Genomic DNA, 72,089 nt, shown 5'->3' with positions numbered 1-72,089 from the left:
ATTACCTCTGAACCCATTTTGGAAGACATTTAAAGTTTAAATAACTGCACATAAAACCTGCCATTTTTTTCTTTTCTACCCACTCTTGGGATGCCACGCAATTTGAAAAACATCAGAGCCAATAATACTAATCTCTTTAACATCCGTTCAAAATATAAAGTCCCAGAAGTCTTGCCTTTAGCCTTTAGTAGTCTGAGTCCTTGCAAACTCTGGCTTTTTTGTCCATGGGTATTAGCAGTGGTGTGCTTCATTGGTGATGGCCATGCATGCCACTCCGGTGCAGTGTACGCTGTGTGGTGTCAAAGGAAATAATCTAATCCAAACTAATTTGATTTTCCAATGATTATGCCAACTGTGCTGAACCTGAATGGTGAAACTCTTCATCACAAAATGTTCTTGACAAGGTGTTAACTTCAGTGGACAGCTTACACGCCCCAGCAAGTTTCTCACAAGTCTATCTTCATCACTTTGGTGGTACAAAAGCTTTGCTAATTTTATTATAAATTTGATCTTTTTGGGCAGAGACATTATTTGTGACACTTTATAATATGATGGCACTAATAAAACTAAAGCACAGATAATCCTCTGTTAATGTGTAACTCATCAAGAAATAAACCATTTATTAATAATTACTGCATCAGCAACAGATTAACATTCTATGATTCAAAGTAGACAGGTTATGCAGTGAATTAGGCTCACACAACTATGGATATTGATAATTAATAAGTTATTATTTAATTATGAACATTTTGTTTGACTTTATTGTTAATTGTATCCTAACCAAAAGTACATTGAATTGAATACAGGTGTAGCTTTATCTGTGAGTTCAAGTAATTTGTTCTTTGTGTAAAAACAAACGAGTCACATGGACAAAAATGTTTAATAATAGTTAAGAAAAAGCACAGACAAAACATATATTTTCAATATGCAGGAGAGGGGGTGGGGGGGTGGGTTGGGGACAAACAGACCAAGTCCGCGAAGGGCCCAAGAAGCTAGAGAGGCAAAAGTAGGGTGGGAGAGTTGCAATTCAGCATCTATAACTTAAAACAAGGTAAAGCAATAATACTTCCAAAAATTTTACCACAAATAAGATTGATATACAATTAGTAAATCATGAATAAACACTATTTAGCATAGACATGGCATTCTAACTAGGTTGCACAGAACATGAACATACACACACGTAAAAATATTACATACATATACAGTAGTAATGGCTATTTTAAAATGGTCCATTTCTGTGAGTGGTTCATATGTGCTTGTGAAAGGCTTTGAAGCTCATCTATCAAGATTGTTACTGTGGTAACTTGAACCTTGATGTGTGGTTTTATCAACTACTGGTGGGATGAGTTTGTCGGTTTCAGAGAGCTGCTTAAAAAGTCATGTAAAAAAGAAATATGTCAATTTGATCTTCCTCGATTTCTTACAACTGTTAATAGTTAAATGTGTTTACTGAATTTATTTATTTTATTTTATATATTTAATATTATTTAATAGCATACATTAGGTGATAACATTTTAGTTTAAGTAATTCCCACTATGGGTGACACTGTGACTCAGTGGTTAGCACTGTTGCCTCACAGCGAGAATGTCACTGGTTCGAGTGCTGGCTGGGTCAGTTGGCATTTCTGTGTCGACTTTACATGTTCTTCCCATGTATGCGTGGGTTTCCTCCGGGTGCTCCAGTTTCTCCCACAGTCCAAAGACATGCACTATAGATGAATTGAATAAGCTAAATCGGTCATGGTGAATGTGTTTGAATGCAAGAGTGTATAGATGGATGCTGGATAAGCTGGAGGTTCATTCCACTGTGGCGACCCCTGATAAATAAAGGGATCAAGCCGAAGGAAAATGAATGAATGAAAGAATTCCCACTATTAACTTTTTGCCTATTACCTGCCTACTATTAGATATTGGCTGTTTATTAATACTTATAAGATATGATATAAGACAGGGGCTTTTCATTTTTCATTTTGGGGGCCCACCTTCTTCTCCGATTAATTTTTGAAAGCCCACCTGTCTAGAGAAAATGCTTATTCTTCACACAGAATGTAAATCAATAGACTTATTTGTATGAGTCCTAGATGTGCAAACTGCTTATTATTTATAACTCTAATCATCTTTTATATCTGTGTGATGGTTTGCTTTATAGAGCTGAGAGATTTGTAGTTTTAGCCACCATTAAGTCTGCTTTTAAGAGTTATAAGGCTGTTGAGTCTGAAGTAATCAATCTCACAACACGATTAAGGCCATTACCACAAACATTTTAATAAAAAATAATATTAAGCATGAAATCAAACAATTATTGTATAATATTAAAGTAAATTTTAAGCTATCTTGCGCTCCACCTACAGGATCACTGATGCCCACTGATTGAACATCCTTGATATATGGTATGATTTTTAAGGTATATCTTAGGTCATAAGATACCAACTACCACCATACTTACTATTAATAAATTGTTAATAACAATTAATAACTAGGTTTTAGCTAATGGTTTGGTAATAGCAAGAATTGTACATTAAAATAAAGTGTGATCTAAAAGCCAGACTCATAATATAATGATCCCTTTTTAAACAATTAGCTAATGATAAAAGCAGACAACTGGAAGTTGATGTAAATAGTTACTTTGTATCAACAACTGTTGTTTACAACATGACCCAGAGAAAAAGTTTGACTCTTGTGGTAATTAATATGAATTTTAATGTTTTTTGATGACTCATTTAATTAATAGCAATATAGGATTACATTATGAATTATGTAGAATGCTCATTTGTTCTTGATGCAGTACCATTTTTTTTACCATTGCATTAGCTAAGCATTGTTTAATGAATATTAGTGTACCTATTGCAATGTGTTACCAGATTTTATTTTTCAAGGTTTATGACATGTGATGCCAGTTTGTATATTTTCTGCTGGTGAATTCAGATTTCTAATACATTAATTAAAAAAAAAATTATATATATATATATATATATATATATATATATATATATTTTTTTTTAATTTATTTATTTATTTATTTTTATATAGCAAATAAATAGTCAAAATAAACCAGATAGAAAGTGTTTATTTAAAAGCAAAGGTTGATGTTTTTTCTGTGGAATCTGTCAGGGTGTTTACTCACTTATGGATAGATAGATAGATAGATAGATAGATAGATAGATAGATAGATAGATAGATAGATAGATAGATAGATAGATAGATAGATAGATAGATAGATAGATAGATAGATAGATAGGTAGGTAGGTAGGTAGGTAGGTAGGTAGGTAGGTAGGTAGGTAGGTAGGTAGGTAGGTAGGTAGGTAGGTAGGTAGGTAGGTAGGTAGGTAGGTAGGTAGGTAGGTAGGTAGATAGATAGATAGATAGATAGATAGATAGATAGATAGATAGATAGATAGATAGATAGATAGATATGACATAAGGATGAGTAAATGTTTAATGTTTTCAGATATTATAAATATTTCTTTAGCATTTAGCCCTACACAGAATGCATACCTCTCAGTGGATGCTTCTGTTGTGGTCATGCATAAAATAAATGAGCAATTAATTAGAAAAGCACTGGGATTTTTATAGTAGCCCTTTGTGAATGCCTCACCCCACCAATGACCAAACTGTAATTAAATTACTGTCTTGAAGGGACCATTGCAGCTGGACTGTTTATCTCATCAAAAGCTTCTCATCAGATATCATTATGGGTTTATGTGTTTTCCTAAATTATACTTTTTAGACCACTTTAATACAAAGAAAACGTTTATTTTTGTACATTTTAATTACTGTACTTATTAAGGTATGTAAATTCTCCAACGCTGATCTGTCTTGATATTACTTTTATGCTAGTTTTACATTATTTGATATTGTTACATATATAAAGATGTTGAAGAAGAAGATCCTTACAGAGGCCTTCTGAATAGCTGTTGCAAAAGTTGTTTGGAAACTGATTGAGCTGTTTTGGACACAAATAATAATCTGTCCCATTATGAATTAGAGCCATGGGCTCTAGAATGTCTCGGGACTCATTATCAGCTCGCTTCATTAGCAGATGTGTCTGATAAACATTTATCAGCTTGTCAATTAGCTCCCAGGGGATTAATTATTATTTGGCATTTAAATGTGTCCCTTAAAAGCAAACCATTTTGGAACTCATTAATGAAAATGCAACAGTTTCACTGTCCCTCTGTGAATAGAATACCACTTGTGTCTAATTAAGATGTAATCATCTTCTGATTCAACAATATACTCTGAAACGTAAACAATAACAATTGGGTCAGAATGATGTAATATTGGTCCTGAAGGGGCACCAATTACTTTGTATCAACAAACATTGTTTACGACATGAATCTTAGAAAAACAAACATGCTCAAGTCTATGAGGAAATCAGCTGTCAGAGCACATCTCCTGACATTTTAGAGTTATTAAAATGATTTGAACTCTACAGACCTGAGGTTCACATTATATTATGACATATGGTCATTGGTACTACAGTACATTTCAACAGTTTTATTATTATTTGTTTTATTCAGTAAGAACATGTTAATTCAAAGTGACAGTTAAAATATGTGCAAATCTATTCAAATGTATTACATTTCCACAAAAGTAATTATTTAGCATGAATGTTTTCATTATTAATGATAATAATTATTAATCATTATTAGTCATATGAATTCAAATTTTGATTATTAAATTAATTAGCAAATTTAAAGTATTTCAAATCATTTTGTTGCATTTTTTGTTGCAAACATACAAATACTTTTTATATATTTAAAAATTGTTCACCTTTTGTTCACCCAATTGTTCGCTTTACTGTGTTTGTATTAGAAATGGATGCTTTTACAAATGTAAAAAGTTACAAATTATAACAATTCCAAACTAATTTCATTGTATAATTTAATTATATATTTTTTCCACTAAATGCATTATATTTACGTATTTATTATTATTATTATTATTATTATTATTATTATTATTATTATTATTATTATTATTATTATTATTATCATTAATTGACCTTTTGTTACCCTAGAATGTTTGTTTCAAAGCTCTCCTTGATGACTATTGCCTTGGCAGGTCTTGATGTGTTTGGGTGCTACACAACCATATGCACATATTGCATCATATTTTTGATAATGTGCTAAACATAATTACTTTCCAGTGCAATCCAAGCCTTCGGAATTCTCATATTTCCTTACTCCTTTACTTTAAAAAAGAATGTTTACTTATTTTTGTTACTTAATTTTTTACTGTTTTTAATTTTTAATTTTATTGTTATAATGTTCCTTTTGTACCTTTCTTAGATTACAGCTTGAATTATCTTGCTCAGCCTCCACATAGTCTAGTCATACCTGTTAACATTGGAATGTGAAAATAAGGGATTTGCCCACCATAATAAAGATTTTCCCCAATTCATTATTCTTAATTATGTGTATATGTCTGTTTAAACACGCATCCAAAACCCAGATTTTCTCCCCGCTTCAAATCGCGTGTACAGAATCCGTTTGGGAAACAGCATCTAATTATAACTACACTGAAAAGAAATTATTGGATTTGCTCAATTTTTTTACGTTAAGTGGTTGTAAACAACTTGTTTGGGCTGAATTTAAACAAACAAATTAAGTTGAACATTATTAAATTTAATTTGTTTGTTTAAATTCAACACAAATAAATAGTTTGCAACAGTTTTGCATGCAACACTTTTTTTAGTGTATGGAGTGCATCAGCTGACAGTCATGCACCACTATATAACTGTTTTGAGGATTGCATACGAAGGGGAGACAGCACCTGTAATGAAAAGGAATTTTTGGAGTTTTTATGTTTATATTATATTTGAAAAAGAGTTTTTATATTTATTTCAAAGTCTTTCCATGCCCAAACAAAGCGAAAGCACAGAACAGACTCACATTTAAGAGTAAGGGGCGGCACCTGGTGGTTCGGCGGTATGGGTTGCTTATAGGGAGGCTCGGCTCTTTAATGTTTATTTGCCACCCTTCAGAGAAGGACTGAAAAACGGGAGAAATACGGGAAATTACCTTTACGGGATGATAGCGGGATAGAACTGTAAAATACGGGAGAATCCCAGGAAAAACGGGAGGGTTGACGGGTATGAGTCTAGTCACTTGTACACATTTAAAAAAGCCCATTCTCATTTATCATCATTAGTTCATTGCGTAAGTCATTGAATGCAATAATGCTTTTGTAATTTTCTGAACATATTTTCAATACAATTTGTTATTAAATTATTATTTTATCTACAGTGCTCAGCATAACTGAGTACAGACCATTTTGAAAATGAATATTTTTATCCATTTCTCAGTGAATATAGGCAATGTATTTTGGTGCATTGAAGCAAACAGATTAAACAGATATATTTATATAAATAATAATTGTCACCAAACATATTTAGAAATGTAAAGAGAATACATTTAAATTCAAGCAAAATATAGCAAAAATTAATTACAACCTACAAAACTTCAACAAGATTTTTCCTCTTTTAAAATTGTGTTTAATTTTTTTCTCTAACATATAAATTTGGCTGTACTAGTTTTTGGACTGTTATCATAAGTTATTTTGTTAGATAAACTCCAGATTTGGCTTCCTTACTGACTAATCTAATGTTTATGCACAAATATAATATTGTATAGCTTCCTATAAAAATATGAATCAAAAAATAGATTTATGAGGGGTGTACTTCTATATGCCAAGCACTGTATAATCTTTTTTTTGGAAATGGGTTCTGACTTGATAATAAACACTGGTGAATCTTAAATTCAGGCAGTGTAAAGCATACCATCAACCAGTTATCAAACCAGTTCTTTAAAATAGTTCACAGAAATGCATTCAGCTGGCAAACATTAAAACTAACCAAAGGAAAAGATAGAAAAGGCCAATAATGAAGACATGTTTCCAACAAAACCATGTTTTCAATAGTGACTTTTCTATGGACAAAATATGCAAGAACAAAAGTTTCTAATACATTATATTTCTCAGTTGCTTTGTACACTATTTCTCACCTGAATAATCCCAACTTCCATAACATCTAGCCATTCAATGCTTTAGCAGTCAATACAAGACGTTCAATGCGTTCGTCATTAAATGCAGATTAATAGACTGTGGATGTGTGCTGGAAGGACAAGATAGATAGTATAATAGATAAAATAGAGCCAGAAGAGGCCAGTGGTGTAGACACATTTCAGATAGAATCAGAGCCTTGTCAATCAGGGCATCACAAAGTCTGAGGATACAGTCAAATATTGAGAGATCAACTCTCTTCAATAATTTGTACAATTATTAGACAGACCATGTACTGTATGTAATCCATCAGTGTGTACTGTGCTGTTATGTTTCATAGGGACCTCAGAGCACCTCTTTTTTACACATCTGCAAGCGGAAACATGGTCAGAGCCAACAAATCCATTAGGCTAAGGGAAATGCACTGACATTAGTGGCTAATTCGTACTAATTCGTACGAGTTCAGTCGTATGAAAATGTGCAATTTAAAAAGGAGGTGTGGAACCTAACCCCACCTCTAACCCCAACCGTCATTGGGTGATGAGCAAATCGAACTAAATTGTACAAATTAGATCGTACGAATTCATACGAATTAGCCACTAAATCAAAAAGTTACCAATAGCCGTGAGATTGCATTGGTAGAAGACAACGATGTCTTTGAAAACATCAAGTCTGTTAGCATCTTGAAAAGACACCATAAGCATAAAACAGATGTACTGTGCACAATTTGAAAAGTGATGCTAGAGGAAAGGAGCTACAGTACAAGGCCTAGTATGTGCAAAAAACAATCTATATTAATTTACAGAAAACATTCATAGTACCACATATTTTTTGTGTAAATTTATTATAACTGCAACGTGTCCAAAATAAAATGTATTATAATTCATAAATAAATTTGTATCTAATGGGTTGTAGTGTATGATGGAATTTGAGTCAAGTCAACCACCACAAAACCTTATATATTGGTCGTGGAATAGGCTGAAATGAATCTGAACAAGACGTGGTCATTGATTGTGCCAGGCCAGCAGGGAGGATAAAAAATCACCACATGTGCTGTTCAGAGCAGGGTGTGCTAAAGTAACTTGCTTTTCCCTTATAGCCCCATACAACACACAACATCCCTCACTTTCTTAGAGACCCAATGTACAGTAGGTCTGTCCTCCCTGATGATGAGGGGGGCCAATTTCAAAATGATTCTCTATAGTTTGTGATAGTTTGGGACAATAGGTTCGTTCACACATACAGACTTTTATGTTGCTTCTTAGTGTTTACTCTGGGGAAAATGATCAATAAATTTCTTATGATAAACCACTGCGTACGCATACTCAAATATATCTATATCTCAAAATTTACTGGTATTTTGAAATCGATGTGTGAACGGTGCTTTGCCAAAAAGAAATATTAGTAACATCATTGCAGTAATTTTATGGATAGTTTTGTGGATTTTATGGATTTATGGTTAGGGATTGAGGTGGTTAGGACAATTTTACTGCCTCATGTCACACCACTCCACATCAAAATTGACTCTGGTAGCACAATCTGATGGGTAGCATGTTTTGCCATCAATTTGCCACCTACTTTTTTAATGGGTAGCAGGAAAACATGACTGAATAGGAAAAATCGACAGAACACCAATTTTACTGCGTGGAAGGGGATAATGAGAGTTACGTCATGAGCAGTCCTTAACCCAGTTGAGAAGTTTGATTTAGCATAGATGTGGAAATCTATCTCAGAAACTCAGATGACTGTGATGGCGGCTATAGATGCAGGATGTAAGGGCATGACAGTAAAGCTCAGTTTAACAAAGAGTATAATGTTGCTCATCTATACAATACCCCCATCATTGAGTCCAAGCTCACCTCTATTACCATTCATGCAGTGGCGGTTCTAGGCCCAATCCCAATTCTACCCCTTAGCCCTTTCCCTTGTTTTGCGTGTTCCCATGAAGGGGTAGGGGTGTCCCAATTATCTTTAGCTTGAAAGCGTAGGACTAAGGGGAAGGGGTGAATACCCCTTCAAACGAAGATTTTTCAGGACCACACTCGAAACCAAGGGGTAAGAAAATTTCCCAGAATACACCTGCCACAACAGCAGGATCGCAGCACCTGGAAATAAGGAGATCCACATATTAGTATTTTTTGTCATTCTTAAGAATTTTTGCAACAAACAATCATGTTTTAATATATTCATAACCGCGTTCGTGTTTCACCGTCATGCTTAAAAAAAACACAAAAAAAACCACGCTAAATTTCGCGATCTATAATCCATAATAATAACTCCTGTATTGTAGTCCCACAACATACTGACACTCGATGACACTCGATTACCCTGTCAGTGATGTCTAGTGGCTGAGAATGAGCTGTTTACAGTGTCTGATATAATGTTGTTTTGGGTGTGTTTACATAGATGAATATGGCCACTGTGTAAATGTAAAGTATAGTTACGATCTTATTGCCACATTAGATTGTTATGATAACATATGTCTTCAGTGATTATCCAACACAATCTCACGGCAATTCGTAACTTTTTGATTTAGTGGCTAATTCGTATGAATTTGTACGATCTAATTTGTACAATTTAGTACGATTTGCTTATCCCCCAATGACGGTTGGGTTTAGGAGTGGGGTTAGGTGCCACGCCTCCTTTTTAAAATCATACAATTTCGTACGACTGAACTCCTACGAATTCGTACAAATTAGCCACTAAACTGACAAAACGTAAAATACTTACGTTTTCTCATGAGATCAGGCTGGATTATCCTGAAGATAAATACCAAAAAATAGCACAACTGGAATAACTACAGCAGTCGCGATCAGCTGATCTCATATAAAGCAAGAGATCGCGATGACATATGATGACGTGTGCAGGTGCTGTAGTGCTGTCCCAATTCTTAGGGGTAAATTTTAAAGCCCTTCCCCCTCGGTTTAAATGGGCCAATGTGAAGGGGAAGGGGTAGGGGTACAAAAAGAGAATTGGGATTGGGCCCTAGTTTAAATGCCACCCTGGGCGGAACCCTCCCAAACATCCCCCGTCCCCCAAGAAATAAAGACACTATATGGTTGACTTTATGTATATCTAAAATATTTAAATATGCATATTTAAAAGATATACATTTAAAATAATTATTATGAATACATTTACATATATTTATTTTCAATAAATATAACAATTTGTTTATTATTATTATTATTATTATTATTATTATTATTATTATTATTATTATACAACTATTATTCTAAAAAAGAACATAAATCAATCCTAAATGGAACTGAAAAACTATCAAAAGACACAACTGGAGTAAAATTCTAATACTTTTGCATGGATAATAATTATGACAGTTCAGTAGAATACAATATATATATATATATATATATATATATATATATATATATATATATATATATATATATATATATATATATATATATATATATATATATATATATATATATTTAAACAACTGGGATCAGGGGGCAGCATGTGTGAGGTGCACGGGAATGGCTTTCTGCGCACATGTGTCAATCTGTTTTCACCAGCGTTGTTTTGGTTGCTTATAAATAATAACAAACTTGCGTGTGCAATAAACACCAAATGTGAATAGCCCCTAACATCTTTATTCTTGGATAACTGCTCTATGCACTTGAGTAAAATAAATCTTATAATCAAAGCTTTAACTGGGGAATTATTTTGTCTCCCCGTTCCGATCGCCCACATTGCCCATGCCTAAATCCGCCACTGCATTCATGTATTAGTTCCACTGCCAAGGACAAATACAAACTGCCATGTCATCCGCTCTCACTGGCTGAGTGATTAACACTGTTGCCTCACAGCAAGAAGGCTGCTGGTTCTAGTCCCCGCTGGGTCAGTTGGCATTTCTGTTTGGAGTCTGCATGTTCTCCCCTTGCTTCTGTGGGTTTCCACCAGGTGCTCTTGTTTCCCCCCACAGTCCAAAGACACGCGCTATTGGTGAATTAATTAAAGTAAATTGGCCGTAGTGTATAAGTGTGAATGAGTGTGTATGGATGTTTTCCAGTACTGGGTTGCAGCTGAAAGGTCATCCACTGTGTAAAACGTACGCTGGATAAGTTGTCGGTTCATTCCGCTGTGGTGACCCCTGATGAATAAAGGGATTAAGCCGAAGGGAAATGAATAAATGAATAGGATACAACTTACCATTTCATTAGGACCTGTGCATTCAATCTCAGGAAATACAGAAATTGTTATATTGACAGGGCAGGATGGTGGCTCAGTTGTTTGCACTGTAATGGTTCGAGTCCCAGTTGGACCAGGTGACATTTCTGTGTCTGTATGTTCTTCCTGTGGCGTGTGGTATAAGTGAATAGAATAAACTAATTTTCCATAATGTATGAGTGTGTAGGTGTAGGTGAATGAGACAGTGAATGGATGTTTTACAGCACTGGGGGTTCATGAGTTAGTGTACACTCTGTGCTGCCGTAGGCTGCAGCTAGGAAGGGCATCTACGACTTAAAACATAGACAGTAATTGGTATTAGTATATTAAATTATTTAACAAACTGTCTGAGTTAAGACGAATAACACACTGGTATAGATTAAAAATAGCCAAATGTGTTGTCCTTAACTATACACATAGGTGTGTTAACACCGATTGTTTGTTTTTTTAAACATCTGTTTTAAGTTTGTATTTACCCGAGCTGATGCCTCATTGCTTAACTAGCTACTTCCCTTACTGCATGATATTTGGAATGCAGTCACATTTACCAGAGGATGGCTTGCAGTGGCAGTATGCTCATTCCACCCTTATATGAGACAAGTGGATTTTACATTCTCAGTAAGACGATGGCAGAAATTTGGGGAGTTTTGATCATGCAGATTAACCCACATCAATTAGGTGGCAGACACAGGCTGCGCTGGCACCTTTCTTCTTTAAATGGACTTGACTTTATGACAGTAGCTTTGAGAAGCCTTGTCCAGCTAACAATTCAGAGAGGGATAATAATAATAATAATAATAATAATAATAATAATAATAATAATAATACACTAAAGGTGACATATACTGTTTTGATTAAATAAGTTAAATTATTCTGATATCTACAGACAGGGCCTAAAACATTTTTTTGCCAAACCTGCCATGGTTTTACCAGCCAATTTTACTTTTTTTTTTCTTTTTTTTACCAGCCACAAAACTCTTTTCAAAACTTTTTCAAAAACAGGCAGTTGTAGGTGTAGTAGTAGTAGTAGTAGTTTGTAACTAATCAGATTTATAATGTTCAATCATTGTTAAAGATTCACAAAAAATAAAAATACACATTACCAGATTTATAACTTAATTATTTTAATAGTAAATGAATTCATTTTATTGATTGAAAGCCATCATCAGAGAGGGTTTTTAACTCATGGTAGCACAATTATTATCTGCCATCTTCAAGAATGATGCTGTGGTCACACTAGAGTTTGTGCGTGCAAAATTATGTTGTACGGCATTGTGAAATGGGGTGGCATTTTTCTCCTCATAGACTTCCATTCATACGCACGCAAATGCATCAGACCGGAAACGCAAGGTCGTGTGTCAAGTTTCGCAGTTGGAAAGTTCAAGCTTGGTGAACTCTGACCTGTGAAATTGCATCATATGATTGCGTGAGACCAATCGAGGATCAAAACATGACCTCTCTGGCAGGGGAGTCGCTAGATCCAATTTACTGGGGTAGGTGGCCCAGTAAAAATCGCCAGTACCCCAGTAAATGCTTTGAGATATGATTTACTTCAAATGCAAGTGTATTTATTAAGAGTGGTATTTCCGAAATAAAAACGTTATTCTCTATGTGCAACTGAACCAACGCTAGTGAAAGCAATGTAGTTTAATCAAAAAGCAAACTGATGCATCACACTGCTCTTCTCCTGGTGCGAGTCACGGTAGTTAACATGCACACCAAAAAAGTAGGCTACTTGCTGCTTACGTGCCACTCATGCGATGTTAAACCGGCGTAACCACCTTTTTTTGTTTCCAAGTCAACAAAACTAAAATTTAAACAATATGATGGTGATCTTACTAAGCATGCCTCCTGATAATTTTTTTTTTGTATGAAGCAAAAATGAGGGATGACGAGTCAGGGAGGTAAGACTTAACCTAATTCTCTGCCATGTGTCAAGTCTAAGACAACAGATAATTCTATAAAACATATTTTTTTTGTATTTTATTGAATTGTCTATAGAATTTCATTCAAATGAGATGTATTATTCATGCAAAAGATTTCTTAAATGATCTTAGCATATCACTCCAGTTGTGTCTTTACATAGTTTTCCAGTTACATTTAGGATTATTTAGAAAAATAATTGTATGATAACAATACTTTTGTTATATATGTTTTGTGTGTATATATATATATATATATATATATATATATATATATATATATATATATATATATATATATATATATATATATATATATATATATATATATAGTCTAGGGGGAAGGGGTCCGTGCCCCATTAGAGCTTCATGTCTAGCAATGCCCCTGCTCTCTGGACAGAAATTTAAAGCATGGACCAATTACTGGCTTTTTTAAATGTCTACTCATCTTGTTTAATCCTGCCCCTTTTCGCAGTGCCGTACGACAGAAATTCGCAAGCTCAAACTCTAGTATGACTGCGGCATGAGACTGAGAGGAAATTTAAAGGCCTTTGCAGGTGTTTTGAGTTGATTAGCTGATTAGTGTGGCACCAGGTGTCTTCAATACGGAACCTTTTGACAATACTGTAATTTTCTGAGATACTGAATTTGGGGGTTTCATTAGTTGTCATCCAAATTAAAAGAAATAAACACTTGAAATATATTTAAGTTTCACTTAAATTAGTGAAATATATCAACTTTTTGAAGATATTGTAATTATATGACCAGCGCCTGTATGTAAAAAAAATTATATCAACATAGGTTACTATAATTAATATGTATTACTTATTTATTGTAATTGCTAATAGAAATTCCTTTTGCACTGGTTGCCAGGTTTTTTTTTTTTAAATCTTATTCACTATTATGTGTATCTGGTGATGCTATTTTTCTTTTAAACTCTCCTTAAAAGCTAGTGTAGGAATGAAAATCATCTTATGCATTTGTTTATATGGCAAAACATGTCTTTTGCACCAAGAAGGTCCATACTGACTCCAAAGGCATATACTGTACTGATAAGATCAGGGCCTGGTGTGTGGACTTTGGGTGTTTATGATGTGGTCACATGTTGATTGGTCAGTTTTTATGTCTCAGCATTTGGGCTTTAGTCACATGGTCAAGAAAGACACAAAAAAGTTAGTAAACTTTTCTCTGCCTTTTGGTCTGCTCCTTTCCTGCTCTGGAGTCTTCTCTGAATCTACTGCTTTCAAGCTATCTTCGGGCCCTAGTTTCTTTGTCTCTCCCTCCCTCACCATGTCTTTCCCTTTCTCTCAGGTAACTTTATTTTATTCTGGTGTGGTAAAGTTAGAGGGAAAACACTCACACAAGAAATGGTGTTACAAACTTTTCCCCGGAGGGTGATTTACAACCAGTGCAAGAGTGTAGATGATGGGTTAAGTTGCCCTTCAGGTGTGTAAGTGCGCTGGTGCTCCAGTGAGATGGTGAAGCTGTGCGTGGGATGTGGGCATGTAGTGAATCAGCTACTCGAGTTCGCTGGGGAAGAGAAAGAGAGACATAGATGTTAGCGCTTGGAGTCCTCTGTTTGTCCTCTGTTGCTTGGCCGCTGCTTATATCGGTGTCTCTTAAATGACGCCCAGCTGTGACTCTCGTCCGCTGTGATAAAGTGGCAGGTGGGTTGGATTCAGGGCCATGGCGACAAGGCATCAGTATACTTGCCACATCCACACTCCCCCCCTCCTTTTTTTTATGTTGTCCTGGTCCTGGAATGTCTGTGAGAAGATAGATATGTTATGAGAAGGGGAATGTTTTGACAGACCTCCCCATCCAGACCATAACCATGAAAGCTTATCCACGTTTCCATGGGAGGCCCCAGCTCAATGTTGAACATTGAAGTGGTAATCGTGGAGTGATAAATACTATCTGGTGACTCGTGCATCATTGTTTTTGCTGTAGCCATCCACTGAATGGCATGATCTGTTACCAGGGTAAACCATCTTCCTAACAGGTATTACTTCAGCTCCTGGATTGCCCACTTGATTGCCAGGGCCTCCTTTTTCACCGTTGCTTACTTGGCTTCAGCAGGGGTCAGCTTCCGTCTCACATATACGATGGGGTGCTCTTCACCGTTGTGGACCTGGGAAAGGACCGCCCCCACGCCCGAGTCGGAAGCGTCTGTCTAGAGGATGAAGGGGCAGCTGAAATCAGGTGCGTGGAATACCAGGGAGGATGTTATGCCGACTTCAGTGCATGGAAAGCCTTTTGTCCATTATTCTTTGGAATGTGACTGGGGCCCCGTGGAGCCCGAAGGGAAGAACCCGGTAATGCCAGTGTCCTCAAGGTGTGGAGAAGGCATTTTTTCCCTGGCGCTTGGACTGAGTGGGACCTGCCAGTATCCCTTGGTGAGGTCCAGAGATGAAATAAATCGGGCTCCACCACTAATGGAGTTTTCTTTTCCCCCGCCTCTCTGCGACACAGTACAGCAGACCATTTTGTATTATAAAGTGTGGGAGGGGGTGAGAGCTGGGAGTTTTTCCTTTCCATCTAGTACTCTCAATGTTTGAGAGTTTGATCTTCTCGCTGTGCTCTCCCGAAATTGCCTCCTGTGGTTATCTGTTAAAAAAACTCAAAATATAAATTAGGCGAAATTGTGGACTCACCCCCTTTGTCGCTCTCTGCTGGCTGATGGTCCCATTGTGCCCGCCCCTTGGGATTTTTCCAAGGACGAGCCGATGGAGCGTAATGGGGTGCTAACAGCTTGTTGAAGCCCGGCCAGTCTCTGCCCAGGAGGAGGGGCACTAGAATATTGGGAACGACACCAACTTCAATGTGTCAGCTGCCTGATTTAGCAGTGATGGTGATTCTCTGTGCTGGTACATAGCGGGGATATCATATATATTATTATGTCAGGATGTATCAGTGTAATGGCGCTTCCAATATCTAATGTGGCTGTCTGTGTTTTCCCATCTAGTGACACTTTTCGGGAGGGTGCTTCAGGAGGGATGTTGCGGTGTACCACACAACCAGCTACCCAGGCCGGGGTCGTGTGTGTGGATGGTTCTGTGGGCATCGGCTCGTCTGTGGGCATCGGGCTGGGGACTGAAGGTCTGCTGACTGGCCGTGATGTACCCTCTGGGTTTTCAGAGCTGCTCTCTCTTCAGCATCCCAGGCTATGTGAGCTTCAGCTAGCTCAACTGCTTCCACCAGGGAAATTTCTCAATCACTAAGTTTTTAGCGACCTGGACAGTGAAGGGACCCCTAATAGCCACAGTCGGCCAAGACAGGAAAGTTGACCTGCTTGGGTACGTACCGGTGTTTTTTCACCATAGGTCCATACTGCAAACTGCTGTGCGACGCTAATTGCAGAGAGCCCCATTCTGGCTAATATGTAATATGTCTGGCTAATATGTCAAGATTTTTCCTCTTTTAAAATTGTGTTTAATTTTTTTCTCTAACATATAAATTTGGCTGTACTAGTTTTTGGACTGTTATCATAAGTTATTTTGTTAGATAAACTCCAGATTTGGCTTCCTTACTGACTAATCTAATGTTTATGCACAAATATAATATTGTATAGCTTCCTATAAAAATATGAATCAAAAAATAGATTTATGAGGGGTGTACTTCTATATGCCAAGCACTGTATAATCTTTTTTTTGGAAATGGGTTCTGACTTGATAATAAACACTGGTGAATCTTAAATTCAGGCAGTGTAAAGCATACCATCAACCAGTTATCAAACCAGTTCTTTAAAATAGTTCACAGAAATGCATTCAGCTGGCAAACATTAAAACTAACCAAAGGAAAAGATAGAAAAGGCCAATAATGAAGACATGTTTCCAACAAAACCATGTTTTCAATAGTGACTTTTCTATGGACAAAATATGCAAGAACAAAAGTTTCTAATACATTATATTTCTCAGTTGCTTTGTACACTATTTCTCACCTGAATAATCCCAACTTCCATAACATCTAGCCATTCAATGCTTTAGCAGTCAATACAAGACGTTCAATGCGTTCGTCATTAAATGCAGATTAATAGACTGTGGATGTGTGCTGGAAGGACAAGATAGATAGTATAATAGATAAAATAGAGCCAGAAGAGGCCAGTGGTGTAGACACATTTCAGATAGAATCAGAGCCTTGTCAATCAGGGCATCACAAAGTCTGAGGATACAGTCAAATATTGAGAGATCAACTCTCTTCAATAATTTGTACAATTATTAGACAGACCATGTACTGTATGTAATCCATCAGTGTGTACTGTGCTGTTATGTTTCATAGGGACCTCAGAGCACCTCTTTTTTACACATCTGCAAGCGGAAACATGGTCAGAGCCAACAAATCCATTAGGCTAAGGGAAATGCACTGACATTAGTGGCTAATTCGTACTAATTCGTACGAGTTCAGTCGTATGAAAATGTGCAATTTAAAAAGGAGGTGTGGAACCTAACCCCACCTCTAACCCCAACCGTCATTGGGTGATGAGCAAATCGAACTAAATTGTACAAATTAGATCGTACGAATTCATACGAATTAGCCACTAAATCAAAAAGTTACCAATAGCCGTGAGATTGCATTGGTAGAAGACAACGATGTCTTTGAAAACATCAAGTCTGTTAGCATCTTGAAAAGACACCATAAGCATAAAACAGATGTACTGTGCACAATTTGAAAAGTGATGCTAGAGGAAAGGAGCTACAGTACAAGGCCTAGTATGTGCAAAAAACAATCTATATTAATTTACAGAAAACATTCATAGTACCACATATTTTTTGTGTAAATTTATTATAACTGCAACGTGTCCAAAATAAAATGTATTATAATTCATAAATAAATTTGTATCTAATGGGTTGTAGTGTATGATGGAATTTGAGTCAAGTCAACCACCACAAAACCTTATATATTGGTCGTGGAATAGGCTGAAATGAATCTGAACAAGACGTGGTCATTGATTGTGCCAGGCCAGCAGGGAGGATAAAAAATCACCACATGTGCTGTTCAGAGCAGGGTGTGCTAAAGTAACTTGCTTTTCCCTTATAGCCCCATACAACACACAACATCCCTCACTTTCTTAGAGACCCAATGTACAGTAGGTCTGTCCTCCCTGATGATGAGGGGGGCCAATTTCAAAATGATTCTCTATAGTTTGTGATAGTTTGGGACAATAGGTTCGTTCACACATACAGACTTTTATGTTGCTTCTTAGTGTTTACTCTGGGGAAAATGATCAATAAATTTCTTATGATAAACCACTGCGTACGCATACTCAAATATATCTATATCTCAAAATTTACTGGTATTTTGAAATCGATGTGTGAACGGTGCTTTGCCAAAAAGAAATATTAGTAACATCATTGCAGTAATTTTATGGATAGTTTTGTGGATTTTATGGATTTATGGTTAGGGATTGAGGTGGTTAGGACAATTTTACTGCCTCATGTCACACCACTCCACATCAAAATTGACTCTGGTAGCACAATCTGATGGGTAGCATGTTTTGCCATCAATTTGCCACCTACTTTTTTAATGGGTAGCAGGAAAACATGACTGAATAGGAAAAATCGACAGAACACCAATTTTACTGCGTGGAAGGGGATAATGAGAGTTACGTCATGAGCAGTCCTTAACCCAGTTGAGAAGTTTGATTTAGCATAGATGTGGAAATCTATCTCAGAAACTCAGATGACTGTGATGGCGGCTATAGATGCAGGATGTAAGGGCATGACAGTAAAGCTCAGTTTAACAAAGAGTATAATGTTGCTCATCTATACAATACCCCCATCATTGAGTCCAAGCTCACCTCTATTACCATTCATGCAGTGGCGGTTCTAGGCCCAATCCCAATTCTACCCCTTAGCCCTTTCCCTTGTTTTGCGTGTTCCCATGAAGGGGTAGGGGTGTCCCAATTATCTTTAGCTTGAAAGCGTAGGACTAAGGGGAAGGGGTGAATACCCCTTCAAACGAAGATTTTTCAGGACCACACTCGAAACCAAGGGGTAAGAAAATTTCCCAGAATACACCTGCCACAACAGCAGGATCGCAGCACCTGGAAATAAGGAGATCCACATATTAGTATTTTTTGTCATTCTTAAGAATTTTTGCAACAAACAATCATGTTTTAATATATTCATAACCGCGTTCGTGTTTCACCGTCATGCTTAAAAAAAACACAAAAAAAACCACGCTAAATTTCGCGATCTATAATCCATAATAATAACTCCTGTATTGTAGTCCCACAACATACTGACACTCGATGACACTCGATTACCCTGTCAGTGATGTCTAGTGGCTGAGAATGAGCTGTTTACAGTGTCTGATATAATGTTGTTTTGGGTGTGTTTACATAGATGAATATGGCCACTGTGTAAATGTAAAGTATAGTTACGATCTTATTGCCACATTAGATTGTTATGATAACATATGTCTTCAGTGATTATCCAACACAATCTCACGGCAATTCGTAACTTTTTGATTTAGTGGCTAATTCGTATGAATTTGTACGATCTAATTTGTACAATTTAGTACGATTTGCTTATCCCCCAATGACGGTTGGGTTTAGGAGTGGGGTTAGGTGCCACGCCTCCTTTTTAAAATCATACAATTTCGTACGACTGAACTCCTACGAATTCGTACAAATTAGCCACTAAACTGACAAAACGTAAAATACTTACGTTTTCTCATGAGATCAGGCTGGATTATCCTGAAGATAAATACCAAAAAATAGCACAACTGGAATAACTACAGCAGTCGCGATCAGCTGATCTCATATAAAGCAAGAGATCGCGATGACATATGATGACGTGTGCAGGTGCTGTAGTGCTGTCCCAATTCTTAGGGGTAAATTTTAAAGCCCTTCCCCCTCGGTTTAAATGGGCCAATGTGAAGGGGAAGGGGTAGGGGTACAAAAAGAGAATTGGGATTGGGCCCTAGTTTAAATGCCACCCTGGGCGGAACCCTCCCAAACATCCCCCGTCCCCCAAGAAATAAAGACACTATATGGTTGACTTTATGTATATCTAAAATATTTAAATATGCATATTTAAAAGATATACATTTAAAATAATTATTATGAATACATTTACATATATTTATTTTCAATAAATATAACAATTTGTTTATTATTATTATTATTATTATTATTATTATTATTATTATTATTATTATTATACAACTATTATTCTAAAAAAGAACATAAATCAATCCTAAATGGAACTGAAAAACTATCAAAAGACACAACTGGAGTAAAATTCTAATACTTTTGCATGGATAATAATTATGACAGTTCAGTAGAATACAATATATATATATATATATATATATATATATATATATATATATATATATATATATATATATATATATATATATATATATATATATATATATATTTAAACAACTGGGATCAGGGGGCAGCATGTGTGAGGTGCACGGGAATGGCTTTCTGCGCACATGTGTCAATCTGTTTTCACCAGCGTTGTTTTGGTTGCTTATAAATAATAACAAACTTGCGTGTGCAATAAACACCAAATGTGAATAGCCCCTAACATCTTTATTCTTGGATAACTGCTCTATGCACTTGAGTAAAATAAATCTTATAATCAAAGCTTTAACTGGGGAATTATTTTGTCTCCCCGTTCCGATCGCCCACATTGCCCATGCCTAAATCCGCCACTGCATTCATGTATTAGTTCCACTGCCAAGGACAAATACAAACTGCCATGTCATCCGCTCTCACTGGCTGAGTGATTAACACTGTTGCCTCACAGCAAGAAGGCTGCTGGTTCTAGTCCCCGCTGGGTCAGTTGGCATTTCTGTTTGGAGTCTGCATGTTCTCCCCTTGCTTCTGTGGGTTTCCACCAGGTGCTCTTGTTTCCCCCCACAGTCCAAAGACACGCGCTATTGGTGAATTAATTAAAGTAAATTGGCCGTAGTGTATAAGTGTGAATGAGTGTGTATGGATGTTTTCCAGTACTGGGTTGCAGCTGAAAGGTCATCCACTGTGTAAAACGTACGCTGGATAAGTTGTCGGTTCATTCCGCTGTGGTGACCCCTGATGAATAAAGGGATTAAGCCGAAGGGAAATGAATAAATGAATAGGATACAACTTACCATTTCATTAGGACCTGTGCATTCAATCTCAGGAAATACAGAAATTGTTATATTGACAGGGCAGGATGGTGGCTCAGTTGTTTGCACTGTAATGGTTCGAGTCCCAGTTGGACCAGGTGACATTTCTGTGTCTGTATGTTCTTCCTGTGGCGTGTGGTATAAGTGAATAGAATAAACTAATTTTCCATAATGTATGAGTGTGTAGGTGTAGGTGAATGAGACAGTGAATGGATGTTTTACAGCACTGGGGGTTCATGAGTTAGTGTACACTCTGTGCTGCCGTAGGCTGCAGCTAGGAAGGGCATCTACGACTTAAAACATAGACAGTAATTGGTATTAGTATATTAAATTATTTAACAAACTGTCTGAGTTAAGACGAATAACACACTGGTATAGATTAAAAATAGCCAAATGTGTTGTCCTTAACTATACACATAGGTGTGTTAACACCGATTGTTTGTTTTTTTAAACATCTGTTTTAAGTTTGTATTTACCCGAGCTGATGCCTCATTGCTTAACTAGCTACTTCCCTTACTGCATGATATTTGGAATGCAGTCACATTTACCAGAGGATGGCTTGCAGTGGCAGTATGCTCATTCCACCCTTATATGAGACAAGTGGATTTTACATTCTCAGTAAGACGATGGCAGAAATTTGGGGAGTTTTGATCATGCAGATTAACCCACATCAATTAGGTGGCAGACACAGGCTGCGCTGGCACCTTTCTTCTTTAAATGGACTTGACTTTATGACAGTAGCTTTGAGAAGCCTTGTCCAGCTAACAATTCAGAGAGGGATAATAATAATAATAATAATAATAATAATAATAATAATAATAATAATACACTAAAGGTGACATATACTGTTTTGATTAAATAAGTTAAATTATTCTGATATCTACAGACAGGGCCTAAAACATTTTTTTGCCAAACCTGCCATGGTTTTACCAGCCAATTTTACTTTTTTTTTTCTTTTTTTTACCAGCCACAAAACTCTTTTCAAAACTTTTTCAAAAACAGGCAGTTGTAGGTGTAGTAGTAGTAGTAGTAGTTTGTAACTAATCAGATTTATAATGTTCAATCATTGTTAAAGATTCACAAAAAATAAAAATACACATTACCAGATTTATAACTTAATTATTTTAATAGTAAATGAATTCATTTTATTGATTGAAAGCCATCATCAGAGAGGGTTTTTAACTCATGGTAGCACAATTATTATCTGCCATCTTCAAGAATGATGCTGTGGTCACACTAGAGTTTGTGCGTGCAAAATTATGTTGTACGGCATTGTGAAATGGGGTGGCATTTTTCTCCTCATAGACTTCCATTCATACGCACGCAAATGCATCAGACCGGAAACGCAAGGTCGTGTGTCAAGTTTCGCAGTTGGAAAGTTCAAGCTTGGTGAACTCTGACCTGTGAAATTGCATCATATGATTGCGTGAGACCAATCGAGGATCAAAACATGACCTCTCTGGCAGGGGAGTCGCTAGATCCAATTTACTGGGGTAGGTGGCCCAGTAAAAATCGCCAGTACCCCAGTAAATGCTTTGAGATATGATTTACTTCAAATGCAAGTGTATTTATTAAGAGTGGTATTTCCGAAATAAAAACGTTATTCTCTATGTGCAACTGAACCAACGCTAGTGAAAGCAATGTAGTTTAATCAAAAAGCAAACTGATGCATCACACTGCTCTTCTCCTGGTGCGAGTCACGGTAGTTAACATGCACACCAAAAAAGTAGGCTACTTGCTGCTTACGTGCCACTCATGCGATGTTAAACCGGCGTAACCACCTTTTTTTGTTTCCAAGTCAACAAAACTAAAATTTAAACAATATGATGGTGATCTTACTAAGCATGCCTCCTGATAATTTTTTTTTTGTATGAAGCAAAAATGAGGGATGACGAGTCAGGGAGGTAAGACTTAACCTAATTCTCTGCCATGTGTCAAGTCTAAGACAACAGATAATTCTATAAAACATATTTTTTTTGTATTTTATTGAATTGTCTATAGAATTTCATTCAAATGAGATGTATTATTCATGCAAAAGATTTCTTAAATGATCTTAGCATATCACTCCAGTTGTGTCTTTACATAGTTTTCCAGTTACATTTAGGATTATTTAGAAAAATAATTGTATGATAACAATACTTTTGTTATATATGTTTTGTGTGTATATATATATATATATATATATATATATATATATATATATATATATATATATATATATATATATATATATATATATATATATATATATATATATAGTCTAGGGGGAAGGGGTCCGTGCCCCATTAGAGCTTCATGTCTAGCAATGCCCCTGCTCTCTGGACAGAAATTTAAAGCATGGACCAATTACTGGCTTTTTTAAATGTCTACTCATCTTGTTTAATCCTGCCCCTTTTCGCAGTGCCGTACGACAGAAATTCGCAAGCTCAAACTCTAGTATGACTGCGGCATGAGACTGAGAGGAAATTTAAAGGCCTTTGCAGGTGTTTTGAGTTGATTAGCTGATTAGTGTGGCACCAGGTGTCTTCAATACGGAACCTTTTGACAATACTGTAATTTTCTGAGATACTGAATTTGGGGGTTTCATTAGTTGTCATCCAAATTAAAAGAAATAAACACTTGAAATATATTTAAGTTTCACTTAAATTAGTGAAATATATCAACTTTTTGAAGATATTGTAATTATATGACCAGCGCCTGTATGTAAAAAAAATTATATCAACATAGGTTACTATAATTAATATGTATTACTTATTTATTGTAATTGCTAATAGAAATTCCTTTTGCACTGGTTGCCAGGTTTTTTTTTTTTTAAATCTTATTCACTATTATGTGTATCTGGTGATGCTATTTTTCTTTTAAACTCTCCTTAAAAGCTAGTGTAGGAATGAAAATCATCTTATGCATTTGTTTATATGGCAAAACATGTCTTTTGCACCAAGAAGGTCCATACTGACTCCAAAGGCATATACTGTACTGATAAGATCAGGGCCTGGTGTGTGGACTTTGGGTGTTTATGATGTGGTCACATGTTGATTGGTCAGTTTTTATGTCTCAGCATTTGGGCTTTAGTCACATGGTCAAGAAAGACACAAAAAAGTTAGTAAACTTTTCTCTGCCTTTTGGTCTGCTCCTTTCCTGCTCTGGAGTCTTCTCTGAATCTACTGCTTTCAAGCTATCTTCGGGCCCTAGTTTCTTTGTCTCTCCCTCCCTCACCATGTCTTTCCCTTTCTCTCAGGTAACTTTATTTTATTCTGGTGTGGTAAAGTTAGAGGGAAAACACTCACACAAGAAATGGTGTTACAAACTTTTCCCCGGAGGGTGATTTACAACCAGTGCAAGAGTGTAGATGATGGGTTAAGTTGCCCTTCAGGTGTGTAAGTGCGCTGGTGCTCCAGTGAGATGGTGAAGCTGTGCGTGGGATGTGGGCATGTAGTGAATCAGCTACTCGAGTTCGCTGGGGAAGAGAAAGAGAGACATAGATGTTAGCGCTTGGAGTCCTCTGTTTGTCCTCTGTTGCTTGGCCGCTGCTTATATCGGTGTCTCTTAAATGACGCCCAGCTGTGACTCTCGTCCGCTGTGATAAAGTGGCAGGTGGGTTGGATTCAGGGCCATGGCGACAAGGCATCAGTATACTTGCCACATCCACACTCCCCCCCTCCTTTTTTTTATGTTGTCCTGGTCCTGGAATGTCTGTGAGAAGATAGATATGTTATGAGAAGGGGAATGTTTTGACAGACCTCCCCATCCAGACCATAACCATGAAAGCTTATCCACGTTTCCATGGGAGGCCCCAGCTCAATGTTGAACATTGAAGTGGTAATCGTGGAGTGATAAATACTATCTGGTGACTCGTGCATCATTGTTTTTGCTGTAGCCATCCACTGAATGGCATGATCTGTTACCAGGGTAAACCATCTTCCTAACAGGTATTACTTCAGCTCCTGGATTGCCCACTTGATTGCCAGGGCCTCCTTTTTCACCGTTGCTTACTTGGCTTCAGCAGGGGTCAGCTTCCGTCTCACATATACGATGGGGTGCTCTTCACCGTTGTGGACCTGGGAAAGGACCGCCCCCACGCCCGAGTCGGAAGCGTCTGTCTAGAGGATGAAGGGGCAGCTGAAATCAGGTGCGTGGAATACCAGGGAGGATGTTATGCCGACTTCAGTGCATGGAAAGCCTTTTGTCCATTATTCTTTGGAATGTGACTGGGGCCCCGTGGAGCCCGAAGGGAAGAACCCGGTAATGCCAGTGTCCTCAAGGTGTGGAGAAGGCATTTTTTCCCTGGCGCTTGGACTGAGTGGGACCTGCCAGTATCCCTTGGTGAGGTCCAGAGATGAAATAAATCGGGCTCCACCACTAATGGAGTTTTCTTTTCCCCCGCCTCTCTGCGACACAGTACAGCAGACCATTTTGTATTATAAAGTGTGGGAGGGGGTGAGAGCTGGGAGTTTTTCCTTTCCATCTAGTACTCTCAATGTTTGAGAGTTTGATCTTCTCGCTGTGCTCTCCTGAAATTGCCTCCTGTGGTTATCTGTTAAAAAAACTCAAAATATAAATTAGGCGAAATTGTGGACTCACCCCCTTTGTCGCTCTCTGCTGGCTGATGGTCCCATTGTGCCCGCCCCTTGGGATTTTTCCAAGGACGAGCCGATGGAGCGTAATGGGGTGCTAACAGCTTGTTGAAGCCCGGCCAGTCTCTGCCCAGGAGGAGGGGCACTAGAATATTGGGAACGACACCAACTTCAATGTGTCAGCTGCCTGATTTAGCAGTGATGGTGATTCTCTGTGCTGGTACATAGCGGGGATATCATATATATTATTATGTCAGGATGTATCAGTGTAATGGCGCTTCCAATATCTAATGTGGCTGTCTGTGTTTTCCCATCTAGTGACACTTTTCGGGAGGGTGCTTCAGGAGGGATGTTGCGGTGTACCACACAACCAGCTACCCAGGCCGGGGTCGTGTGTGTGGATGGTTCTGTGGGCATCGGCTCGTCTGTGGGCATCGGGCTGGGGACTGAAGGTCTGCTGACTGGCCGTGATGTACCCTCTGGGTTTTCAGAGCTGCTCTCTCTTCAGCATCCCAGGCTATGTGAGCTTCAGCTAGCTCAACTGCTTCCACCAGGGAAATTTCTCAATCACTAAGTTTTTAGCGACCTGGACAGTGAAGGGACCCCTAATAGCCACAGTCGGCCAAGACAGGAAAGTTGACCTGCTTGGGTACGTACCGGTGTTTTTTCACCATAGGTCCATACTGCAAACTGCTGTGCGACGCTAATTGCAGAGAGCCCCATTCTGGCTAATATGTCTTTCTTCAGCGCTACATAATCTTTAGTTTTTGGTGTCTCTAGGGAATAAGCTCGCTGAGTTTCTCCTGTAAGGAATGGAGCTAACAGTCCCGCCGAGACTTTCTTCGGATGATGATGGGTTAAGGTGCTCTTCAGGCGTGTAAGTGCGCTGGTGCTCTGGGGAGAAGGTGAGGTCGTGCGTGGGATGAGGGCGTGTAGTGGATAAGCTGCTCGAGTCTGCTGGGGAAGAGAGAGAGAGAGAGAAAGAGAGAGGGAGAGAGAGAGAGAGAGAGAGATAAACAGATGTTAGCGCTTGGAGTCATTCAGGTGAAATAAAGCTCATCCTCTGTTGCTTGGCCGCTGCTTATATCGGTGTCTCTTAATGACGCCCAGCTGTGACTTTTCCTTATCCGTTGTGACGAGGTGGCAGGTGGGTTGGATTCGGGACCATGGCTACGTAGCATCAGTATACTCACCACAGCTGGTTACAATTATTATCATATGTTTTTATCATTTCATGTTTTATCATTTTATACAGTTATTTTGTAACTAATTCAGTTGTAACCAAAGAGAATTATTGTAATTCAAGTTTTTGTGAATTACTTTTGATTTAACGTCAACACTTAATTGTTCCATATTGCTATACACAATCACATAATAGCCCTGCTCTACTACATTTATAGCTATTAATACTGCCCTTATTTCCATTTTGGTATAAAATTGCAGAAGGATGGTTTGACTAGAAATGTACAATTTTTCACCATCAATATTGATAACTTTTTAGTCGTTTGGCAAAACTACAGTTCGAACCGCTGTAGTTAAAAATACTATTCCTTACACTAGAGTTTTCTGCAGTTCTCACTTTAAAGACATAAACAGAGAATCCCTCTCAAATAGTTTACTTTCATCTTAGACAAAACAGTGTTTACGAGTATAAACAGGAAGAGGGGAATTTTAATTCATAAGCATGCATTTGGCAGCAATACATTGCAAAAGTGAACTGAATTTAATTCTCTTGTGGTGTTTGAGAAGCAGGTTTCTCTCTGTGTGGTCGCTTACTGTCAATTCATCAAACACCTCATGTGAACTCCAGACAGACATGAATCACTTTTTGAAAACCCTGTCCTGAATTGTTAAAAACCACAAATATCTGATGTACTTTCCAATTAAGATCTGTTCTTGCTGTCCCACGACATTATTGGACTTTATCCTTGGAAATATTTGTCACTTGAGTGCTGTGCAAAGCGAAATGAAAGCATAGGTAGGAAGGGGTGCGTCTGAAATGTCAGTGGGCCACATGATCCCATACCTGTCAACACAGCAGGCATTCATCCAGCACTGGCAAACAGCATGTGGGCCAAACATGGCCCTGCTTTGGCAGAGGTGGCACCGACTTTAAGGCGGCACACAATACTTGGGCCACATGTAAATTGTAGTATTTGGTCCAGATGTTAATAATTGAAAAGTGGGCCATGTAAGTTTGGCCAATCTTGACCCACATTTTAAATATATTTTTATTATTTTCAAATAAAGAAAAAAAGATTCTACCAATCAGGTCGCTTCGAGAAAAAGCATGCCCATAGCACGCCTAAAGCGCAATGATTCATGGATTTATCAATTTCATTGCAGTCGTGACACACCAACAAATATGACACCAGTTCAGGCTCAGCTATGGGTTATTAACTAGGCTGAGACTTGGCCCTGATATGGTCCATGTTTGGCCCTCGTCTGAAAACCAGACTTGATCAAGTCATGTACCATAATTCACTGTGGCATGTGGGCCAATGCAAAAGCTAATTGTGTGGGCCAGAGCTGGGCCAGAGATATTTTGCTATGTGGCATGTTGTCTCACTAAGAAACATTGTGGTTTATCAAACAGCCTGGGGCGTGCATATTAATTATCACAGACCAATTGTTCTAAATAGCGTAGAATGTGACCTAAAGTGCATGCAAATAACAAGGGTGTGCCACGTGAGTCACGCAACAGTCCTTTTTGTGTTCTGATATATCCTCCAGAGTTTTACACTTGCAGAATACAAGAGATTAATGAAACAATGGTGTTTGAGGCTCATGGTATTGCCATTTCCAAATTCTGATCTCTTATTATTCGACTATGCCTAGGTATACCCTGATTTTCTTTTTAAGGCGCCTTTAATCACATTTAACTTGTTTTCAGCATTAAACAAAAATACTAATTTGATAAGTTTGAAAAAGAAAAAAAAAACATGTCTTTGATATGTTGATATTATTTGCTGTTATTAAACATCTAAACATTATATACAGACTTAATTCCATATACATATATAATGTAACTTTTAACATCTGTATTTGTGAATATATTTTGGTTTGTTGTGCACACTGTGCCCCCTCCAACAAAAGGTGCATGGTGCTCCTGGATTGTTTGGTCAGGGAACACACACTCTATGGTGTGAGAGTATGCCTGAAAGGACGACAGCAGAATGTGTTGCTAAGTTAAGAAGGGGCTATATTGTCCAGAGGTAGTGATTGATTGGTCATCAGATGTACAGTACATATGGTATCATTACCCAAGGATGGAATATGATCCCGTACGCCAGGGTGCCCACAGTGTTTAAAGTGTTGGAGGTGCAGGATACAACCTACACCACATAGCCGGTGGGAGGAGGTCCTGTAAATAGAGTGCAAATGTCTGAGAAGCCTCTGATCAACACCCCAAATACTTTTTGAAGTAGTACCTATCTGTAAATATTTATGTGTGCTTGTGGAGGAAACCAGATGGCATGAGAAGGGCCTTAATGACACCAGGTTTGGAGTGTCACGACAGCCAGGCACCAGAGAACTATGCTAAGACTCAAAACAGGAGAGTTTTGATGATTACTGAATAAGAATAGTGTTGTCAGAGAGCTATTTCAGTCTCTGGTGACTGGTGGCCAGTTCCTGTTCCAGCTCCAGTTCCAGCTCTTGTGATTGCATACTTTCCTTCACCACACAGTAAACAGCAGGTGTGCATAATAACCCAAGTAGGCAGCAAAAGTCTGCTTGTAATGCTATTTCCTTCAATCACAATGTTATTTCCCAGATGTTAGCTGATATGGATTTGTATACAAGTGGTAATCTACGAGGAGTGCTGGAGGACTGAAGGGGTTTTGCAGTCATTAAAGATGTTGCTGTGGGAAGGGGAGAGTGATACCAGAACAGGAACAGCTTGATATTTAAAACATTTACCAGATGATTCCTCTTAAAAAAAGTCACAGTTGCATGCCCTGCCTCTTTTAATAGTGTGCATGCACAAAGTAGAGTGTGTGTCAGATGAAAGAGAGCGTGGTTAAAGACGGGAGTACGTGTGCATGTAATGTAATGCAGTAATCCTTGATAAGATGATAAAGTCTAGTTTGAAATTGACTCATGGATCTGTGCTCATTACGGTCCTGCCACGTTCAGAATAAATTGTATAATTCACTATATGTACTGAATGATTATACAAGCATTCTGTTCCTGCTGATGACAGACCTACGGCGGTTAGGAAAGGAATTTCGGCCACACGGATGAACGACTGAGCGTGAGTTCATCAAAAATCTGTTGATTAAAAGCTGCTAAATTGTTAAATCATGCTGTATTTTAATTGTAGAAAAACATGCAGTAACTCTTTTTCTGTACACCATTTTAGAGGGGAGTATAACAACAGATCGTGTGTTTACCAGTTGCCACATTCAGTGAGTCTCAGCTAGTGAGTCTTGCTCATTTTATTCTTCCAAAATGTGTTCATGTATTGTGTCAAGTGTAAATTGTTAATTTGTTACTGATTTAAAGGGCACATAGTTTACCTCTTTTTTTATGATTTAATAGTAATATTATGGTTCTTCTAAGTGTGCCAGTTTAGGTTCAGTTCAAAACACAATTCAGATTTTTTTTATTATAATGTGTTAAAAAGGGTCATGTTGGGGGCGTGTCCACAGATTGCTGATTTATGGGTGTGTTGCTTCACATGTAAATTAGTTTCGGCTTCCTGCCAACATAACAAGGGGGCGGGGCCATGAGCTCACCCGCTCAGCGTTTGCAACAGAGTCTGACAGGCAGACGGAGAAGGAGAGAGAGGATCACCATCACATGTTTGCAAACCTACCTAAAGATACAACCAATAATTCCGATTAGAGCGATAATGTGGAGAATATTGCTCTTGTGTTGAGCCCAATGAGCCTTGCATCTAAAAATAGAGCTAGGGTGTTCCTTTAGTGATATTGCTTCGACTCACGCTGAAAATGGCGGACGTGAATTAACAAACTGAGGATATGATGACGCGCCTGTCAATCAATATTGGTGGGTGGGGGGACCGCTCTCCTACGTCAAGTAGCGGTCGATTTGAAAACAGCTCCAATTGATCCACCGTTTTTATGTTGTTAAATTGAAAAAAAAAGCACTGGGTGTGCTTATATCACCCCAATATGACAGTCTATACACCATTCATGCACATATGTCTGTCCAAACAGCTTAAAAAGTAGATTTTTTACCATACGTGCCCTTTAAAGGGTCAAAGTGTGAAGTGTTTTTGTAGTGTATTCATGTGGTGAATTTTGCAGATCACAAATGTCTCTTTTTGAAGTCCAAACAAAAATAAATAAACACATAAAAACATAATTCCAAGATGCCATAATTGTGTCTTTCCAGCACAAGCATGGTAAGGGGCCACATCTTAGTATGGAACTGTAAAGTGTATTTAGGTGCTCTGATCAATAAAAAATTCCAGACTAGACTTACTCACCTTTAATGAGAATGTTGGGTTTCACATTACAATATGTTAACCTGCTTTGATTATGTATGTTCTTAGATACAGACACTCTCTCTCTCTCTCTCGGCTGTAGGTCAGTGTTTATTAAACTTTGTTCGTCATAACGCCTTTAAAGCTATAAATATCATTGCTGCAAATGTGTGAGCACATGTTGAACACCGCCTTCTTTCAGCCTGTGAGCTCAATTATATACAGCGGAACTCGTTGCTGAGAAACAGATTTAAACTGATAATTATTGTTGATAGTATTTGGTTTTGTATTTGAGTCAGAAAATTGTGTAAATTAGAATGTTTTCTCACCAGTGCAAATATGTTTAATGCTTCTCTTTTTCTGACTGCAAATGACTGTTTGCAGCACCCATGAGCTGGCGTTTTTCATTACATACAGATTTGGGAATGTAGTATTTTATATTTATAGTCTTTAATGTTTTTTTTTTTTTTTTTTTCATTTTATTCTATATTCAAAGTGATATTTAGGCATGCAAAAACTTTGGATGATATCAATTCCTGTTCATTTGATTATCATTTTATTTAGTGACACCTTTTAATTTAATCACGTTCAATGTTCTAAAATATTTGATCAATTAATTTCATAAAAATGAAAAGCAAATCTACATGTTAAATCTGTTAAGGAGGATAAAGTGTCTAGGCTTTTAATATACTGTGTAGGAGTGGATAGGTGATCGGAAATAAAAGTCATTACATCAGTTATTAGTTAATGCATAAAGTACGGTATTCATAAAGTGCGTTTAATTGATCTAGTACATTTAATAAGATTTTCATATTTTTGTAAATAATGGAATATCAAATGATTATCTATAATGCTATTTTAAAAAACTTTATAAAAATAATGTTGTTTGTGATAAATACTAGTTATGTTTGTGTATATAAATCCAATAGGTACATTTCATGTCACCATCAGTCTCCCAATGTGTAGTGAACCAAGGTCATCTCTGTGTTTAGCAGTGCAATTCCATGACCTCAGTCTTGGATGCTTTACTGATGATGTGTTGACCTGAATAACAAATATCATTAGCTATGTTTCCACCAACCTATTTTATGTGCATTTTGGGATGCCACGTTAAAAATTGCTTAATGGAAGTGCCAGGATTGTGCATAAAATGCAAATAACGCAAAACTTAATAGGATACTTTTTTATCCAATAACAAAAAATTTATATAAACTATGATGGAAACACATTTACTGAATAAACAACAAAAAATGTCATGTGATTTTTGTTTAAGAAAAATGGGTGCGATGAGACAGCATTAATAGACAAACATGCTTAATATTTTTGTCATTCTAAAATCCCTTAGTCAATGTTTACTGAATAAACACTGTTCGTCATCACAGTGGTTCTGTAATATTATCTCCAAAAGCCAGCATGCAGTCATTGTGTTTTGTCATTTAATTCATTATATAAGAATAAAGATCCACAGTGGCTTCTCTTACCACACAAAATTCCTTTCTCCTTTTTTATCACCATAGTTTTTCTATAACTGCACTTTATAACTTATACCTGTATCCTGCACTTGCTGCTATTGCACTGCTGGTTAGACCTAAACTGCATTTCGTTGCCTTGTACTTGTACATGTGTAATGACAATAAAGTTGAATCTAATCTAATCTAATCTTCTCTTTGGCGCAAGTTTATCAGGAAGTGACAAATTTGTTCTCCTTGACTCATGTGCTTTATTTGCAAATGATTTATGTAGTATTCCAGTTTTGTGCTAAAGTGATGTTTCTAATGAGTTCTTAAAATTTTCTATTATTAAAATTTCTATTAAGATTCTATTGCCTTAGCAAGATGGTGAGCTGTTCTGAAGTGAATACATTTAAATAAATTTACAGTGCCAGTGAATCAAATCCATTAGCCAAATTAACTAAGCAATGTCTTAAGTGACATACTACAAACTTACAGACAGGTGTGTTAACAAGTTTGGACACCTCTGGGCTAGACTAACCTCGAGGAACATATTGTGTGGGCACAAAATTGGTCCAAACTTCCCATTAGTACGGTTGGTGAGAGAGCTTAATGTGCTGCAATTTAAGAAAACACACCAACACAACACAAACATTTAAAAAAAACACACTGCATTTTCTCACAACACAAACACATTGGAACACAGCAGCAATTTTTTAAGAGGACCCAAAAACATATTGAACGATGCTGTGCTGTGAGTATTGCTCGGTGAAGTTGTAGGTGATCTTTGAAATGTGAGTTTTTTGTTAGTTTATTTTAAGATCTTAACTCCTGTGTCTTTAGTATTTATTAGCCTTAATAACCATAACCTAAACACCTGGGTCTGTCACATTTTAGTGTCTCCTTGAAACATTTGCATTGTGTTGTGAGAAAATGCAGCGCGTTTTCGTAAAATGTTTGTGTTGTGAGAAAACGCAGTGGATTTTATTAATTGTTTGCATTGTGTGAAAATGCAGCACGTTTTTTAAAAATGTGTTTGCGTAGTGAGGATTTGCACCATGTATGCTTTCAAATTGATGAAGATCTTTTCTTTATTTGCTGGCATATTTTGTAATTGCATATGTTATCTTAAATTGCAACATGTTAAGCTCTCTCGGCCAACGTACCTTTACACTGTAAAAACCAACAGTCAACTTTATCAAATGAAATGAGTGTAGTTAACTCAAAATTTACTGAAAGTTAATTCTATTCATTTGAAAAGAGTTTTAAACTCAGTGTTGAAGGTAATTAGTTAATTAAATGCCTCATTACTTAAATGGAGTAAGTTCACAATACTCATATAGATTAGTTTTTTAACTTAAATGGTTTGTAGCAATCGGTTTCCTCAAACGGTTTGAGTTGCCTTAACTTGTTGGCTTTAACAGTACTCAGTTGGTTTGAGTTCTCTTCATTTATTGTGTTTTACCAACACAATCTCATGGCAATTCGTAACTTTTTGATTTAGTGGCTAATTCGTATGAATTCGTACGATCTAATTCATACATTTTTGTACGATTTGCTCATACCCAAATGATGGTTGGGTTTAGGGGTGTGGTTAGGTGCCACGCCTCCTTTTTAAATTCGTACAATTTCGCACGACTGAACTCGTACGAATTAGCCACTAAACTGACAAAACGTAAAATACTTACGTTTTCTTGTGAGATCAGGCTGGGTTTTACTGTACTCAAATTGCTTCATTTACTCAAATGGATTAAGTTCACAGTACTCGTTAGGATTAGTTTTTGAACTTAAATGGTTTGTTGCTATAGGTTTCCTCAAATGGTTTGAGTTACCTTATCTTTTTGGGTTTTACAGCGCAGTGATGAAAGCAAGTTTCGTTTATTTGGGGTAAACTGGAAAAAGACTGAACGCAAAGTGTGTGTATAAAACAGTGAAGGTAGAGATTGAGGTTTCATGGTTTAGGTAAAGTTTCCCACAGCAGAAGTTTGGCCTCTTATAAAGTTGCTTGAGTGAATAAATCAATTTAATGTTCACCAGAGACTCCTTCAGCAACATGCGGTTTCTTCCTCTGTGTTTATCGGCCAGCAGTTTTTATGCAGAACATTGAGCAATGAGCACAAAACAAAGGGTTTGGTTGAAGAGCCTAGTTGTTTGTAGCATATTAAAATTTCTTTAAAATTTGAATGATGAAGATTACATTATATATAATATACATAATGCGATTTGTTTGTTTTTGTTGAAATTTGAATGATAGACATTAAATTATTTGTTCATATACATTGTTTTGTTGTTTATACATTGATTTATGTTTGTACTCTAGTTTTAATCTCAACTCTATTTATATAGGGTACATTAAGTTTATTTGTAAAGATAAACCTTTAAAAATAAATAAATAAATAAATAAGAAAAAAAACATTTAATATAATATTGTTGATACATTCTTACATGGATGCCCATTAAAACACATACACACAGACACACACACACCTTTAAAATAAATAATATTTTGCAACTGTGTCATATAGGAAGATATGGGGAGAAGAGAGATGCGTTAGAAAGTTTTAAAGAAAGAATTGAGGTTTAAAAGTGTACTTTGTCTCCATCTGCCAGCTGTCCTGAGATATTGCTCACTTTGTGTTTCTTTGTTTTTTAATCAGTGAAGTATTCTGTGTGTGCAGCAATAACCATGTGTTTGATAGCAAAATCATCATTTTGCAAACATTGTGACTGATCAGTCAATGACTCATTGATTAGTTTGAGAGATTCTTTTTAGCTTTCAAATGTAAGACATTCATTAACTCAGAATGAACAATACTTGTAATGCATTCATTAATCATAGTTTAATGTTTACTAATGATGTATTAAATTCCAAGTTTGTACTTGTTAAAATCAGTTAATGCACTGTGGCATTTTATTTTTCATTAATTATTGTTAACAAACATCAATAAAATAAAACAGCTATAAATGTAATGTTCGTTGTTTCTTTGTGTTAATAAATACATTAACCTTATTGTAAATTGTTACCAACAAGGTTAACGCTTACATTGCAAAACATTAATATAGGAAGTTGCACTAATTGTTCTTTCTTTCTTTCTTTCTTTCTTTCTTTCTTTCTTTCTTTCTTTCTTTCTTTTCATCAGTCTTGTTTCCAAAACTGAGATTGCACAATCCTAAAGTCCGCCCATTTTTAAAAGTTGTTAACTTCCCACAAGTGAAAGTAGTGTGGACTTTCTCCAGCTCTTCAGTCTCAGCCACAGCTGTAAGTACATTTCTGTTCATTCATGAACACGTGTTCCTCAAAAACTTGCATGCTAATGGAAATGTGAGAACTGTGAAATAGCACTAGTAATAGTACTAATTCATGGTTGGACTAATTAATGTGTTTAAAAAAAATTGAGAATACATATACAGTATATATTATTGTAGATATTGGTTTTGTACTGGAGAGAAATTAATGTACTTACTTAAAACAACTTTTTCAGCTAATCTTCACTAGGCTCTTTAATTAAAAACATGCAAAAATAAAATGAACTGTGCTTAAAAATGAATACACTCTTGACAATACTTCAGTTTGATTCTGAGTAAGATTAATTGAAAGTGCTGAGTCAAAACCAGAACAGACTTTGCAAAGACAAAGACCCATTTTGAGTAAAGTCTTGCTCAATGACTTCACTTAACTTCTCTGCCAATTCACAAGAACCATCTGGGGAGTAAAAGGTGCAGCCACTATTTAGAGAAGGTAGCCAAGCACTTTATAGTGTAAATAACATTTTTATTACATATGTTTGGAGTTTAAATATATATCATCATTAAAATGTCATCTTCAAAATAGTTGCCTACTGCACATCAAAAAAAGATAGCAAATGTATGCATGGTGCTATTTTAGTTTAAGAATGCAACCATTTTCTGCTTTAAATAGCATGCAGGAAACAACTTGCAAGTAACTGAAGATTATAGCTTTCCACTTTTCTAGATTAATGTTGAAAATAGATATTACAGAGAATGCCCTTTTTGTGTTATTGTTATTATTTCGCCAGAACAATACAAAATGACAGCATTTGAACCCCAAGGAAACCCACAGAGAGCGCGACCTCGCAGATCAATGGGTCTCTTCAACAATATCAAGGTATGTTTCCCAATATAACTTATAGCCTTAATTGTAAGAAATATGACTTCTCAAATAAAGGTGCACAGCTTAAATTTCAACAATTCTTTATCAAGTGATGTTTAACAGAGAAACATTTTTTTTTGTACTATTGTTTTTTTATTCTTCTTCTGGAGAAAATTGTTATTGTATTTGGCAAAAATAAAAGCTATGCATATTTATACAACAGCTCTGTCTGAATCTCGAATCTAACATATCTGCTATATTCTGCAATAACAGCACTCTTACAGCCTCTTCACTCTCATGTATTACTCCGCCCCCACATAGAGTGAAAGCAGATCAATAGACTAGGAACTTGCAGCTGTTGGACAACATAATGTACTTTTGAGGCTTTTTAGGCGAGAATGTTGTTGTTTAGATTGCAACTGTGCAGTTTATTTAAAAGAATAGTGCCTGTGTTACATGTTTAAAATTATAATGAGATTGGCGGCCATTAGCGTGTCATACTAAGCAGAGCAAAGACGGTTCCACCACAAGATGGCAAGACAGAGCACATAATAAGTCTTTAGGGAAGAAAACCTTAGCGTTTTCTTTTCGTATTTCAAACTATAGCTGATCAATCATTATAAAACAGATAAGTTTTCTAAATTGATCTCTTTCTTTTGTATGTTGTAGTGCTGTATTTATACTATAGTAATCTGCTAGTGTTTGCTTTGCTTTGACTTTTTCAGGGTTAATTGTTGTGATCTCCCTATAGCAACATACTGAAAAATATCTGTAGACTGATGCCATTTCTTGCCGTTCAGACTTATAATCCTAAAATGTGAGCAAAATCACCTGTTTTGTCATCACTTCATCACTTTATGTTTTTTACACAGTACGATAGAGAATTATTTAAATACTAGCTCTAAGGTGACGTGTTTTAAAGCAACGATTTCTGACTGTCAACTGAAAATGTGAATGAATAATGGAAGAAAGTAGTTCCTTGCACAAAAAGGATTTTTCAGACTCTCTGTGTTTGATTTTCTTTTTTATATACTGTACATGATTATGCCGTCGAACTGTTTTATAAACGCAATATCAAACTCGTAGCAGTGCAATATGGCTGTATATCATCATTGGTGGGACACTAAGGCACTCAGCCTGTGGCCTAAAGCCAACGCACGCCTCCCACCAGTGCCTATATAAAGCCATATAAATATACTGTACTATCATCAAGGGAAAGATAAATGAAATTAGTAATTTGAAATTAGTTATTAAAACTATTAAGTTTCAAAATGTGTTGAAAAAAACCTTCTCATTAAACAGCACTTCGGAAAAATAATAAGAGGGCTAATAATTTTTTGTACATGTTTTGATGCTTTTTGGCCTTTTTTTTTTTTTTTTAAATGTTAAAATTAAAAAAATAAAAAATAAAAAAGCTAAATTAAAGTAACAGTTTGCTGAACTTGTAAAGTTTTACAAGTTTAGAATGCCATGCTTTCCATCATTTATTAGTGTGTATCATATTGGTTAACAGAGCTGTGTGGTAGACTTAGCTGTACTTACTGTATGTGCTTGAATTATGTGTGAGTAGAATAAATCTGAAAGGTCTACAGTATATAGTAAGCTGATGTGATTATTGTGAGTCTGCAAGCAAAAAAGGAAACTATCGGTAACGAAACCAGAATAAACACAAAGAGTTTTATCCTTTGTTGTTTTACTAACTGTGACCAAAGTATCATGCCAGACATGTAGGATATTCATATAGAATTAGGTCATGAATTTAGACACTAATTATATGACTTTTAAAATGTTTTGTTGAGGTTTGTTTACTTGTATTAAATTAATTTGCAGTAAACACTGCCTGGCTACTGTTTAGAAAACAAATATAGAAACAATAGTAACTCTTTAGTGAGGATGTGAATAGTTTTATCTGTGCTTTACTTGTTCTTGATAAATATGAATGTGCAGTGGTTCATTTCAATCTTTAAAACAATCAAATTAATATTTAAACCTAGCATTAGTCATCAGAATTTCATTATGGATTGTGTTGAGCTGGAATTGATTTTCAAGCAAAATTATAAACCAAATGGACCAAACTGATAACATCTTCAGCTGTCTAAACTATCAACTTGAGACACTCTACATCTAAACATGTTATTTCTTGAGCCTTGTTACTCAAGTTACCTATGGCACCAATATAATACTCATCCTCTCAGATACTTTTTTTGTCTGCTGGTGTTATGAACTAACCTGAAACATTTGTGACCCTAGACCCTCGTCATAAGTGTCAATTTTTGATATTGAGATTAATACTTCACATTTGTTAATGTATGGTTTGTTAAGATTTGGCCAAAATATAAGTATTTGAAAATCTGGATTCTGAGGGCGATATATATATATATATATATATATATATATATATATATATATATATATATATAGTAAAACCCAAAAAGTTAAGGTAACTCAAACTATTTGAGAAAACTGATTGCAACAAACCATTTAAGTTCAAAAACTAATCCTAATGAGTACTGTGAACTTAATCCATTTGAGTAAACCAAGCAATTTGAGCACAGTAAAACCCAGTCAATGAAGAGAACTCAAACCAACTGAGTACTGTAAAACCCAATAAGTTAAGGCAACTCAAACCATTTGAGGAAACTGTTTGCTACAAACCATTTGAGTTATAAAACGAATCTATATGAGTACTCTGAACTTAACCCATTTAAGTTGTATTTAATTAACTCAATACCTTCAAAACTGAGTTCAAAACTCTTTTCAAATGAGTAGAATTAATTTTCAGTAAATTGAGCTGACTACACATTTCAGTTGATAAAGTTGACTGTTTGGTTTTGTATGTATGTGTGTATATATTCATTCATTTTCTTTTTGGCTTAGTCCCTTTATTAGTCCTGGTTCGCCACAGCGGAATGAACCGTCAACTTATACAGCATGTTTTATGAAGCGGATGCCCTTCCAGCCGCAACCCATCTCTAGGATACATCCTCACACACTCATTGCCACACACACACTACGGACAATTTAGCCTACCCAATTCACCTGTACCACATGTCTTTGGACTGTGGGGTAAACCGGAGCACCCGGAGGAGACCCACGCGAACGTAGGGAGAACATGCAAACTCCACACAGAAACGCCAACTGACCCAGCCAAGGCTCGAACTAGCGACCTTCTTGCTGTGAGGCACCAGCACTACTTACTGCGCCCCTGCGTCGCTGCTATATGTATATATAATACAGGGAAATTTGCCTTTATATTTGTCTAAATAAAGTGCTTAGTAATATACATTACTGACCTAAAATTGACTTTTGATATGTTTTGAGTGGGACATATACTTATATTAACTAAAATTGGTGTATGAGCGTGTGTCAGTGAGTGTATGGGTGTTTCCCAGCATTGTGGGTTCAGTGTACTGTCAGTGTTGGGTTTCATCTGGATGGGCATCTGACACATAAAACTAATGCCAGAATAATTGGTGATTTATTCCGCTGTGGTGACCCCTGATGAATCATGGACTAAGCCAAAGTAAAGTAAAATGAGTGTATGGGTTTAATATGTATTAGATTGTAAATCTTACCATTTTGTTGGGCTTGCAGTGCACTATTCTGCCCATCTGAATGGCTGTATTATTGTTTATGTTGCGTAGACAGCCAAATTGATTGTTGCTTCTATCTTGTCATGTCGTGAATTGTTAAGACACACTGTAAGGCTGGTTTTGGTCCATGGTCACATTAAATATTTTTCAAACTGTTCACAGTTCCCATAACAACTAGCAGAAGTAAAAATTTTCTTAGAAATCTGGGTATGATTTTAGATCTAAGAAAACCATCTGGGGGAATTACTGTAAATTAACTCAAACCACATAGTTGGATCTAATCCAGCAAAATTGGAACTAAAGTGACAAGATGATGGAGCACATGCAATACAAAACAATACCAGCTGTATCATAAAGTGTTACAAAACACACACATTTAGAAAGTTAATGTTAGCTGAATTTACTTCTTACATTTGTCTGTGACATTAGGTTCTATTCTAAAACCATTATATGTTCAGTAGCACTACACATTGTAATGAGAGATTTATAACTCAAAACAGAACATTACATCTTCACAAAAACATGACACAATGAAAACACAGCTTCTATCTTGCTGTCGTCCATCCTCCACTTTTCACTTTCACCCAGTACATTGTACTAACATAATATGGCAAAAAGTCATGACAAAATTTTTTTTTATATTTCTTCAAGTTATTTTCATAAGTTAATATATTCAGCTTAATATTTTTTGCTCAGTTTGACTAATGTAAGTTGAGATGACTAGAAAATTTGGTCAAACTTTATTTTGATGGTCTGTTTGTTGAATTTAAGTTACATTGCATCTACCCTAGAGTTAGGGTTAGTGTAAATTGACATGTACTTCCAAAGCTTCTTATAATCAGTTAAATATCTGTTGAAGGAGCAGTATCAACAGATATTAAGCAGACAGTCTACTAATACTCAAATGGACCATCAAAATAAAGTGTTACCGACAATTTTATTTGATTCAACTAAACAATGTAAAGGGGTAAGTTTTTTACAGTGAATATTTCACTTCTGAGTCCTATTGATGACGCAAATGCAAGCAAGAAAATGGTCAAGGGGTAAATTAGTTCTCAGGGAATCAGGCCAAGTAAACATTTCTTACAACTGAGACCCTTTAACTACTCGGTGTGGTCACTGTTTACAATGTATTTGAATTTTCAGACCCATAAAATGCTTTTAGAAAATAACAGGGTAAATTAAATTTTTGTGCCAACTTTAAATTTCTTTTGACAACACTATGCTTAGTGTTAAGTTAAGTTTGCTGACTTCAGTCTCTAGGTCAACCCTGATGATTTCCTAGACAATAGGTTTCACACTTCCTCGTATTCACTGCATATCCTTATATTGTTATATTTTTCTTATGTAACCAAGTATTTTTTATTAACCCCCTGATTTAATAGCCCGTCTGTTTATTTTTTCCTTTTTGTTTAACGGAGAGCAGATTTTTTCAATACATTTCTAAACATAATAGTTTTAATAACTCATCTCTAATAACTGATTTTATCTTTGCCATGATGACAGTAAATAATATTTGACCAGATATTATTCAAGACACTTCTATACAGCTTAAAGTGACATTTAAAGGCTTAACTAGGGTAATTAGGGTAACTAGGCAGGTTAGGGTGATTAGGCAAGTTATTGTATAAAGATGGTTTGTTCTGTCGTCTATCGAAAGGCTAGAGGGGCTAATAAATTTGACCTTAAAATTGTTTTTTAAAAAATTAAAAACTGCTCTTATATTTTAGCTGAAATAAAACAAATAAGACTTTCTCCAGAAGAAAAAATATTATAAGACATACTGTGAAAATTTCCCTGCTCTGTTAAACGTCATATGGGCAATATTTAAAAAAGAAGAAAAAATTCAAAGGGTGGCTAATAATTCTGACTTCAACTGTATGTGTTTCAGTTTTTTGTACTGTGTCATGGGATGCTCCAGCTTTCTCAGCTTTTGGTCTCAGGCTATCTGAAGGCTTCCATCACCACCATTGAGAAAAGATACGGATTTTCCAGTTCAAAGTCAGGACTTCTGGCAGCCTTCAATGAGGCAAGGATAAAAAGCATGAATGTTGCTAACCCTGTGTTTTAATGGCCTGAAGGCGGAACACTTCTTACCTGGTTACCAGTTATTTTATTGTTAAATCTACAAGTTCAGGCACAAATCTTAACATGAAATTGTCACTGCATTAGTATAAGTACAACTGCTGCTCTATAATAAATTTAATTACGCAATCTTTTGTTGAATGAAGGTGGGGAACACAGTTCTCATTGTGTTTGTGAGTTTCTTTGGGAGTCGAGTGCATCGACCAAGATGTATTGGAATCGGAGGAATGATTGCAAGCATGGGAGTGTTTCTCATAGCACTGCCTCACTTCATTAGCGAAAAGTATAAATATACAGAATCCAATGGAAGTAAGTATGCATTTTCTTTTAAGTTATTCAGAATTTACTTTAAAGCTTAGTTCACCACCAAAATTAATTTTTCCAATCTTGTAACCCTTTTGTTCACCTTTAGAACATAAATGAAGTTATTTTTAATCAAATTTGAAAGTATTGTTTTGAAAGTATATTTATTCAAGACTCTGATGCTTAAAGACGTTTGATAAAAATGACAAATTTATTTATTTATTTTAAGTCAATGAAAGAGCACCGAAAGAGCTACGATCATTTAATAATTAACATGTTTCATATGCTTTCCACATATCAATATTGATCAATGAACATGAATAGAAACTCAGTTGTATCTGCATGAAGTGCAGGAACATACCTGTTAATCACAAAAAAAAAAAAAAGATTGAGTTTTTTCTTGGACTAAACTGCTCATTACATATGGATAACCTGTTTTAATATCTTTATGAATATTATTTGCAAGCTTCAGGTGAACAAACATTCAGTTTCTCATTTTTCTGATTTAATTAAAAATATCCTCTTATTATGAAAAATCCTTATAGGTCAGTAATGACAGAATGTTACAGAGGGGATGTGATGGTGGGGGAAAAAATAGGTGGAAGATTAAAAAAACTGGGAGGGAGAAAAAAATGGATGGGAGAAAAAAAATTGGGATAGGAAAAAAAAAAAAAAAAAAAAAAAAAAAATATATATATATATATATATATATATATATATATATATATATATATATATATATATATATATATATATATATATATATATATATATATATATATATTTAATTTTGAAAGCACATTGAAATTAATATAAAAAATAATCACTTTTCTATCCATGCGTCAATCATCGCTGCCCTTCCTATGCAACCTCTGAATCAGCAAATGCATGTATAAGTGCTGACTGACTGATGCGCTCCGTATGATAAACTGATCCCTGATCAGCTTCTGTACACACCTCTGTTGTCAAACGGTTGTCACTTTAAGAATGTGCAGATCTATAGGCTGATGAAAGCATTTGATTATTTTAGTAGCCTAACTGTTTATGCTCATTTAAGAGAAAAGTAGTTGTGTTTAAAATAAAACACACAGGACATGTTTACATATTATTAAATATATTTGTCTGTTTAAACACACACCCGAATCCCAAAGTGTCCTGCACTTTAGCTCCTCTTGGCGTGTACAGAAGCTGATCTGGGATCAATTTATCATATGGGGTGCGTCCATCAGTCAGCGCGTATACATGTATTTACTGCTTCAGTGGTTGCATAGGAAGGGCAGCGATTGACGAACAGCTTTGATGAATAGAAAGTGAATGCTGACATTTTTATATTAATTTCAATGTGCTTTCAAGATTAAAAGTATGGGAGAAATATGGGAAAATACTTAATGATAGGATGATAGTGGGATAGAATGGTAAGATACAGGAGAATCCTGGCACACACAAAAGAGTTGACATGTATGAAGTGAACAGGAAGTGTTTGTTGAACAACTGTTTTGCGAGGGAACGCTAAACATCTTTGCGAGGGGACACCCTTCTTTTTCTCCCACCCATTTTTTTCTCCCACCCAGTTTTTTTTTTCTTCCACCCATTTTTTTCCCACCATCATGTCCCTTCCGGGTCACCATAGAATGTTAACTTTGAAATGAACATACTTCGAAAAAGCACTTTATTAACTGAGTGTATTTATAACATAGATACCAGCCTCAACTTGAGTCTTTGCCAGACACATAACGTAGAATCCAGTCCGACATGCAGTCAAAATGATACAGACTCTCAATTGGAAGTGTATCCAATACTTCTGCTGGGCCAGTTACTGCTGGGCATTGGTGGTGTTCCAATACAACCTTTTGGGATTTCCTACATAGACGATTATGCAGAAAGGAGGAATTCACCCTTCTATCTAGGTTTGATTGAGCATTGATTATATACAGTATTCCCATAATATGGTGGTTTATCCAAGAAATATTCAACTCTTGTATTTTTTTACAGGCATACTTTTTGCAGTTACCGTAATTGGACCGGCTTTTGGCTACATCATGTCATCCGCTGTGCTTCGCTTGTATGTCGACATAGACAAGATGTCTTTAAGTAAGTCTGATATTCAACATAGGCTCATTCTGAAAACGTAGCCCTATATACATTTCTGGAGACTGCAAATTGTGTGACTTTATTATGCGAATTATTATTCAGTCAGTCGACAGCGGCCTCTCGTGGGTTTATGTGAGAACAGGCGCGAATGACACTCGCAAGAAAATTTGAGATATCAAAAAGCATACACAGCAGTATCTTGTGGATTTGCGAAAACAAAAACTGCAATAAAAAGTACCCCCCAGGACGTATTTCGCAGTCTCCAGAAATGTATAAAGAGGTACGTTTTCAGAATGAGCCTAGGTTGCTGATATGACATGCCAGAACTTCAAATATGCACATAAAGTTTCAGTTCATACGCCATTTCAAATAAATCCATTAGCAACTATACTAACATGTTTAAACAAGTATGTTTTGACAAGCTACTGATTCTAAATAAAAGTGTTGACCTCAAGATTCAACATGTTTACCAGCGTTGCTTGGTTTATGAGATAAAAGCAGGCGCAAAGCTAAGTATGGCTTTGGGCTTCTTGTGATGTTTGATGAATGCGTTACCATTATTCCATTTCAGATGAAAACAAATTAACACATGGTGACCCCAGATGGATTGGAGCTTGGTGGTTGGGATTCCTGATAGCTGCCACCCTTCTTTCCCTGACATCTTTGCCATACTTGTTTTTTCCTAGAAAGATGTCCAAAGAGGTGATGTACCGTATAACACAAATTTCATTGGTAACTCTTTAGTTTAGGTTACAAGTCACGGTATTAACAAACTATAAACTAACACTAATAGCTCAATAAATGACTAAGTAGCTGTTTAATAATAGTAAGGTAGAGGTTGGGTTGAGGTTTTGGGTAGAATTGGGGCTGCAGAATAAGATCATACTTGATAAAACTACTAATGAACAGTTAATATCTTAATAACAGGCTGGTAATAAGCCAGTAGTTAATGGCATGAATTGTGACCTAAACTAAAGTGTTCTCATTAAATTTGTAGCCTTTTGGATGGATTTTGAGAAATTGAGTTGTAAATAAAAATCAGTGGTGATGTGTTTGATGTAAAGTTGTGAAATATGAATCCTTGTGGTTTCATTTAAGATTTTACCATTGTTCCTAAAGCATGATGCGGTCACAGAGAATATGTTGAAAAAAGTGAAAACAAGGAAAGAAACATGAGTCCCAGGGGAGCGTGCCTCAGCCTGTTCATATTTTTTTTGCTCAACTTGATTAAATAACAAGCTGACCTCCTATGAAGTGTTAAGCTGGATGTTCTTGTACAAAATGTGTTTTAAAGAAATGAGCCTGTTCTCATTTTTGGTGCAAAATCCAAAGCAAATCTGTGATTATAAAAACAGGCTTCGGTAACTTTTTTTTGATGGTCCATTTGAGTATTAGTTGACTGTCTGCTTAATATCTGTTAATACTGCTTCTTTAACAGACATTTAACTGACTATAAGAAACTTAGCAAGTACATATTGGCATGTAGATGCAATTAACTTAAATTCCACAAACGGACCATCAAAATAAAGTGTGACCCAGGTTTCATATAAATATTCAAGGTTAAGTGAAAGCTGGTGCTAACTTGTTATTAAAAACAAAAAACATTTCTCTGATAAAATGATCAGTTGATAAAAATGTTGATGACATGCATACCTGCCACCAGTGTCTGCACTTATCTTATGCTCAGTGTGATGTTTCAGTAGATAAATTTAGATGTCACTCTCTCTAGGAGATCGAAGAAACTCCCGTGGAGCCATCGACTGAGAAAATGATACAAGACAAGAAGCCCCAAAATGACCAGGTTGAAGAGGTGTCTCTCACGCAGTTCCTAAAAAGTGTGTTTGCCATCCTATCCATCAGTTGATTGTATCAGTATGTTTATTTGCACACTCTGTATGATTTGTTTTCATTGCGTTTTGACATCTGATCAAATTGCATTGCTGGCGTTTAATGAGCGAGACAAATGTTTTTGACCTACATTTCAACTGAATTGTTATATTTAAGTCATTCCACATTTAAATCATAATGAAACAATGAGGGCCATATTTAAAAAATCCCCTCTTGCAGCAGTAATAGCACTAATGTCTAGTGGACCAAATAAAGTTTGTTATGCAATCCTACAATTGGCCTACTTATTCAGAACCAGATGTGTGATTAGAAGCCAAGTTTAGTTTTTTTTCTTTACTGAAAAAATAATTCCCGTAACAGTCCTGTTCTGTACAAATCTGTTCATTGTTTTTCTTGTAATCATTTTAGAACTTGCCAATGCAACATCCAATATTGACACATTTTAGTTTTTTAATTTCGTTTTTAAGTTTTATTTAAATAGAATAAATTATTCTGATTTGGAATTCCATTTGTAAAATATTGACTCTGAAAACAAAATGTCTAAAAACCGCCAACTAAAAACTTAGTGTTTTTTTTAATCCTTGAGCAATGTTTTCATTAATCTTCCAAAGGATAGCATTCTTGTATTTTTTGGATGCCCTTATGATTTAATTAAAACTATGTTCTTTCTCATCTTATCTAAGGCTTTCCCAACATTGTTCTAAGGACTCTACGAAACCCAATTTATCTGCTGGTAGTGTTCGCTCAGGTGAATCTTGCTGCCATGGTTGCGGGACTGGCAACATTTATGGGCAAATTTATAGAGAAGCAGTTTGCACGGACTGCCTCCTTTTCCAACATTATGATGGGTAAGTTGTTGAAGTAATACGCACTCTCAGACATAAAGGTAAAATCATGTCACCTTTTCAACAGTGTTGGTGGTAACACATTACAAGTAACCAATGGTGTGAAGTAACAAATTACAAACACTCCAGTTACTGTAATTTACTAAGTAGTTTAATTGTGCACTTTTACTTTCCCCTTGAGTACATTTTTAGTGTTGTATCGGTACTTTTACTCCACTACTTTTCTTGTACCTGCAGTCACTAATTTATTTGTTCTTGTCTTTGGGGATTGGCTAAAGTAGACAAATCAGTCATGCGATTCCCGTACAATCAAATCCCACATAGAAAGTACAGTATATCGCACCATACTGAACAACCTGAAGACATGGGTGCTTTATAAATGCAGCAAACCATTTGGAAGTATTAAAAGTGTCCAAGAAGATGTCCAAAGTCTTCACACACAATGACCCAGAGACTGTTCAGACTGCATGTCAGTTATGAGAAGATGACAGATGTTTACTGTATGATGACTGAAATCACCAAATGGGTTTAAATAATAACTAAATGCACTACAGAATGTTATCTATACACATCCCTGCACAAATTGCATGTAAATGCATCAGCTTTTCACAGCGTAACACTCAATACTCACTAATCTTGAGTACTTTTAACAGGGCTACTTTTTACTCATAATTTGAATAATATTTATGACAGATACCTTTACTCTACTTGCGCTACATTTTTGGGCAAGTAAAGGTACTTTTACATGCGTATGATTTTACAGTACTCTTTCACCACTGCAAGTAACACGAGTTATGTAATAATATTACTTTTCTAAGTAAGATGTAAAGTAACGCATTACGTTTAAAGATTAAGTAATAATATTCCAGTTACTTTTTTAAAATTTAAGACACATTACTTTTTAGTTTGATTAATCAGATTTAAAAAAATAAATTGCTGAATTAAAATTAAAGTAGTCACAACGAATCACACAGTCAATGAGAAAATGTGTTCATTATTTTGAACACATCAAAGAAAAGGAAAAGGATTATAGTCTCAATAAACAGAGAGCCACTGCCCCTTTGCCCTCATTGACTGAGGTGCACCTCTTGCTCAATCGCCCCCCACCCCCCCACTTCGCTTTGCGATTGGCAAACATCCTCCATTACTTTGTGATCGCCGCCTGCCCCGCTGTTCACTTTGCAATCGCAACCTTCCCCCCGCCAGCACCCCCCCCCCTAACTTTGCGATTGCAAACGTGAACCTCCCCTCACCAACACCCCCCCACTTCACTTTACGATCGCAAACGTGCACCTCACCCACCCTCCCCGCTCTTCACTTTACGAAGTAAAGCGTGAACCTCCCCCCACCAAAATATACACATTTGTACCTGAAGGGTCCATATTTGTACCTTAAGGGCACGTGTCCACCAAAATGTTTTTCCACTGCAAGTGCTCTTCTAAAAAATGCTTGTCTGTGAGTGCTTCTCTAACTGCTTTTTAATAAATGCAGAGCACTCAGCACTAAGCATATAATGTATACTCAGCGCTTGTCTACGATGCTGAGTTGTCATTGACAACAACAGAAGAAAGGTCTTATTTTATCAATTAACTTGTTAAATCGGTTCACAAATTGTACTGAACATTTAATTTGTAAATTGGACAGACATCTGTTCATGAGTCAACAACTCACTGATTCAAATGATCAGTGCAGAGTCAGTCTCCAGTAAACAACTCACTGATTCAAATGATCCATTCTGAGTGAATCTCCAGTTAACAACTCACTGATTCAAATGATCTGTTTAGAGTGATTCTGCTGTAAGTAATTGGCTGATTCAAATGGTCTGTTCAGAGTGAGTGTTCAGTAAACAACTCACTGATTCAAATGATCAGTACAGAGTCAGTCTCCAGTAAACAATACACTGACTCAAGTGATCCATTCTGAGTGACTCTCCAGTAAACAACTCACTGATTCAAATGATCTGTTTAAAGTGATTCTGCTGTAAGTAATTGGCTGATTCAAATGGTCTGTTCAGAGTGAGTTTTCAGTAAACAACTCACTGATTCAAATGATCTGTTCAGAGTGAGTGCTCTGTTTAGAGTGATTCTCCAGTAAATAACTCACTAATTCAAATTATTTGTTCAGAGTGAGTCTTAGTAAATGATTCACTGATTCAAATAATTCATTCAAAAGAATAAATAAAATTGTAAAATAATAATAATATTAATAAAACAAATAATCAATGATTTTGCAATTTTCCTGCAAAATAGACAACATGAGGTAGACCTACTTTGACATATTACTTAATTAAAAATCAAGTAATTTTGCATTTTGGCTCAAGTTATATTGAAAAAGAAGACTTTATACATCTACAGAAGTAATATTTTATTATAGTGGCTGTACTTTTACTCAGTAACCTAATTTGTATAATTTGCCCATCATTGGTACCTAGTTAAAGTGTAAAACTTGTAATATAAAGTACTAATAGGGACACTTTAGATAGAAATGTGTGTTTTTTTGAAAAGGAACCACCCAAAGGAACCCATTTACAACATTAGTAGCTTTATTTCTAAGAATGTAAGCATACCTTTTTGAGGTGTTTATACAAGAAGAAAATATTTAGCTCTTTCAGAAACCAACAATAGGTGCTATGTGTTTGCGGCCAGTGAAAGCATATCTTATTTTTCTACCTTATGAATTACTCATTCAGATCTGTGACCATTGCTAATCCGCACACAATACATCAAGTCACTAAACTCACTCTGATTCAAAAGCTAAGACCTTGGAAAAAACATAAGAAGATTGATTTTTTTGGTCTGAGAGTAACATCTTTCACTGTGTATTGTTAGGTGGGATTTAGAAAGGCATGTACTGTGTAGTTTAGGGCTTGTCAACCTGCACATTCCCATCAAAACTATCAGATGTATGCATATAAATGTGTGTGTGTGTGTGTGTGTGTGTGTATGCGTGCAGAAAATGTTGTTTTACACATCTGTTTTTGTCTGTCTGTATGTTCACAGGTGGTATAAATATTCCTTCAGCCATGTTAGGCATAATGGCTGGAGGGGTTATTTTACGCAGACTGAGTTTGACTGTCAGATCCTCTGCGGCGATGTGTACGATAGCAGTCCTCATAAGCATTATGTTTGCAATTCCACTTCTTTTTATTGGCTGCTCCACACAAAAGATTTCTGGAATCAACCCCCGGTACGTTGTGTTTGGTCCTTAAATGCTTTAGCATTTGACTTGTTTACTCGTGCTATAAATTTGAACATAAATTTGACTGTAAAGCCAGTGGAAAATAGTATATAGATTCTTTAATTTTATAAATAAGATTTATTTGTGCTATGCCATTGACATTAATTTTATAGCTGCCTACTATACTTTGTCACTAGGGTTTAATGATAATGCCTTTAATTTATTACTCATAAAAAATGGAATTATCTGTGTTACACATGACTTCACTAATTTAGCAGAATAAATCAGTAATACTAAAATTAAGTAATACTAAAATCAAACCACAATTTGGACAAAAAAATATTTTGCTTGTCTAAATAATGAATGGAGCTGTTTACTTTAGGACTGTAAGAAAATTTATAATAAATATGGGTGATAAATTCCCTGTCTATTAGTTTAGTTACAACAGCTTAGTTACAGTATTTTGTTTTATACTGTAGTACAGTTTTATTATAGGACAGACAGACAGACAGACAGACAGACAGATAGATAGATAGATAGATAGATAGATAGATAGATAGATAGATAGATAGATAGATAGATAGATAGATAGATAGATAGATAGATAGATAGATAGATAGATAGATAGATAGATAGATAGATAGATAGATAGATAGATAGATAGATAGATAGATAGATAGATAAAATCATTGAATCAACTTAACTAAATAACTTCAGCTTAAAAAAATTTTTTTTTACTTAATTTATTACTAGAAACTGTTTTAAGTTGAAAAAAAAAAATTGTTTTGTCAATTAGTTCAATTTTATACACTGTTCTTTTTTAACTGTGACTTCAAATTGAGCCAATATGTGTGCTCAAAATGTTGTGAACATTCTTCAAAAACTCCACAATACCCCAAAATTTCAATTTAATATATATATTTTTTTAGCTAAAGCCAAGTATCATGACATAATACAAACAAGTTTATGGTAAACAGCTAAGGAGTTGTTAAAAATGTTGTCTTTTTGAGTTCTGTAGTGCCACCATCAAGCCTTGATGACATTGTTGTGACTTGGTGAACTTCTAGTTTATTAATATTAGATTTTCTAAGTATTCTTATAAGTAAGTGAACTTTATGTCAAATATGTATTTGAGGGAAAATATTAAATTAAATTGGGGGAAAATAAAACCTATTTCTGAGGGTCCTATTACCAATTATCTATTTCTGTTTAAATCCCCCACCCCCTATGAAATTTCCGTGAAATGAATTCTAGTTAAGAGTACATGACATAAGAGTACATCTCTAAGACTATTGAGCAATAAAATTTTCCTCTGAAAGAGGATTATATTACATCAACATTAACATAAAACATTACATCTGCATTTTCCCTTCAAACAAAGATATGAATTTATAGATAAAGCTATGAGATGAGGGTTTACCAAAAGGGAAACAGCATCTTGCGTTCGACAGCTGTTTAGCATTACCAAGTGAGGTTAAAAAGGTTGAAATCTGCAGGGCTGTGTTCCTTGCATTCCTCAATGGCTCTTTGTCAGTATATATATATTGTTATTATTATTTCTTCACATGCAAATTGTAATCCATTTCTCATCTCTAATATCCTGCAGTAAGGCACCCGTATATTTTGTTTGCTTATCCTTTATCTTGTTTTCTTTTTGCAGCGGATTTGATTTTCCGCAGTGCAGTGATGCGTGTTCCTGTTCTGATGAAGCCTTCAACCCCGTGTGTGGCTCAGATGGAGTGGAGTTTCGCTCTCCATGTCATGCTGGATGTAAAATAGTCAACATAAAAACAATAGACAAGATAGAGAATGTGGTAAGCTGTATTTTACTTCTGTTACTGGAACTGCAGGGAACTTTCTTCATGACACAAAAACAGGGGGGTGGGCTGACAGTGGGAGTTCTGCTTGAAAAGGACTTGGCATGAATTGACTTAAGAAGGATTTTATGTGGATAGTGGAAAAAAAGGAATTCTATCCTGAAACCAGTAGAGGTTTAACAGCATTGTTCACACAACAAAGAACATCCTGTCAACATTTACTTTAATAAATATGCTTTATTTTGTTAAATGAGTTGAACATTTGGAAAACGTCTCACAAAAAAAGATTTTTTTTTTATTTCTATTTTTGTGTTCCACAGAAGAAAACCAGTCATAGTTTTGAACATAAATGCAGTAGCTAAATGATGACCAGATGACTGAACTTCCTCTTTGTTTAGAAATTAGACATGCTTAGAACTAGGTACATCATTACTTGTAATCACAGAGTTCTGAGGTATGTGGAAGAGAAACATGATACCAACAGAATGACCACATATATGATTATGAGAGTTACCCGATTAGAGGGTTGAAGATAAAACGGAACTATTTAAGGGTTTTAAAAAGTGAGGGATGTATAAAATGCAGAAGTAAACACACTTTTTTACCCCAAAAATCAGTATACTTGAAGTTTCCTTAGGCTAATATGTTTATTTTAACTTTTAAGTGCACTAATGTCAGTGTACATAAAAATATGTGCATTTGTACTATGCTACAAATGAACTAGTTAATTACTTAAAGCACATTTTTTCAGTTGAGATTACACTTTAAATTACACTTTAGTAAACTTCTAGCGTATTAATATTTTGCCAAGCATTCTTATGAGTGAACTTAACGTCATACTTACAGCTTGCTGTTTACATATTATTTGCACTATATTTAGGGCAATTTCAACCACATTTTCAAGGCTCATTCTGAAAACGTAGCCCTGTATACAATTCTGGAGAGCGCCAAATATGTCCCAGAAGCTATGTTTTTTGTTTTTGATTTTTGCAGTTTTTGTTTTCGCGAATCCGCCAGAGGCTGCTGTGTATGTTTTTGAGATCTCAAATTTCTCTCGCGAGTGCCATTCATGCCTGCTGTCCTCGCGTAAATTCACCAGAGGCCGCTGTCGACTGACTGACCAACCGACCAATCTCCCACCACTTTTCCTAAACCCAACCGATAGTGTTTTCAAAAGCATTGATTGACCAGCAATGTTTGATGGATTTGATGGAGCAGAGATTCCATACTGTAAAAAGTGATTAGTTACTGTACTGTTAAAAAGTGATTGTTACTTTGAAGAGTAACCTTGTTGTAACTTGAAACAGTTAAGTTGACTTAATTTAATATTTATAATTTTGCATAGTTCATTTACTTAACTGTTTTAAGACAAATTGTTTACTAAAGTCAAGTAATATCTTTTTTACAGTGCTTAGTACCCAAGGTCCAACACAATCCCATTGTAACTTTTTGCTTAAGTATCTAATTTTTATGAATTCATATATCTCATTTGTACAATTTAGTATGTATTACTCAACCCAGGCTCATTCTGAAAAAGTACCTCTACAGACGTTTCTGGAGACTGCAAAATATGTCCCGGTGGCACGTTTTTCTGCAGTTTTTGTTTTCTAAAATGCACTAGAGTTCGCTGTGTACGCTTTTTGAGATCTCAAATTTCCCTTTTGTCTTTTGTCCCTTTCGCTGTTGACTCACTTTTTGACAGACTTTCTGATTGACTGAGCGAACAATAGGCTGACCCACCCTCCCCCTTGCCTAAACCAAACCAAGTTTATTGATTGACCTGCCCACTTGCTTCCCTAAACCCGACCAACAGGTTTTAAAAGCAATCCAAAAAAATAAAAGCCCTTGTCGGCTTTCTGGAACCGCTCTTCACCGGACTCGAACCCTGTCTTCGTGGTCAACTCCTCTCTGCGCCTCAAGTCCGGCGATGTACGTGGCGCTAACGGGACAAACTGGTTGCAGCCGGAATGCCGTCCATACGGAGGTAAGCGGTCAGCTGGTAAGCGTGAAAAGGAATGGAGTCACACCGCCCCGTTGCGTTCATTTAAAAAAATGAAATGCAGCCATATGTACCTCTGGCTACATAATTCGCTGTCTCCAGAAACGTCTGCAGGGCTACATTTTCACAATGAGCCTGTGTTGGATTAACTTATCCTCCAATGACGGTTGGATTTATGGGTGGGGTTGGGGGCTGCGTCTCCTTTTTAAAATTGTACATTTTCATATGACTGAATTTGTATAAATTTGTATGAGTTAGCCACTAAAATGACAAAACAAAAAAGTTACGTTTCCTCATGAGATCAGGCTGCAAGGTCCTATAATGCAATTTGAAAGCATATAAATGGAAAACACCTGTGAAACACAAACTGTTCACAAACTGTGAAGGCTGTTCCATGTAGGTATTAATTTTTATACCTGAAATATACATTTAAATGCACCTTGAGAAAACTTTAAGTACACTATTGTAAAAATGCTGGGTTTCACTTAATTGATTTGTGTTGGAACAACATGAAGGAATTAAGTTACCTTATTAGTTTTAACAAATTTAAGTGGATTGAACATAAAACAATTAAGTTGTCACAAAAAAAACCTCAAGAATTGTGTTTCTTTCAGCTCATTTTAAACAAGAAGTTTGAACAAACAACAAACATAATTTTTGTGTAAACATGTACTCAGAATACTGTCATTCCTTCATTCATTCATGTTCCTTCGGCTTAGTCCTTTTATTCATCAGGTGTCAGCACAGCAGAACGAACCGCCAACTTAACCAGCATATGTTTTACACAGCGGATGCCCTTCCAGCCACAACCCAACACTGGGAAACTCCCATGCACTCACATATCCACATACGTACACTACGGCCAATTTAGTTTATCCAATTCACCTATAGTGCATGTCTTTGGACTGTGGGGGAAACCGGAGCAACCGGAAGAAACCCACGCGAACAGGGGGAGAACATGCAAACTCCACTCAGAAATGCCAACTGACTTAGCTGTGACTCAACCCAGCCTTCTGTGAGGCAACAGTCCTAACCACTGAGCGGCTGTGCTGCTCTACTCAGAATACTTAATCTTGGTAAAAAGATTGAGTACACGTATAGGCAAAGTATACTTACATTTAAGCATACTTTATTAATACAGACATTTCTCTCAGCACTTCCGAGAGAAAGACTTCCTTTTAGTTGTTGTTTAAAAGAAGTAAATGAAAAATCTTTTCAAATGATATAAGAAGTTGTAATGCATACATGTAAGCCTTTTACAAATTAGGCAAAAACATATTACACAATACTATCAAATGAATGCAAAAAAAAGTCTCACAGGGCCAAATACACCATCTTGAGAACTTAACAAGTCCAGCTATTCATTTATCCAAAAATTTTGCAACTGACCAACTTCTAGAAATAAATAATTAAAAAACACAAATGCAAATACTAATTAATTTGCATCAAACAAAATGACTAACAAAATGGGAGACAAATGTATTTAACACACAGTATTCAAATGTAATTTAAACCAACACCACACAACACACCTTTAGGCAAGTTAAAACAACCAAGAAGTTAATGTACCAAGACCATTTCTTGCTCAAAGTGCATTGGACAAATGCAGATGGACATTTTAGTAAAGCATGGCGGCAGACTGCAGCAACAAGGACGCAGATACATTACATAAACATAACATGGGGGGAAATCCCTCCCCCACAGCCTTCCAGAAAAGTTCAACAACCTCTGCACTTAGTAACACACAGTAACAGCCTCTGTCAACTGGAAAGTAGATCCACTGTTAAAAGAACATGCTGGGATGTTTTAGGACATGCTCTGCTGGTGATCACAGAATGTTCGTTCTTTATTTCACTAATATCGGGTCTGAATCAGCCTGTTGTACAAAATCAGCAAGGATTTTGGCTTATTTACAATATTACATTTTCTCATCAGTGTACTGGAATGCAGTTTCTAAGGGCTTTCCATCTCAGCAAAAATTACCATGAGAAAGAAAAAGAAAATAAACAAAATAAGTCCTTGCCAAGAAAAAATAAGTTATTTAAAACAATTGATGTTTTTACTTGGCAGGTTTGGTTCATTTAAATATTACTGGTGCGAATTCTTCTGTTTGTGTGGTTTATTTGCCAATTATTTGTCATTTTCCACCTCCAAATAAACTCTGGTGCAGTTTGACTGAAATATGAATGCAATCTGGACCAAAAGCATTCATGGGAAGTAAAAAAAGTACATGATATCACAAGATGCAGTTTTGTTCAAACCTGTCTCCTAGTACTGTATCTTCATTTGTGTGTGAGGGAAAGAAATTCCTTGTCCTACTCTCATGACTTTTTCGCTCATTTGATAAGCTCTCCGTGTGTTTATGGAGAGCTGATTGCCATTTCCTAGAATGACAAATGCTCGCTAACCAGTCATTAACTTAATAGATTGTTCAGTTTAATTCACTGACAAATAAAAATACCATTAAAAAAACTAACTTGCCCTCGAGTCCGAGTCATTTGATTTCGAGTATCTACCGATACCGAATCCGATCCGATAATTCTATAATACATAAAAAAAGAATAAAGAAGAGCGAAGAAACAGATCCTGGATGTTCCTTATTTTTTATTTAATTTAACATTCAACAACTCTGTTAACAAACAGAGCACTTCTGTGAGGTAGCTTGAACAGTCAATCAATAAACAACAACAGTTCTTTACTTTTGGACTTTAGTGCAACAGTAAATGTTCATTCATTCATTCATTTTCTTGTCGGCTTAGTCCCTTTATTAATCTTGGGTCGCCACAGTGGAATGAACCGCCAACTTATCCAGCATTTGTTTTATGCAGTGGATGCCCTTCCAGCTGCAACCCATCACTTGGAAAAAAAATACACACTCAATCACACACACATACACTACGTACAATTTACCCTACCCAATTTACCTGTACCGCATGTCTTTGGACTGTGGGGGAAACCGGAGCACCCGGAGGAAACCCATGCGAACGCAGGGAGAACATGCAAACTCCACACAAAAACGCCAACTGACCCAACCGAGGCTCAAACCAGCGACCTTCTTGCTGTGAGGCGACAGCACTACCTACTGCGCCACTGCGTCACCCGCAACAGTAAATGTAAAAATCTAATATGAAAACAAATAGCACCTCAACTGAAAATACCCAGCAGGCGATCCCAAGTTTACATGCCTCACAGTTTGCTGTGGCAATGTTGACATCATCAACTTTATAATACCTCCAGACCGCAGACATACTCGCGCTTTCCTCTTTAGGCTAGTTAAGCTTGAGTCAAGAAAGAGGTCTAACTCTGTGCCACCGCATAAGAGGTGTTAAAAATGTTGAGATTATTTATATATATATATATCGATGGGAATCAGATTTTACCTCCCGATCAGGACTCAAATATATACCTCCCGATCAGGACTCAAAAATAAATAAATTAAAAAAAAAATATATATATATATATATATATATATATTTGAGTCCTGATCGGGAGGTAAAATCTGATTCCCATCTAGTCTGAAACTGTGTGATCGGGCCCAATTTCCGATCGTGTGATTGGATCTGAACATCTCTAATTAACATAGCCAAATTTAAAATAAGAACTGCATGACAGACTGTGCCTCAAAGTCTGTGGTATTGCAGATGAGCAGGCAGGACATGAGGTGGGGATGAAAAGTTAGGGCCCTCTAAAAAGTTATGTTTGTAATGATGGACCATTAGTAAACTATTAGTAATACATTTATTATTTTTTTGTTAATGTTAGTTAATGTTATTTAAAATAAAATGTTACTTCATGTTAACCCACAATGCATGCAATTAAACTCATTTTAGCAAGCACAACTTTGAAAATTAAAAATAATTTAAATCAACTTTATTCATTTAAAAATAACAATCTTTGATTATAAATCCCCTCTGTCTGTAACGAGGAGACTGACACGGAGGGATCCATTATGCAGTATTTATTAGTCACAGTCAAACATCCAATACGCACTAAAGTGCGAACACACATCAACAGTAATCAATAATGGTCTTGGGGCTGGCGGCTGACAGACACAGAGTGATTTACCAGGCATAGATCAGTGGCAGGCGGAGTGGTTCAGAATCCGTTAGACAGGCTTGGGTCGAGGGCAGGCAGTGTGGTTCAGAGTCCGTGTATAAAGCAAGGGTCGTGGGCAGGCAGAAGGCAACTCAGAGTCAGAAACAGTCCGGGGTTATTCTCAGAAGATCAGACAGGAAAGAACGCTCAGTAATGCTGTCCGGGGCCAAACAAGACTTCGCAATGAACTGGTGTTAGAGTGTGGCTTATATAGGAAGCGTGGGTCGTTAACTAGATTCAGATCAGGTGTGTGCACAATCAGTTTAGATGGATGATGTAATGCTTAAAAGTCCGGGGATGGTGACCTCTGCTGGCCAGCGAGGGGAATGACTGGGACCGAGTCGGTAACAGAGCCCCCCTCCAATGAACGGCTCCTGAAGTGAGAAGAATCGCGACGCCGGGGTCTTCCACGGGGGCGAGGGGCCGGCATTTCCGGGTGTTGCAAGTGGAACTCATTCACCAGAGTTGGGTCGAGAATGTCTTTACGGTTGATCCAAGATCTTTCCTCCGGGCCGTACCCCTCCCAGTCGATAAGGTACTGTAGTTGTCCGCCCCGGCGTCTGGATCTCAGGATCTCGTGGATCCGATAAGCCTCCTCTCCGTCGATCATGATAGGCGGGGGACCCTGTTCACCGGCTGCCACCTCCCTATCCACCTCGGCTGGACCAACAGCAGGCTTGAGCAGAGAGACATGGAATGTGGGAGAGATACGATAATGGTTAGGTAGTGTCAGTCGAAAGGAAACAGGAGAAATTTGTCTTTCTATTTGGAAAGGACCCACGTACCTAGGGCTGAGTTTCTTGCAGGGTAGTTTCAGGCGAAGATCTCGAGCGGATAGCCACACCCACTGTCCTGGGGAATACGTGGGACCAGGACGACGATCAGCCTGTTCTTTGAATCTTCGGATGACATGCGCTAGATGGGTGTGAGCTGCGTTCCATACCTCCTCACATTTCTTGAACCAAGTGTCGACGGCTGGGAGTTCGGAAGTTTCACCAGACCAGGGAAATAGAGGGGGTTGAAAACCAAGTACACATTGAAAGGGAGTCAGACCTGTAGATGACTTTCTCAGAGAGTTCTGCGCGTATTCTGCCCACATGAGAAATTTGTTCCACTCCGCCTGGTTGGAGTGACAATAGGTGCGCAGGAATCGACCGATCTTCTGATTGAGGCGTTCCGTTTGTCCGTTGGACTGTGGGTGATAGCCTGAAGTTAGACTGATGTTGACCTGGAGGTTCTTGAAGAATGCAGACCACAATCGGGAGGTAAATTGGGGACCTCGATCTGAGACGATGTCTTCAGGTAGACCATAGTAGCGGAATACACATTCACATAGTAGTTCTGCTGTCTCCAGAGCTGTCGGCAGCTTGGGTATGGCGATGAGTCGACAAGCCTTAGAGAAACGATCAACGACGGCAAGTATGGTGGTATTCCCTTGGGACTGAGGTAAATCGGTGATGAAATCAATGGCTATGTGTGACCAGGGACGACGTGGGACCTCTAGGGGTTGAAGCAGCCCGGCTGGACGGTGACGAGTGTTTAGCCATCTGACAGGAAGAGCATTTGTTAATGAAGTTGATCACATCTTTATTGATAGATGACCACCAGTAGCGGGACTGGATTAGTTGAACTGTAGCTGTGCTGCCTGGGGGACTGGAACTGGGATGGTTGTGGACTTCAGCAATAAGTTTTTCACGAAGCAACGGGGAAACAAAGATTCTGTTCTCGGCACATGCCTGCGGAGTAGGGTTTTGTTCAGATGCCTGAATGATTTCATTCTCGATATCCCATTGAATAGGTGCTAGGATTAAGGGATCCTTCAAGACTGGCTCGACATCCTCAGCCAATGTTTCTTCATCCGAAAGGCGAGAGAGCGTCCGCCTTGACATTCTTGGAACCGGGGATGTAGGTGACTTTGAAGTCGAAGCGAGTAAAGAATAGAGCCCACCTTGCTTGTCTAGGTTTAATCTCTTGCAGGACCGGATATATTCGAGGTTTTTGTGGTCTGTAATAACGGTGAATGGGTGTTTAGCGCCCTCAAGCCAATGTCTCCACTCCTCCAAAGCTGCTTTCATGGCTATGAGTTCGCGATTGCCAACGTCATAATTTCTCTCAGCTGGGTTGAGCTTACGGGAATAAAAGGCACAGGGATGGAGTTTATTCGTGGTTTGGGATCTCTGGGACAGAATGGCTCCAATACCCGTGTTGGATGCATCGATCTCGACCACAAATGGTTGATTAGGATCAGGATGACACAGGATGGGTGCGGTTGAGAAACGGGACTTGAGTTGGTTGAATGCTCTAATGGCGTCTGGATTCCACTTCAGACGAGCGTTGTTGACTTTGACCATGGCTGTAAGGGGAGCTGCTACTGTACTGAAGTTTCTGATAAACCGTCTGTAAAAGTTGGCAAACCCCAGGAAACGTTGTAGCTGTCGGATGGTCTGAGGTTGTGGCCATTGCGTGACGGAGTCGACCTTCTGCTGATCCATGGCGACTCCCTCGGGACTGATGATATAGCCCAGAAATGAGATGCAGGTTTGATGGAACTCACATTTAGAGATCTTGGCATACAGCTGGTGTTGAATCAGACGTTTTAAAACAACTCTGACATGCTGGATATGTTCAGGTAAGGACTTGGAGTATATAAGGATGTCGATGTATACGATGACCCACTGATTGAGCATGTCTCTAAATATCTCATTTATGAAGGCCTGGAACACGGAAGGACTGTTAGCTAGGCTGAAGGGCATAACGAGGTATTCATAGTGGCCATTTACGGTAGAGAACCCGGTTTTCCATTCGTCCCCCTGTCGGATACGGACGAGATTGTAAGCACTGCGGAGATCCAATTTGGTAAAGTATTGGGCTGAGCGGAGTTGTTCAAGGGCTGCTGAAACTAATGGTAAGGGGTAGCGGTACTTAACAGTAATTTCATTCAGTCCTCTGTAGTCGATGCAGGGGCGTAGACTACCGTCTTTCTTCTTAACGAAGAAAAACCCGGCTGAAGCAGGTGAAGTGGATGGTCGTACGAAGCCTCTCCAGCTCCTCAGAGATGTAAGTATTCATGGCTTCAGTTTCTGGTTGAGAGAGGGAAAAATCCGACCACGAGGGGCGTTGTACCTGGCAGTAGCTCAATGGCACAATCATACTCGCGATGGGGCGGGAGCTTAGTAGCTTTCTGTTTGTTAAAGGCTTCGATGAGATCGTGATAAGCTTCAGGGTCTTGACATAATTCGGGGTCTTCAGTACTGGCAATGGTGTTAATCTGGACAGGGAGGACAGAGTGTAGACACTGGTTAAAGCAATTATTGCTCCATTTTGCGATCTCACCATTTTTCCAGGAAATTTGGGGGTCATGAAGTTGTAACCAGGGTAACCCGAGGATAACGGTGTGTCGAGGAGAGTCAATCACTAGAAGGGAGAGTTTTTCTTCATGAAGAGAGCCTGTTTGAAGAGAGATTGGCAGAGTTCAGAATTTTATGTGTCCTTCCCCCAGGGGGCGCCCGTCTATAGCAGTGATGGCTAGGGAAGAATTACAGGAGGTTAGAGGAATGGAATGGGTAGTGGCAAACGTGTGATCAATAAAGTTGCCAGCGGCTCCTGAATCGACCATGGCCAGAGTCGAGATCTCAATCTCATCACATCTTAAACAAACGGGTACACTCAGAACGTCATTAGTGGTCGTGAACACGGTGGTGGCACTCACCGGAAGGGCCTTGGGCGGAGGTTTGTTGGGACACAGGATTTTTGTATGACCTGAAAGACCGCAATATAGGCATAGATTATTTCTCCGTCTTCGTTCACGTTCCTCGGGGGTTAGTCGGGTTCTGCCCAGTTGCATGGGTTCAGTGGGATTCTCAGGAGATACAGGACTGGGAATGACAGAGCACAAGGGATTACGGGTGCAAAGCAGATTGTCTAACCTGATTGAAAGTTCAATGAGCTGGTCCAATGTTTTCCGGGTTAAGAGCTTTTCTGTAGAGTGTCTTAAAAGGATCATCAGCCCAGCCCATTTGCGCTGCCAGTGTGCAGAAATGCAGAGCGAATTCGGCTGCAGGACGATCTCTCTGTTGAAAACACAAAAGCTTCTCACCAGCATTATGACCACCCTCAGGATGATCGAACACAGTGCAAAAACGTTTGAGAAAGTCGTTAAATGAGGGAAATATCGGGGTGCTGTCTGGCCAAACTGCAGTAGCCCAGTCTAATGCTTTTCCCGTGAGCAGTGAACATACAAAAGCAATTTTACCGTTCTCATCCTTAAACAGGTGGGGCTGTTGGGCGATAAACAGTTTGCACTGAAGTAAAAAGCCTTTGCATTTAGCTGGGTTACCTGAGAACTTATCGGGGAATGCCAAACGAAACCCAGAAACAGTCTGGGTCTGTGCAACAAATGGTTGACTTGGAGAGTAGTTGGCGGTGAGTTGCGCTGTGGGAGCAGCTTGCAGGTTTTGCAGTGATTTCACCAATTCATTTGTTAGCTGGGTTAAATGAGATAACTGTTGCTGATGTGTGGTTAATACCTGAGCTTGAGCTGTGACTTCGTGGGACAAAACCTGTACGGCTGCGGGATCCATGTTGGGCGAAGTCTTCTGTAACGAGGAGACTGACACGGAGGGATCCATTATGCAGTATTTATTAGTCACAGTCAAACACAAACATCCAATATGCACTAAAGTGCGAACACACATCAACAGTAATCAATAATGGTCTTGGGGCTGGCGGCTGACAGACACAGAGTGATTTACCAGGCATAGATCAGTGGCAAGCGGAGTGGTTCAGAATCCGTTAGACAGGCTTGGGTCGAGGGCAGGCAGTGTGGTTCAGAGTCTGTGTATAAAGCAAGGGTCGTGGGCAGGCAGAAGGCAACTCAGAGTCAGAAGTAGTCCGGGGTTATTCTCAGAAGATCAGACAGGAAAGACCGCTCAGTAATGCTGGCCGGGGCTAAACAAGACTTCGCAATGAACTGGTGTTAGAGTGTAGCTTATATAGGAAGCGTGGGTCGTTAACTAGATTCAGATCAGGTGTGTGCACAATCAGTTTAGATGGATGATGTAATGCTTAAAAGTCTGGGGATGGTGACCTCTGCTGGCCAGCAAGGGGAATGACTGGGACCGAGTCAGTAACACTGTCAGTACATTATTTTCTAAAGAAATGTAAATATGATGTGTCTGTAATATATTTGTGTTTCAGATATTTTTTTGCTTTTGCTTATATTCATGGAGTTTTATGACCTACTTTGATCACAAAAAGGCACTTCCTCATACCAAACAAAGCTGTCTTCTAAGAAGTGTGATGTTTATCTGCCAGGCATGAAATTAACTTTAGAAAACTGTCTTACGGCAAAGCTCCGTTAAAGAAGTGTTGCTGGATTTATAGGTTTTGTGGTTCCCAGAAGCTGATTAAAGTGTCTGTTATTCATTTAAAAGGTATGCAACAAGCTGATGACTATGGAAAAGACAGCAGCGTCTGCCTGTTTTTTATATGACTGTACCACTTACCCATTTTTAAATCCCTACTAATAACAGCAATAGTAGAAAAAAAAATTAAATATCAATGGTCTGACAGTAACCGATCAAAAGGTGACACTACTAAATTTCACTTTGTATTATCTAACATTAAATGTCCTTATCCTCCACAGACCTACACAGACTGTGGATGTGTGGAATCTAGAGGCTCTCCAGGCTTTGCTTTTGCTGGACCATGTGCAAGTGGCTGTAGTAATCTCCTCATTCCCTTCATGATTCTGTCGTCCCTCACTTGCTTTGTGGCTTCACTTTCCCACACTACATCCTTCATGATGATCCTCAGGTATACCCTCTAGTTTCAGTGTATATTTGTCAATATGATCTCTACTGAAATTAACTTTCTATTTCAGCAGCTTTATAATACACAGTTGCTTATTTGAAAGAGCTGTAAATATTCTTGATTACAAAGTGAGCATAATAGAAATTAAAGGATTAATTCACCCTAAATTAAACAATTATGTTATTACTCACCTTAATTTTCTTCCACCTTTGTTCATCTTGCAAAGAATGGAAATATTTTAGATTAAATCTGAGAGCTCTCTTATTACTCATAGCCAGCAAGGGTCCTGAAATGTTCAAAATCTAGAAAAGGAAGCAAAAATATTGTTAAAATATTCCATGTGACTTCAGTGGATCAACTCATATGAAGCTCCAAGAATCATTTTTACAGCCCAAAAGCTATAAAACAACTCTGTTCAGTTGCTCATGTATTCTGTGACAGATTAGGGTGTGCATTTACTATGGGAAATGTTGACTATAATGGCAAATATGTTGTACTGTCCCAAGTAAACATACACCATAACCTGGCTTGGGAGAGTGAACAAAGGTGAACTTTACAGTTCAGTAAATATACAATGTCATGTTTACAGTTTTTTTGTCGCAGTGTGTGCTTGGAGCTTCCTATAATTACTACTTATTAGTCACATGGAATGCTTTCGGTTTCTTTTTTGAAATTTGCAAGTCTCAGGACTATCGCTGTGGTCTATGGAGGATGAGGGAGCTCTCAGATTTCATCTAAAATATCTTCACTTGTGTTTCAAAGATGAATAATGGTCTCAGATGACTGGATTGATGTGAGGGCAATAACAAAATTTTCATTTTTGTGTTAACTAATTTTTTAAATGAGAGAAAATTCTACAAATTATCTAAAATATGTATATCACCAAAAATACAGGGACATACAGAAATCAGGTAATTATACAAGCATGTACATAAATTACGTAATCATTCATTTAAAAGAATTTTTTAATTGCAAAGTCCATTAAACTTAATAAGATTAATGTCATACTTTCGAATATTAAGTGGTTAAGGGTAGTGTGTGGTAATCATTTTGATCAAGAGAAAATCTATGAGATATCCATTTATGTGAAGATCATTAAAGGAATTAATGTTGCTATTTTTAAAAAGCTAATAGCAGTGAAAATTGTGGCACATCTTTTGTCTAAGGAAGACTTTCGAGGTGAACTTGCTTAGCAGGATGTAACTTGTTATAGTGCATTAGCACATTTGCATAGTTGCTATGAACAAGAGCAGTGAACTATATATGATTTGAATTATGAACATTTCTTTAGTGGCATCAATTAAGCATGAAATTTGACACAGAAAACTGTACATGCTGTCACTTTTTTTTAAAACCGGTTTTTCTTTAGTGCAGGATTCAAAACGTGTACCAACCATAAAACTCATAAGAATGATGAATAATGGTAATTTCTGTGAAAATAAAAGGGTGTTAATATGAGCACCATTTTTTGATTGTCTAATCTCTGCAGTGACTAATGTGTTCACTTTTCTATGTATTTTAAAGCCAGTGGTGTCTTGCATCTTGCCCTTCAGCAATAATATGACATAGTATCGTTCCACCTTTGTCAAAAACCTGTCTGTGCAAGCCCTGTCAATGTGTCGAAAAACTGCCATCAGTGTAATAACAGGCCACAGACCTGCCCTTTATTTTCGGGAAAGGCCTCAAGGGACATGTTAAAAAAAAAAAAAGATCAAGTAGTTTATAGTGTAACAATTATTAGATTGAATTGAAATGTCATTTTTGAACACAAAATGCTGTAAAATTGTGTATAAACTGTGTTGTTTTCACTAAACAAAATTTGTTGGCTCCTACCCAGGACCGTGACTCCGGAAGATAAGTCTTTTGCCCTGGGAATTCAGTTCATGCTGTTCAGAGTTCTCGGTAAGCAATAGAAAGTCAATCAAGCAGAACAGACACATGTCATATTTTAATAAAACATGTTCCAGGCAGGCCAACCAGAAGGACGCTGAGTACAGTCAACAAAATATCAAAGCTAGCTTTATGATCATATGATAGACAAGATAACAACTTCAAGCAGTTTTACTGTAGTTGATGTTTTACCAATCTGTGATATTAACACCCGTATTGCAAAAAGTACCCACATTGAGGGTTAAAAAAACATTCAATGCAACAAAAAAACTGTAATAACACAGTGAAAATGCTTCTCTAATTAAAGTTATGAAAGCAAATATAAATAATAAATAATTAAAAGAATATGATCAAGTTAATTTCACAATTACGTATTTTCTCTATTATCTTCTATTAAAATCTATTGATATTTATTTCAGTTGTTAATGTTTTATGGCAACAATTACAATTACTTAATACAATTAATAATATTGCCGAACAGCAATGTAACATGCTCATGCTCAGTGGTGTAAAGTAACTAATTACAAATACTCAAGTTACAGTAATTGAGAGGTTTTTCTCGAGAATTGTAATTTACTCAGTAGTTTTAAAAATATGTACTTTTACTTTCCCGTTGAGTACGTTTTTAGGGCAGTATCGGTACATTTACTCCATTACTTTCATTCAACCTGTAGTTACTACTTTTTTTTTTTTCTTTGTGGGGATTAGAAAAAACAGTCCAATCTAAAAAATCTAAAAAAATCTATCCAATCAAATCGCACATAGAAAGTAAATCGCATCATAATGAACTACCTCAAGACATTGGACAATGTGTAAATGCAGCAAACTGTTTAGAAGCATTAAAAGTATCCAAGAAGATTTCCAAAATCTATATACGCACTGATCCAGAGACTGCTTAGATGCATGTCACCGGTGAGAAGATGACGGTTGTTTACTGTATGATGACAGAAATGGCCTTAAAGACCCAGCAGGGACAGGACGTCAACATGATGTCAGATTGACAGAGTAATGTTGTGGGGACGTTGTATTTTGTTTGGATATGAAAATCGAGTTGACGTCAGAACTCAATGTCAGGTCGACGTCAATGTCCAATATCCAACCTAAAATCAACCAAATACCAACATCTAATGATGTAACAGCTTGTCGCTGTGTGGACGTTACCACTATCTATCAGACGTTGGATTTTGGTTGCCATATCTACTGAATAAATGTCAGTATTTGTCGTCAATTTGAGGTTGGTTTAACATGTTGGCTCTACATTGATTTTGGTCACTTTCCAACACAAACTAAAATCCACCAAATATTAACATCATTTGACGTCGCTATTAGACACCTTAGACTGGCTAGACATAAAATTTTGGTCACCTGACGTCACAACCTAAATCAAACCTAATATTAACGTCTTAAGTCGTTGTGTGCCTGCTGGGAAATAACTAAATGCACTACAGAATGTTGCGTTTACACACATTCACAAATTACATGTAAATGCATCAGCTTTTTACAGCATAATACTCACTACTCTTGAGTACTTTTGAAAGGGATACTTTTTACTCATACTTTGAGTAATATTTACAACAGATACTTTTTACTCTAGACTACATTTTTAGTCAAGTACTGGTAATTTTACATGCGTATGATTTTTGACAACTCTTTCCACCACTGCTCATGCTAAACACACATTTCTACTTTTTCATTTTTTTCTTTGCTCTTTCTTTTCAATTCTGTGCCACATGAAGAATTACACAACACTAACACAGGTGTTTCTTATTAATAAGACATCTCTGTATTGTCAGGAACCATGGTTAATAATGGTGTTTTTTCTCTATATAATTTATTGATTGTTAAAATGCCAGTAGGTGTTGACCTGCTTTTTACAAATCACCAAGGGCCACATATTTGTCTTAAAACGTCCTTAATCTTCAACTAAGCAAAAAAAGTCACCACCTGAGATCAGTGAATTAACAGCAGTTTTTAATTTTTGTGTGAACCATGTCCCTTAAATGTGAACTTTTGAAGTCTGACATTACAGTATCTACAACAACAATCTAATCACGATTTCTCAACGTGCATTTTTTAAAGGGCAGATTCAGACCTGCCCTTGTTTGGTGTAGTGGCAACAGTTTTTGTTTATTTAAGTTTGCCAAGTATTGTGAAAGTTCAAGTGATATCTTTTCACTTTTTTCTAATATATTTTTTTATATTATTTTAACATAACAGATAATATGTACAGGATGAGGAGTGTTAAAACAATGTTTGAGTCTTTTTATTTATCATTCTCACAGTCTATGCTCTGTGTAACTCATGAATGTGTGTATGGTATAGTATTGATAGTCAGTGATGTTTTTTTTTTTCATTTAATGAAGCTGTATATTAACAAAGACCTTTTATTTCCTGACAGCTTTCCTCCCATCACCAGTGCTATATGGCCGTGCAATCGACTCTTCATGCCTTGAGTGGGGAAAGAAATGCAGTAAATCAACATCATGTCTGTACTATAATTTAGACCTTTTCAGATACAGGTAAAATTCTAAACAAATGATTTTTTTTACAAATGTTGCCTTTATTGTACATTGCTTTACAGATTTGTAGTGCCCAGTAAATGTCCTGGTTTTACACTTGATTCCTTGGATTTCCTTTTTTTTAATTTAAGTTCATTCATTGATTTTCTTTTCGGCTTAGTCCCTTTATCAATCTGGGGTCGCCACAGCAGAATGAACCGCCAACTTATCCATTATATGTTTAACGCAGCGGATGCCCTTCCAGCCGCAACCCATCACTGGGAAACATCCATACACACATCCATACACTACGGGCAATTTAGCCTTTCCAATTCACCTGTACCACATGTCTTTGGACTGTGGGGGAAACCGGAGCACCCGGAGGAAACCCATGCGAATGCAGGAAGAACATGTAAACTCCACACAGAAACGCCAACTGACTCAACCTTCTTGCTGTGAAGCGACAGCACTACCTACTGCGCTGTCCCCTTTTATTTAAGTTGTTGTAAACAATTTATTTGGGATACATTTAAACAAATAAATTAAATTGAACAATACTACATTTCATTTGTTTGTTTTAATTTAACCCATATAAATTTGTTTGCACGATTTTTCCAGAAATCATTTCTTTTTCTTTTTTTTCAGTTTATGAAAGCTCTCCCTCAGTGGGCTCTGATTGGTTAGCTGGCCGCACGTTGGCTAGTGCCCATAGTGCCTAATTGTCCAGTTCCATTGTATGGAAACTTCACACCTCTTATTATAGCAGAAAGTTTCAGCCGCTCATATTGATTTGTTTTAGCACAGTGGCCAAACACAACCATAGTTAACATGCCTGTGGGTAAAAAAAAGAGTAAAACCTATAATTACACTTATACTGTGATCACATAAATATCCACACACCAGCATTCGAAGCTTGCTGGGGGGATAAAAACTAACATTGTAGATGATTATAGGCCTTTGACCAGTATCAGCAGAATAATGAAGCAGATCCTTTTCCTTACATCTTGCCACAACGTTTCTTTAATGCAAGAAATATTTAGTGCAAAATACATCAACAAAGAACAGTTGTGACCCATAATCCACAGCTTCTGTCTTTATGGTGTGAACTGCTACATCATTGAGGAAAAGTAGTTGTGCAAACCGACTTTGAACATGCTTAGATTGAAAGATTCATTTATTTTTTAGGTCACACTTTATTTTGATGGTCCGTTTGTTAAAATTAAGTTACATTGCAACTAATTCTCAGATCCAGGATCTGCCAAATCAACTTAGATGAGATATTTGGTTGAGATATTTTCAACCTAGTTAACTTTCTGTATTAACTTTATATAATTTTTACACAGATTCCTGGGACTCCAGATATTTTTTATATTTGGTGGCTTCGTCTGTTTCCTTCTGTCCTTCTTGGTGCTTCAGAGGACAGATTCATCACAACAACAACAACAACAACAACAACAACAACAACAACATGAAATGAATATTCAAAACAAAAGTGAAAGTTCCCAAGAAATGAAAGATGATAAACAGATTGTGAGCAATTCAAATGGACACTGCAACACAAAGTGTCCTTAGAGAGTAAAAACATCTGTGATTGAAAGAATAAAACTGACTGTTTAGTGGGTGGAAGTAAGTAGGGCTTAAGAAATGTGTTTGATAAAATGAGTGCCATATATGAGCAAGCAGTTGTACAAGCCAAGTTTCTGACACATTTCTGACAAAAACCAGACTGTGAACACACTCATTTCTACAAACAGTTGATACCGGTCAAGTGTAATAATGCAAGGTGGCAAAGTTCACTTTATAAGACTAGCTATTGTTTCTCTTATCTTTGCCAGATTTTCATTACTTTTCTTTGAAGTTTATATATATTTTATCTGTGAACACACAATCTTGTCTTTTACATATTTGATATGCTAACAATGTGAAATCTAAGTGTTGTTGTTTGAGCTTGCTGTGGCTCAGTGCAACAAGAAGCCAAGTATGTACATTTAAACACAATATGTATTTCTGTTGCTTTTTTATAAGCATTTTGTGTTTTCGTTTTTTTTTCACAAGTACACTAACATTTTTTTATAGTTTATGTAAAATATTTTCAAATTGTATTTCACTTAAAAAACTATATGTTTGACTTTTATACATTTAATACTGTGGTATATGAATAACCATTCAAACGACTATAAGTAATTTTTTATACTGTAAATGTATTGTACGTGTTTAATCAGCTATGATTTTACATTCTTGTGTGATGTGTTTTGACTTCCATTTTCTGAAAAATATCCTACACTGTAAAACTCAACGGTCAACTTATTAAATGAAATGAGTGTAGTTAACTCAAAATTGACTAAAAGTTAATTCTACTCATTTTAAAAAGAGTTTTGAACTCGGTGTTGAAGGTGAGTTAATTTAATACCTCATTACTTCAACTTAAATAAGTTAGAAAGTTCACAGTACTCATATAGATTAGTTTTTAACTCAAATGGTTTGTAGCAATCGGTTTCCTCAAACAGTTTGAGTTGCCTTTAGTTATTGGGTTTTACAGTACTCAGCTGGTTTGAGTTTTCTTCATTTATTGATTTTTACTGTGCTCAAATTGCTTTATTTACTCAAATGGATTAAGTTCACAGTATTCATTAGGATTATTTTTTGAACTTAAATGGTTTGTTGCAATCGGTTTCCTCAAATGGTTTAAGTTACTTTAACTTTTTGGGTTTTACTCTGTACACATGCCTACTGGTATATGCTCACTTTTACAAGCCAGATCTTATAATATTTTAACTAAGATATATATATGGTAACACTTTACAATGAGGTTGTATTAGTTAATGTTACACTGTAAAACCGAACAGTTAACCTTATTAAATGAAATGAGTATAGTTCATTCAAAATTTACTCTTGATTTATTGGGTTTTACTGTGCTCAAATTGCTTCATTTACTCAAATGGATTAAGTTCACAGTACTCATTAGTTTTTTTTTAACTTAAATGGTTTGTTGCAATCGGTTTCCTCAAATGGTTTGAGTTACCTTAACTTTATTGGTTTTACAGTGTAGTTAATGCATTTAATAACATGAACAAACAATGAACAATACATTAATTACAGTATTTGTTCATGTTAGTAAACATTTGTTAATGAAAATACAGTTGTTCATTTTTAGATCATGTTAAATCACGGTGCATTAACTAATGTTAACAAGCATGAATTAGAAAT

The 72,089-nt window shown here is 36.8% G+C and overlaps 1 protein-coding gene across 2 annotated transcripts; it reads left to right on the top strand.

The window, feature by feature from the left end:
* Positions 1-29,916: 29,916 nt before the first annotated feature.
* On the top strand, positions 29,917-71,117 carry slco2b1 (solute carrier organic anion transporter family, member 2B1). Of its 2 annotated transcripts, XM_056445817.1 has the most exons (17): positions 29,917-30,071; positions 30,180-30,239; positions 35,860-35,978; positions 36,757-36,845; positions 42,315-42,452; positions 42,655-42,817; positions 44,509-44,718; positions 44,804-44,902; positions 45,474-45,604; positions 46,632-46,737; positions 47,434-47,598; positions 50,595-50,781; positions 52,433-52,586; positions 64,328-64,497; positions 66,332-66,396; positions 68,783-68,903; positions 70,226-71,117. In XM_056445817.1, exons 4-17 carry the CDS (start codon positions 36,768-36,770, stop codon positions 70,452-70,454), a joined length of 2,016 nt encoding a protein of 671 aa, XP_056301792.1. In that variant the 5' UTR covers positions 29,917-30,071; positions 30,180-30,239; positions 35,860-35,978; positions 36,757-36,767; the 3' UTR covers positions 70,455-71,117. The 2 variants fall into 2 exon arrangements, with proteins under 2 accessions (XP_056301792.1, XP_056301793.1); XM_056445818.1 differs by lacking the exon at positions 30,180-30,239.
* The last annotated feature ends 972 nt before the right edge of the window (positions 71,118-72,089 follow it).

Source organism: Danio aesculapii, chromosome 21 (assembly GCF_903798145.1).
Source record: "Danio aesculapii chromosome 21, fDanAes4.1, whole genome shotgun sequence".
In the NCBI taxonomy this organism is placed as follows: Eukaryota; Metazoa; Chordata; class Actinopteri; order Cypriniformes; family Danionidae; genus Danio; species Danio aesculapii.
This window is presented reverse-complemented; position numbering and strand designations above follow the sequence as displayed.

Coding starts and splice junctions, on each gene's coding strand:
- slco2b1 (XM_056445818.1), top strand. CDS start 36,768: ATGACAGCATTTGAACCCCAAGGAAACCCACAGAGAGCGCGACCTCGC. Junction 42,818..44,508: donor ATATACAGAATCCAATGGAA/GTAAGTATGCAT, acceptor TTTATAACATAG/ATACCAGCCTCAACTTGAGT. Junction 47,599..50,594: donor CTTTTCCAACATTATGATGG/GTAAGTTGTTGA, acceptor GTATGTTCACAG/GTGGTATAAATATTCCTTCA.